This window comes from Ranitomeya imitator, chromosome 1 (genome assembly GCF_032444005.1).
Source record: "Ranitomeya imitator isolate aRanImi1 chromosome 1, aRanImi1.pri, whole genome shotgun sequence".
NCBI classification, from domain to species: domain Eukaryota; kingdom Metazoa; phylum Chordata; class Amphibia; order Anura; family Dendrobatidae; genus Ranitomeya; species Ranitomeya imitator.
In genome coordinates, this window is record NC_091282.1 from 233139633 (window position 1) to 233211721 (window position 72089).

A 72089-nucleotide genomic window follows, 5' to 3' on the forward strand; every position below is an offset into this window, starting at 1 on the left:
ACTAGAAATAGCCGTGGAGCGTACCTAACGCTGCCTAGACGCCTCTTCACAGCCTAAGAGCTAACTAGCCCTAGAGATAGAAAATAAAGCCTACCTTGCCTCAGAGAAATTCCCCAAAGGAAAAGGTAGCCCCCCACAAATATTGACTGTGAGTTAAGATGAAAGTCACAAACACAGAAATGAAACAGGTTTCAGCAAAGGAGGCCAGACTTACTAAACAGACTGAGGATAGGAAAGGTATCTTTGCGGTCAGCACAAAAACTACAAAAAGACCACGCAGAGTGTGCAAAAAGACCCCCGCACCGACTCACGGTGCGGAGGTGCCACTCTGCATCCCAGAGCTTCCAGTTAGCAAGGCAAAATCATGATAGCAAGCTGGACAAGAAAACAATGAACAAATAATTAACTACCAGGGACTTAGCTTCTGCTGGAGTAGACAGGTCACCAGAAAGATCCAAGAGCGAACTGAACCAGTACAAGAACATTGACAGCTGGCATGGAGTAAAGATCTGAGTGGAGTTAAATAGAGCAGCCAGCCAAAGAATAAACTAAGTCACCTGTGGAAGGAACCTCAGAACCAGCAGCTCCACTCACAGCCACCAGAGGGAGTCCATGGACAGAACTCGCCGAAGTACCATTCATGACCACAGGAGGGAGTTCGATAACAGAATTCACAACAGTACCCCCCCCCTTGAGGAGGGGTCACCGAACCCTCACCAGAGCCCCCAGGCCGATCAGGACGAGCCAAATGAAAGGCACGAACTAGATCGGCAGCATGAACATCAGAGGCAAAAACCCAGGAATTATCTTCCTGACCATAACCCTTCCACTTGACCAGGTACTGGAGTTTCCGTCTCGAAATACGAGAATCTAAAATCTTCTCCACCACATACTCCAACTCCCCCTCGACCAACACCGGGGCAGGAGGATCAACAGAGGGAACCATAGGCGCCATGTATCTCCGCAATAACGACCTATGGAACACATTATGGATGGCAAAAGAAGCTGGAAGGGCCAAACGAAATGACACAGGATTGAGAACTTCAGAAATCTTATACGGACCAATGAAACGAGGCTTAAACTTAGGAGAGGAAACCTTCATAGGAACATAACGAGACGACAACAAAACCAAATCCCCAACACGAAGTCGGGGACCAACACAGCGCCGGCGGTTAGCGAAACGTTGAGCCTTCTCCTGGGACAATGTCAAATTGTCCACCACATGAGTCCAAATCTGCTGCAACCTGTCCACCACAGAATCCACACCAGGACAGTCCGAAGGCTCAACCTGCCCTGAAGAGAAACGAGGATGGAAACCAGAATTACAGAAAAAAGGCGAAACCAAAGTAGCCGAGCTGGCCCGATTATTAAGGGCGAACTCAGCCAAAGGCAAGAAGGACACCCAATCATCCTGATCAGCAGAAACAAAGCATCTCAGATATGTTTCCAAAGTCTGATTAGTTCGTTCGGTTTGGCTATTTGTCTGAGGATGGAAAGCCGAAGAAAAAGACAAATCAATGCCCATCTTAGCACAAAAGGACCGCCAAAACCTCGAAACAAACTATGAACCTCTGTCCGAGACGATTTCTCCGGAATGCCATGCAAACGAACCACATGCTGGAAAAATAATGGCACCAAATTAGAGGAGGAAGGCAATTTAGACAAGGGTACCAAATGGACCATCTTAGAGAAGCGATCACAAACCACCCAAATGACCGACATCCTTTGAGAGACAGGGAGATCTGAAATAAAATCCATGGAAATATGCGTCCAGGGTCTCTTCGGGACCGGCAAGGGCAAAAGCAACCCACTGGCACGAGAACAGCAGGGCTTAGCCCGAGCACAAGTCCCACAGGACTGGACAAAAGAACGCACATCCCGTGACAAAGAAGGCCACCAAAAGGATCTAGCCACCAAATCTCCTCGAATGCCCACTTCATGGCCAACAACTCTCGATTGCCAACATCATAATTGCGCTCAGCAGGCGAGAACTTTCTAGAAAAGAAGGCACATGGTTTCATCACCGAGCCATCAGAACTTCTTTGCGACAAAACAGCCCCTGCTCCAATCTCAGAAGCATCAACCTCGACCTGAAACGGGAGCGAAACATCTGGCTGGCACAACACAGGGGCAGAAGAAAAACGACGCTTCAACTCCTGAAAAGCCTCTACGGCCGCAGAGGACCAATTGACCACATCAGCACCTTTCTTGGTCAAATCAGTCAACGGTTTAGCAACACTAGAGAAATTAGCGAAGAAGCGACGGTAAAAATTAGCAAAGCCCAGGAACTTCTGCAGGCTCTTCACAGATGTCGGCTGAATCCAATCATAAATGGCCTGAACTTTAACAGGGTCCATCTCAATAGTAGAAGGGGAAAAAATGAAACCCAAAAATGAAACCTTCTGAACCCCAAAGAGACATTTCGACCCCTTCACAAACAAGGAATTCGCACGAAGGACCTGGAACACCATTCGGACCTGCTTCACATGAGACTCCCAATCATCCGAAAAGACCAAAATATAATCCAAATATACAATCATGAATCTATCCAGGTATTTTTGGAAGATGTCATGCATAAAGGACTGAAACACAGATTGAGAATTAGAAAGCCCGAATGGCATCACCAGGTACTCAAAATGGCCCTCGGGCGTATTAAATGCTGTTTTCCATTCATCGCCCAGTTTAATACGCACAAGATTATACGCCCCTCGAAGATCTATCTTGGTGAACCAACTAGCCCCCTTAATCCGAGCAAACAAATCAGACAGCAGCGGCAAAGGGTACTGAAATTTGACCGTGATCTTATAAGAAGGCGGTAATCAATACAAGGTCTCAAAGAACCATCCTTCTTGGCCACAAAAAAGAACCCTGCTCCCAACGGTGATGACGACGGGCGAATATGCCCTTTCTCCAAGGATTCCTTTATATAACTCCGCATAGCAGCGTGCTCTGGCACAGATAAATTGAACAGTCGGCCCTTAGGAAACTTACTACCAGGAATCAAATTAATAGCACAATCGCAATCCCTATGAGGAGGTAGGGCACTGGATTTGGGCTCATCAAATACATCCCGGTAATCCGACAAAAACTCAGGGACTTCAAAAGGAGTGGAAGACGAAATTGACAGCAATGGAACATCACCATGTACCCCTTGACAACCCCAGCTGGACACAGACATTGATTTCCAATCCAATACTGGATTATGGACCTGTAGCCATGGCAACCCCAAAACGACCACATCATGCAGATTATGCAACACCAAAAAGCGAATATCCTCCTGATGTGCAGGAGCCATGCACATGGTCAATTGAGTCCAGTACTGAGGCTTATTCTTGGCCAAAGGCGTAGCATCAATTCCTCTCAATGGAATAGGATACTGCAAGGGCTCCAAGAAAAAACCACAGCGCCTGGCAAACTCCAAGTCCATCAAATTCAGGGCAGCGCCTGAATCCACAAATGCCATAACAGAATAGGACGACAAAGAGCAAATCAGAGAAACGGACAAAAGAAATTTAGGCTGTACCGTATCAATGGTGGCAGACCTAGCGAACCGCTTAGTGCGCTTAGGACAATCGGAGATAGCATGAGTGGAATCACCACAGTAAAAACACAGCCCATTCCGACGTCTGTGTTCTTGCCGTTCAGCTCTGGTCAAAGTCCTATCACATTGCATAGGCTCAGGTCTATGCTAAGAGAATACCGCCAAATGGTGCACAGCTTTGCGCTCACGCAAGCGCCGATCGATCTGAATGTCCAAGGACATAGACTCATTCAGACCAGCAGGCGTGGGAAATCCCACCATGACATCCTTAAGGGCTTCAGAAAGACCCTTTCTGAAAATTGCCGCCAGGGCACACTCATTCCACTGAGTAAGCACAGACCACTTTCTAAACTTCTGACAATATACCTCCGCTTCATCCTGACCCTGACACAAAGCCAGCAAGATTTTCTCTGCCTGATCCACTGAATTTGGTTCATCATAAAGCAATCCAAGCGCCAGAAAAAACGCATCTACATCACGCAATGCAGGATCTCCTGGCGCAAGGGAAAATGCCCAGTCTTGAGGGTCGCCACGCAACAAAGAAATAATGATTTTTACTTGTTGAACGGGGTCACCAGAGGAGCGGGGTTTCAAAGCAAGAAACAGTTTACAATTATTTTTGAAATTCAGGAACTTAGATCTATCCCCAGAAAACAAATGAGGAATTGGATTTCTAGGCTCTAACATCGGATTCTGAACCACAAAGTCTTGAATGTTTTGTACCCTTGCAGTGAGATGATCCACACAAGAGCACAGACCTTGAATGTCCATATCTACACCTGTGTCCTGAATCACCCAGAGGTTAAGGGGAAAAGAAAGACAAAACACTGCAGAGAAAAAAAAAATGGTCTCAGAACTTCTCTTATCCCTCTATTGAGATGCATTAACACTTTGGGCCAGCTGTACTGTTATGGACCTGGTGGTTAGGAGCACCCAGAACGACCTGATGGTTAAACTAACACAGGACAAGCTCTGGGAAGTGGGAGCTCTGCTGACCGCAACCCCTAATCCTATCACACACACTAGAAATAGCCGTGGAGCGTACCTAACGCTGCCTAGACGCCTCTTCACAGCCTAAAATATTGACTGTGAATTAAGATGAAAGTCACAAACACAGAAATGAAACAGGTTTCAGCAAAGGAGGCCAGACTTACTAAACAGACTGAGGATAGGAAAGGTATCTTTGCGGTCAGCACAAAAACTACAAAAAGACCACGCAGAGTGTGCAAAAAGACCCCCGCACCGACTCACGGTGCGGAGGTGCCACTCTGCATCCCAGAGCTTCCAGTTAGCAAGGCAAAATCATGATAGCAAGCTGGACAAGAAAACAATGAACAAATAATTAACTAGCAGGGACTTAGCTTCTGCTGGAGTAGACAGGTCACCAGAAAGATCCAAGAGCGAACTGAACCAGTAACATAGTAACATAGTTAGTAAGGCCGAAAAAAGACATTTGTCCATCCAGTTCAGCCTATATTCCATCATAATAAATCCCCAGATCTACGTCCTTCTACAGAACCTAATTGTATGATACAATATTGTTCTGCTCCAGGAAGACATCCAGGCCTCTCTTGAACCCCTCGACTGAGTTCGCCATCACCACCTCCTCAGGCAAGAAATTCCAGATTCTCACTGCCCTAACAGTAAAGAATCCTCTTCTATGTTGGTGGAAAAACCTTCTCTCCTCCAGACGCAAAGAATGCCCCCTTGTGCCCGTCACCTTCCTTGGTATAAACAGATCCCCAGCGAGATATTTGTATTGTCCCCTTATATACTTATACATGGTTATTAGATCGCCCCTCAGTCGTCTTTTTTCTAGACTAAATAATCCTAATTTCGCTAATCTATCTGGGTATTGTAGTTCTCCCATCCCCTTTATTAATTTTGTTGCCCTCCTTTGTACTCTCTCTAGTTCCATTATATCCTCCCTGAGCACCGGTGCCCAAAACTGGACACAGTACTCCATGTGCGGTCTAACTAGGGATTTGTACAGAGGCAGTATAATGCTCTCATCATGTGTATCCAGACCTCTTTTAATGCACCCCATGATCCTGTTTGCCTTGGCAGCTGCTGCCTGGCACTGGCTGCTCCAGGTAAGTTTATCATTAACTAGGATCCCCAAGTCCTTCTCCCTGTCAGATTTACCCAGTGGTTTCCCATTCAGTGTGTAATGGTGACATTGATTCCTTCTTCCCATGTGTATAACCTTACATTTATCATTGTTAAACCTCATCTGCCACCTTTCAGCCCAAGTTTCCAACTTATCCAGATCCATCTGTAGCAGAATACTATCTTCTCTTGTATTAACTGCTTTACATAGTTTTGTATCATCTGCAAATATCGATATTTTACTGTGTAAACCTTCTACCAGATCATTAATGAATATGTTGAAGAGAACAGGTCCCAATACTGACCCCTGCGGTACCCCACTGGTCACAGCGACCCAGTTAGAGACTATACCATTTATAACCACCCTCTGCTTTCTATCACTAAGCCAGTTACTAACCCATTTACACACAATTTCCCCCAGACCAAGCATTCTCATTTTGTGTACCAACCTCTTGTGCGGCACGGTATCAAACGCTTTGGAAAAATCGAGATATACCACGTCCAATGACTCACCGTGGTCCAGCCTATAGCTTACCTCTTCATAAAAACTGATTAGATTGGTTTGACAGGAGCGATTTCTCATAAACCCATGCTGATATGGAGTTAAACAGTTATTCTCATTGAGATAATCCAGAATAACATCCCTCAGAAACCCTTCAAATATTTTACCAACAATAGAGGTTAGACTTACTGGCCTATAATTTCCAGGTTCACTTTTAGAGCCCTTTTTGAATATTGGCACCACATTTGCTATGCGCCAATCCTGCGGAACAGACCCTGTCGCTATAGAGTCCCTAAAAATAAGAAATAATGGTTTATCTATTACATTACTTAGTTCTCTTAGTACTCGTGGGTGTATGCCATCCGGACCCGGAGATTTATCTATTTTAATCTTATTTAGCCGGTTTCGCACCTCTTCTTGGGTTAGATTGGTGACCCTTAATATAGGGTTTTCATTGTTTCTTGGGGTTTCACCTAGCATTTCATTTTCCACCGTGAATACCGTGGAGAAGAAGGTGTTTAATATGTTAGCTTTTTCCTCGTCATCTACAACCATTCTTTCCTCACTATTTTTTAAGGGGCCTACATTTTCAGTTTTTATTCTTTTACTATTGATATAGTTGAAGAACAGTTTGGGATTAGATTTACTCTCCTTAGCAATGTGCTTCTCTGTTTCCTTTTTGGCAGCTTTAATTAGTTTTTTAGATAAAGTATTTTTCTCCCTATAGTTTTTTAGAGCTTCAATGGTGCCATCCTGCTTTAGTAGTGCAAATGCTTTCTTTTTACTGTTAATTGCCTGTCTTACTTCTTTGTTTAGCCACATTGGGTTTTTCCTTTTTCTAGTCCTTTTATTCCCACAAGGTATAAACCGCTTACACTGCCTATTTAGGATGTTCTTAAACATTTCCCATTTATTATCTGTATTATTAGTTCTGAGGATATTGTCCCAGTCTACCAGATTAAGGGCATCTCTAAGCTGGTCAAACTTTGCCTTCCTAAAGTTCAGTGTTTTTGTGACTCCCTGACAAGTCCCCCTAGTGAAAGACAGGTGAAACTGTACAATATTGTGGTCGCTATTTCCTAGATGCCCGACCACCTGCAGATTTGTTATTCTGTCAGGTCTATTAGATAGTATTAGGTCTAAAAGTGCTGCTCCTCTGGTTGGATTCTGCACCAATTGTGAAAGATAATTTTTCTTGGTTATTAGCAGAAACCTGTTGCCTTTATGGGTTTCACAGGTTTCTGTTTCCCAGTTAATATCCGGGTAGTTAAAGTCCCCCATAACCAGGACCTCATTATGGGTTGCAGCTTCATCTATCTGCTTTAGAAGTAGACTTTCCATGGTTTCTGTTATATTTGGGGGTTTGTAACAGACCCCAATGAGAATTTTGTTACCATTTTTCCCGTACAAGAACATTGACAGCTGGCATGGAGTAACGATCTGAGTGGAGTTAAATAGAGCAGCCAGCCAAAGAATAAACTAAGTCACCTGTGGAAGGAACCTCAGAACCAGCAGCTCCACTCACAGCCACCAGAGGGAGTCCATGGACAGAACTCGCCGAAGTACCATTCATGACCACAGGAGGGAGTTCGATAACAGAATTCACAACAGGTTCCAGTGTGGTTTGCAACTGCAACCGCTGGGGTTGTTAACGAGGCGCTTACCTCCACGTCCTCGATGGACCCATTGGCCTTGGCTTGGGCCAGCATGTCCAGGAGGGTGTCTTCCTCACTGTCTTCGGGCAAGCTGCAGACCGGTAGGACGAAAGGTTCACATTCGTGATCAGCCTTCATCATGTTGACGTGAAAGGCCTTTCGCCTACCCCGAGCGTGGTCAAGCGTGACCACGTAAGCGACCGGGTTGAGCTGTTGGTGGACGACGTATGGGCCCTCCCAGGCTGCCTGAAGCTTATCTGTTGGTACGGGGACCAGCACCCACACCTTTTGACCCACGTGGTAGGTCCGCTCCCAGGCGTTCTGGTCGTACTAGTGCTTCTGGTCAGCCTGAGCCTGCGTCATGTTGTCATGCACCAACTGCGTCAAGGTCTGCATCTTGTCACGGAAGCGCATGACATACTCCACAATGGACACTTCAGAAGGGTTCGGCTCCTCTTCCCAGGATTCTCTTACCAACCCAAGGGGTCCCCGGACTCGCCTGCCGTACAGGAGCTCGAAGGGGGAGAACCCCGTCGAGGCCTGCGGAACCTCTCGGTAAGCGAACAGCAGGTGTGGGAGGTACCGCTCCCAGTCGCGCCCTTGAGTCTCAACCAGCATGCGTAGCATCTGTTTGAGGGTACCATTGAAGCGTTCACACAAGCCATTGGTCTGTGGGTGATACGCACTCGATACCAGGTGCTTCACCTGCATTCTCTTACAGAGAGCCTCCATTAGGCGAGACATAAATTGGGTCCCTTGATCAGTAAGCATTTCCCTGGGAAATCCTACACGTGAAAAGATGGCCAACAGGGCATCCGCCACCTTATCTGCCCCAGTTGATGACAGAGCTACTGCCTCTGGGTACCGGGTAGCATAGTCTACAACAGTAAGGATGTATTGCTTTCCAGAGCTGCTGGGGACGGCCAGCGGGCCCACAATGTCCACCGCGATCCTCTGGAAAGGCTCCTCTATCACTGGCAAAGGGATCAGAGGAGCCTTAATAGCAGGCCCCGCCTTCCCCACTCTTTGACAGGTGACACAGGAGCGGCAGTAGTTTGACACATCTGTCCCCATCTTAGGCCAATAGAAGGGTTGAGACAGCCGGGCCTTAGTTTTGCTGATCCCCAAGTGTCCAGCTAGTGGGATCTCATGGGCAGTCTGCAACAACTCACCCCGCAATTGCTGCGGGACGACCAGCTGTCTTTCCCTCAACCACTCCTTTTGCGATTCTCCGGGTACTGTCTCCCGGTATAACCTTCCTCGTTCCCAGAAGACCCTCTCCTTATCAGTCTCGGAGGTGGGCGTCTCGGCAAGTTGCCTCAAACTCTCTAGGCTCGCATCTGAGTGCAGAGCGGCCTGAAACTCCTGGCTAGGGGAAGCCAGAAGCGACGTCAGGGTCCCTTCCCCACGGGAACCCTCTTGGACCTGCTCTGGGTCCACCTCTGGTTCAGTCACACTGGTGACTGAGGAGGGTCCGGAAGGCTGACAGTAATCTGCGTTCCGGGCACTCTGACTGCGGGTGACAGCAGCTACGTAGGCTGTCTCCCCGGGGGTTTCTACAGACCCATCAGCCGGCGCTGCTATGGGCTCTACCTCCCCATCCACCCCCAACACTCCAGGGGCAGTGCTACTTATGGGCCAGTTACCTTCCTCAGTGGCACTGGTCACTTTCATGGTGTCACCTTCTTCACGGTTCCCATGAATCTCCCCATTTCCTGTAGCACCAACACTTGCCCCTGTTAGGGGTTCCTCAGCCGTCTCACTCCGCAGAGCGACGTGGCTGGGCACGCCTGTACCTATGGACACATTAACCTTCACAGAAAAATCATTATCAGGTTCAGCTGGCACAGGTACAACATTTTCACCATCAATCCTATGAAAAAAATGGTTATTAGATGCATCATTACAAGATAAAGCATGGTCAGGTAACACATGCGATTTCCCATCATCATCATCATCATCATCATCATCAGGGTTAACGTTACCCTTATTAGTAGATTGGGGAGGGGTGTCAGGGACGTAGTGTGCAACCAACCTCCCCAAATCAGTCCCCAACAAAACATCAGTGGGCAAATTATCAGACAGCCCCACTTCCTTCATCCCGCTCCCGGCACCCCAATCAATAAAAACCCGGGCCATCGGTAAGGGACAGCTGATGCCCCCAATCCCAGTGACAGTTAGAGTTTTCCCCGGAATGATTTCTCCAGGGGCCGCCAGTTCGGGTCGGATGAGGGTTCGTTCAGCCCCGGTGTCCTTGAGGCCTGTAGCAACATGGCCTCCCACAGTGACGTGCTGTACGTTGTCACACACCCTCCCAACCACACCACCCACCAAAAGAACTGCTGCATTAGGCCCTGGGGCCTTGGCTGGGGTGTTCTTCTGCTTGGTTGGGCAGGAGGTACTGAGATGACCAGTCTGATTGCAGGAGTAGCACTTGCGAGGTTCGGTGGTAGGTCTGGTGCTGTTGGCCACGGGGCCAGGACCTCTGGTGTGTTGGCTGGCAGGGGTACTGGCGTTGGTTGCAGGCTTACCCCCTCTCCAGCTGGTGGTGACTGGCTTCTGCACTTCCGATCTACGGTTGGCCTCATAGGCATCGGCAATCTGCGCTGCTTTCGTCACGCCTTTGGGTTCTCTGTCCATCACGAACTGTCGCACCTCAGCTGGGCAAAGATGAAAGAACTGGTCTTTGATCATCAGGTCTCGCAGCTGTGCAAAGGTGTTCACTGACAGTCCTTGGGTCCACTGGTCAAAGTGGGTCTCCAGTCCATGCACCACATCACTGTAACTGTCGTGTGGGCCACGTTGGAGGGTCCGGAACTTTCTACGGTACACCTCGGGTGTAAGCTGGTACTTGGCTATCAGAGCCTGCTTGATGGCCTCATAGTCACCATCTTGTTCTTGAAGGAGGGCAGCAAACGCCTCCAGAGCTTTGCCTCTCAGCCCTGGTGTCAGGTATCGTGCCCATTCATCTGTAGGCAGCCGGTACTGTCTGCAGGCTTTCTCAAAGGCCCGCAGAAACGTGTCCAAGTCCCCGTCCTTCTCCATAACAGGAAAGTGATCGGGCCGGGACTTTGGTGTCTGAGCGCTGCTGGGCTCACAGCTGGACTGGGACGACCCCTGCATTTGCAGTTGGGCTAACTGCAGCTGGTACTCCCGCTCCGCTTGCCGCTCGGCTCGCTGGGCCGCTCGCTCACGGTATTGCTGAATCAGCTGCCAACGTCCCTCTAGGTCATCTGCGGCGCATTGTTGCAGAGCCAGCTACAGGAGGAGGTCTGCACCCCCCTGGTTGCCAGTAGGGCCCGTATTCAGTGGTTGGACCTCTGCTGCAGCACCATGTTCGCTTGTGCTGGCTTCTGCGGCCTCTGGGTTCTGTGGCCTGGCTTGGTCTGCTTCAAATTGCACCAGTTCAGCGACCATTTGAGCCTTGGTCTTACCCTGGGGGTTCAGGCCATGGCACGTGCATATCCCAGCAAGAAAGTCCTTCTTCTGCTGGCTGTACCAGGCTTCCCCTTTCGCAGCCATGGTTGCCAAATAAAAGATAGGATAGAAAAACGAAGAGGAAGGGAGGGGATAATTACCAGTACGCAATTGTCTCAAGACTAATAAAACACTGAGTTCGTTCTCCAAACTTATTTGCGCAGAGTCCTCGCAAGAACTTTCTGCAAGTTTTTAGTGAGAGGAATGATTACTCAAACCAAATCACTAATGTTCTAAGATATCCCACCGCCTTGCCACCAATTTTTCAGGAATCCCACCGCTGCCACCAATTTGTCAGGATTCCCCGACCGCTTCCACCAATTTGTCACCAATCACACCATCCCTACGTCACGGGTCGCGGTGACTTTAGGCCATCAGACGGCTATTACATGTGCAGGGGGGCTTATCTTAGTATCCCTCCACTGCTAACAATGCGATGAAAAACCACACACAAGGCTATTGACCTCTTAGTTTACAGCAGGGGCTTATGCTAGGTTTCCCACTGCTCTTCAACATACCATGAACTGCAGGGATTTATGTATATCCCGCTTACAGTTCCACTTGAAACTTGCAGCTCTCTGGCGCCCCCTTTACTCTCAGGTCAGATTTGGTACTGCACCTGGGGTAATTAGTCGCCAGACAGGCTGCCTGCTATGTACTGGCTACTGGGCACGCTGCAGCGACGCGATAAACTACTCCCACTCAGGCAGGAACAATAATTATCAACGCCGCAGTCGCTACACCATAACCCAAACGTCTGCACATGGTCGCTGCCACCAGCTTCGATTAAACGGGTCCAAAGCTAACCCAACACAGTAGCGTATTTCCCTTCAAGAGACAGGGTACGTTTAGAGCATGGAGAATGAACCAATATTAAATATTATATCCCATAAAAATGAGGCAGTGCTTTATCAAAAATATTTTATAAAGATGTTATAAATGAGACAATTGCAAATATGTACAAGGGTAATTATAAAATAAACAGGGATTAAATGAGAAAAGGTAACACTCACATGTTCAAAGCATGGCAGGCAACCATACGTCCCAGCTCATTGGACGTGCGCAGGGCTTTCCAGAAGAAGCAAGCAAGCAAAAACGAGCTGGGGATCTGGCAGAGATTTAAAAAACCTGCAGCCTGTGACATCACAGAAAGGTTGGTTTATCCAGACCCTCCTCTCTCTACATTCTGAGTACTGCAACCTTAGATTTATCTACTTACTATAACTTCGCTACAAAACATGTCATAGTCATAACAAACCCAGCATTCATCTCGGATTAACGTGAGCATTCTAATGAGATCAAATATGGCCTATCTGGGATACATATTTACAGAGAAATCCCTACTTCTTTACCAGACGGAGTTAGAAGCCCGTGTTTCGAGGGATGGGTAGGTCCACCGAGGGAGAATAAGAATATATATTTTCGTGATCTTAATGTAAACGGTGTGCATAATATCTTACAAAAACCAAACAAAGAACTTGCATGGATCCTAGAAGTTTCTAGTTCACTTATAGCTGGATAAGAGCTTACACGGCAGGAAATGCCGGTCGTAAATACCTTGGCTCTCCTAAAACCCCCACACTCTCTGAGAAGGAAAGCTAAACTCTGAAGTAATGGGAAGGGGGGTTTTTGAGCCCACGGTCTGCCATGTGTTCTTTGGAATTATGGTAAGAAGTGCCAAAAATCCCTCAGCTATGAAAGGTCCTCCTTTGGGCATGCTCAGAAGGAGAAAAGCAGGACTTAGTGCCAGAAGCGTCTGCTCGCCGCTGACCAGTACTGGCTACAATGGCTGAACCTGGAAAGGCAGCAGCAACCAAGCGCACAGTATCTGCCTGAGCCAGACGCTGGGACCGACGTCTCCACTGAGCAGGCTCCACTGGGCTGAAGAAGAATGGGAGACCGCAGCGGAGGTGCCTCGAGATTCCCCCTGTGCAGCGGCGGGAGCTCGACAACTAACAGTGTGTTGCCATATTTTGGGAGACGTAATATTTTTATTTTTCTGTCGATGGAGCTGTATGAGGCTCGCGCACTTGTCCTCCATAGTTCTTGCGTGCGCAATGCAATCTTTGCTCACGCACGCGCAGTATGCTTTGCCCAACTGCGGGCAAAGCTGAAAAGCATTACTGCCAAAGCGCCTGCGCACTATGTCCCGGAAGTTTTTCGCTGTGTTCTGGGACATAGTGCGCGGGCGCATGTGCAGTAATGCTTTTCAGCTTTGCCCGCAGTTGGGCAAAGCATACTGCGCGTGCGTGAGCCAAGATTGCATTGAGCACACGCGAACTATGGAGGACAAGTACTGTAATTCTCGAACATATTGCGGACAACAGGGACGGATGGGGTGGAGAAATGGAGAAGAAACGCCGTCCATCAGACCGGAAAAAAGGCATTTACATATCCCGCCAATTTGAGACGACAGGTTCCCTTTAAATTATTTGGTATTGGTAACCGTTAATAAATATCGCAGCTTATTTTGAATTGGTCTGTGTCTTTTATTTTAGTTATTTAAGTTATATATTGTTGTATAACGGATTGCACCTTATGCCTCCGTGTCCCTGCTGCTGCAGCCTCCCAGCTCCTCAGACACCACTCTTCTATTGCCCACTGGCTGAAGTGGGAGTGGGGAGCATTTTAGAAAGTTGTATCTCAGCATGGAAGCAATTAGCAGATATTCTCTGCTTACACGTTCAGCATTTAACCAGTATTTTACCTCAGTATCTGTAAGCCTAAGCCAGGAGTGGGTGGAAAATGCCAAAGTGGTGACGTGTTTCTGTTAGGCTGCCGTCACACTAGCAGTATTTGGTCAGTACTTTACATCAGTATTTGTAAGCCAAAACCAGGAGTGGGTGATAAATGCAGAAGTGGTGCATATGTTTCTATTATACTTTTCCTCTGATTGTTCTACCTCGGGTTTTGGATAACAAATACTGAGGTAAAATACTGACCAAGTACTGAACGTTTGAACGTGGCCTTAAAGTGAGGAGTCTTTCACAATGGGGTTTCATTAAAAAATTTGGACTATCTGGCTTCTACAGCTTACAAGCATGGCCGCCTTCACAAGTCGGTGTTTAAACACGTACATGAAAAACTGGTACTACTGTCATCAGTGTTTTCCAAAAGCGTGTCATCAGTGCATCCGTTTCTATCAAAAGTGATTTTCCGGTATGAATAAAGAAAGAAATTACAAATTAACTCACCTTTGCATTATGTGTTTTTCATGGACCCATAGACTCGTAATGGCCCTTGTCATCCGTGCTGGCGGAAAAAAAAAAGACGTGTGTTGCATGGACACATAGTCTGTGTAAAAACAGGGACATGTGCATACCACCATAGATTATAATGGGTGCATGTTCTATCCATGAAAAAAACAGATACGACATGTACTGGAAACACAGATGAGTGAAGGAGGCCTATCATAGTAAGGCTAGGGTCACACAACAATATCAAAAATCATACAGAGTTGCATCCAGAAAAGTGGGACGATTTCTTTCTCACTTGTTATCCGTGTACAGTTCGTATACAATCCGTTTATTTTTACTCAGCAGCAGCTATTAATCATTTACAGGACCATTTACAAAATTGAAATGTATCCGTAAAAATTGGATACTATACAGAGACTTTTTTCACATGCAAAATTAGTCAGTGAAAAAAATGGTTCTGTGTACATGAAAGACTAAGCGCACAACCATGTATATAGATCATAAACAAACTAGGGGTGCAAAAAAATGGTTCATCTGCACTGCTTCACTGAGTAACATTGGTCGGAGTGCGATCCATTTTTTTAATGGATAGCACAGTCGTGTGCACGAGCCCTAAATCACAACAGCAGCCTGCAGATTTAGTCAACAGTCAAATCTGTCAATGTTCTATTGGTATGGCCTGTAACCCTTATCTCTCAATTCCCGAACAATCTTCTAAGCTGATTTATGACCAACTTTGATTTGTTTGATTTGTTCATAAATAAGCTTACTAGATAGATAGCTACTGTGAAGTACTGTGATACATAAAGGACTTAGAAGTAGAATGGTTTAGCAAAATTATTTAGCCAAAAATGCAAGAAATTCAGTAAGTATAAGTCCCCTAAACGTGCCTCTATCCTTTAATGTATACCGGTACTTTGTGTTTTTTTTGTTATTTTTTAATATAGTCCAAAATGATATCAAGAATTTTATATATTTCCAGGGAGGCAACTTGTAACATTCTTCCTGCATAAAGCAACCATAACTCAATGCTCAAAGTCTTTTTTATACATTCTCTTTAAGTCACACAGCAGACAACCTGTTATACAAACTATTACACTACATCTTCAATCTTTTTCAGTTTATTTAGTACAGTGACCATATTTCCAATGATATATGTACTACACGAATGCATAGCTTAAATAGAAAAAGCTTCTTTGTATCAAATTAAAGTACAAGATTTTGACCTTTTTTCTTAGAGATGTCTGCAGACATATATAAACTACAAATGCAGAAATGCAGTGGTGGACTTTAATGGTGGGTTACATTAGTTTTATGCTACCCCCAACTGTTTGTAAAGTTCAGGAACAGATTCATCCCACTCAGCCAGGAAGCAAATAGCGGCGACTGGGGGGCCAAGTCCATACTTCTTACGGAAAGCAGCTGCATTAAACTTTTCTCGACGTTCAGCCGTTTTATCGCTCACATGAAGTTCGTCACATTTGAGTGGTGCCGACTGTTCATATACAAGCCAGGTATACCGATGCAGACCTGGACCAAGCAAATAAAAAGTTAGACTGTTCCTTAGATGTGCAATCATCATAGCCTTCACTAACAGTGATGTATCTATGGAACCATAGATGTGTCTTATGGTCAAGAAATCTCTAATAATACCACAATCTATGTATTTAAATAGCTTGACTCTGAACATATCAGGGATATTTGAGCAATAACGTAAAGGGAACATACAAATTGACCATGGTGTCTGATATACAAGAGACATGTTAAAGGGAACCTGACAGCTGATAGATGCCGTCTGGTCCAGGAGCAGAATGTATCAGGCACTGGCTGTATGATCTCAACTATGTATGTTTGTGTCTATAATGCCGCAGTGTTTCAAAGGAAAACATACCGTAAGAAACGCCGAGGACCAAGCCACGCTGGAGACCAGTTGGACAGGTGGGTCCCCGGTGGCTAGTTCCTATCCGCTGACCTGGAGTAACAGGTCTCTGCCTATAAGTATACGTAGGTAGAGGCCTATCAATCCAGGAGAACGGGCGGGACAAAGCCTTTAGAGACTCATTTGTCAAACTAGTCTCTAGCGTGGCAAAGGTCCCCGGCGGCTATTGAACTGTTTTTCTCTGAAACACTGCAGCATTTAAAAGTTAAACATATATGGCTGGAATCGTGCAAACACTGTCTGATACATGCTGCTCGTGGATTGGGCAGCATGTATCAGCCGTCAGGTTCCCTTTAAGGAGGTTGTCCAATCTTCTTCATTCGAGCAGTTAAATGGGTTGTCCAATGTTCTCTCTACTGAAGGTTCTTGGGTTTCTGCTTGCCTGGGGGTTGTGCACTACTGAAGATTGACAGCTTGGGCTACTGACATGGTTGCACAGCTGCTCTGAAATTTGCAATCTCTGATGCTGCAAGTATTGACTCTGCAGCATCGGGCAAGAATAGGACCAGCTATCCAACGGCATCCAACAATCTGTCCGGCTTCAGAGCTGAGCTTACAAGCTGTCTAACAAACAGCTCGCATGCACTCACACCTTGACTAACACACCGGCCAGCCATGCTAGACTGCAGAGGTGGTTGATAACCTAGGCAATTAACTGCAAACCAGAAAGTTAAAAATTCTTCCATTCTTAAGAGAGGATTTTTAATAGAGGTAAATTACAAAGTTGATTATTTTTAGAACCACTTTGCAATTGTACCCATTTAAGAAATTGAGACAACCCCTTTAAGCAGATTGCTGTTTACTAGAAATATAGTCATCCAAGATGTATAGTATAAATAAAGGAGCATTAAAAGCATACAATGAGTATATTCCTAATATTGCACCACTTCGCCACTTATATGTCTGCCTATAGCCCCTGTGACGGAGTCACTTGTAAAGTGCTGGAGGGGAGATATGTGTCACTGCGCTTAACGGTGTCAGTAATATGAAACAAGAGTATTTTCCTCCAGCACACTACATGTTGTGAGGGTTAAGTTAAAGGTTCATACATGGGCTGTTTTTTTTGTGGACATCTATAGAGTGGGTGGGAAGATGTGCACCTTATCTCCACCTGTACCGCTGTGTACTGACAAGACCTGTGATGTCTCAATCATGTGGTCATTGGAGTCACATGGTCTAGGGTTTAGGTGGTGGGCTTTCCAAGACAGCAGTGTGCAGTGTACCTGGAGAGGAAACACTCCAGGAAAGTGTTTGTGCCCGTGTGGTACGTTAAGGACCTGTACCGTGGACATTGTACCTGTGAGTGGGCTGAAACCCACTAGGAGAAGGACCGTGCTTTGTTTTTGTTTTACTGTTTTGCCCAGAGGGCCGTGTTTATTTTTATCTGCTTGGTTTATGTTGCCTCAATAAACCAAGCACGTTCTTAAAGAGACGGCGTTCCATTCATACCTCTGTGTCCAGCCAAGTGAGACACTCTACCACACTCCGAACTACCACACTGGGTGTGACACACTCAGCACAGTGAACAGAAAGAGGAAAAGAGAACTGTCTAAATCAACAATCTCAAGGTTACAAATCCATCTCCAGAGATCTTCATGTTCCTTTGACCACAGTGTGCAACATAATCAAGAGCAGGGGTGTCAAACTGCATTCCTTGAGGGCTGCAAACAGGTCATGTTTTCAGGATTTCCTTGTACTGCACAGGTAATAATTTAATCACCTACACAAATAATGAGTTGGTGATTAAATTATCACCTGTGCAGTACAAGGAAATCCTGAAAACATGACCTGTTTGCAGCCCTCGAGGAATGCAGTTTGACACCCCTGATCAAGAGGTTTAAAACCCATGGCACTGTAGCTAATCTCCATGAACATGGCCAGCAGAGAAAAAAAATGATGAAAGGTACCAACGCAGCATAGTCGTCATATATGTTAGATATTCAAGTTCCAAAGAAATTCAAGCTGTCCTGCAGGCTCAGGATGCATCAGTGTCAATGCGTCAACATTTGAATGAAATGAAAGGCTGAGGATGGAGATCCCCGGAGGACCCCACTGCTGATACACAGACATAAAAAGCTGGACTGCAGTTTACCAAATTGTATGTAAGTCAAAATCCTTCTCGGAAAGCGCCTAGTGGCCAAATGAGACCAAGATAGTGCTTCCAAATTATAATGATTTAGAGATGATCTGCAAAGTGGAGTGGACCAAAATTCCTCCTGACATGTGCACAAACCTCATAATCAACTACAAAAAACATCTGAGTGCTGTGCCTGCCAACAAGGGTTTTGCCACCAAGTATTATATCTTGTTTGCCAGAGATCAAATACTTATTTCTCACTGCAAAATGCATATAAATGTATATAATTTACACAATGTGATTTTCTGGATTTTATTTTTGATATTCTATCTCTCACTGTTAAGTGCAAGTTTTATCACATACCTGTATCTTTTCCTGCTCCTGAGCCAACATATTCAGTAAGAGTGGTGCCGCTGTTCAGATCATTTCCCTTAACATTTACCACCAGAAAGTGATGCCATTGTCTGTAGAGAAAGGTAATCAGTTGACATAGTGTATGGGCACCGAAGGTCTTATCCCATAAAAAATAATTTACCACCTATCCACAGCGGTGATCACACATGCACATCACCTTTTTATTTATTAATTGTAGGACTGGTAGAGATAGAGAGCTGCACTCAGTATAACTGCCAATCCTACAGGCAATCATTGGAGAGGGAACAACCATTCTAGTGGTAGTGAGGGTCCCATCCGTAGAGTAAAACATTTTTCTTTTATGGGATAGCCCCATTAATGCATCCTCTGCACGGAATATACTTAAATTAGCTGTTCAGTAACAACATAGAATAGGTCATCAATATCGGATCAGTGAGGGTCAGATACCCGACCCTTCACCGATCAGCTGTTATTTGTTGTGTTATTTCATTGTGTAGCTGCTGCTGCCATATAAATAGAGAGAATAGGAGCTGTCCAGCAGGACCCAGGAGAGGACGCTATACACTGAATGGAACGGTGCCATTTAACAGGTGATGGGTGATGTTAGATGTCGAACTGTCGCTGATCCGATATTGATGATCTATCCCACGAATACTGTAGGTTACTAATTTGTTGTGACCAGACAACCTGTTCAAGGCTTCCATCACACTAAGGCTAGGTTCACATTGCGTTATGTGAACCCGTTAAACGGACTACGTTACACACGTTAACGCCGCTATTGCTTGTAATGGCGAACGCATCGCTAGCGCACGCCCACATTGGGCGTGCGCTAGCGATGTGCCGTCACTTGAGTGACGGACCTCGAACACTGCTTGCAGCGTTCGCGGTCCGTTCCTCGCTAGCGCAGATCGGGCATCTTCGCTAGCGGGATCGGCAAACGCGATCCCTTTTGGGACACTGCGTTAGCGCAGTCTGTAGCGCTATGCGCTAAACGGACTGCCCTAACGCAATGTGAACCTAGCCTAAGGCCGGGGTCACACAGCCGTCAATTCCCTCATGCGAGAGAATCGGGTCAATTATGCAAATGATACTCAGCTCAAACTCTGTTGGCCTGGCAGCTTTTAGCTATTGAATGGGAGAACATATGGGGGCAGGATGATGACACATGGGACCAGGAATGAGACACATGGGAGCCAGGAATGAGACACATGGGGGGCCAGGAATGAGACACATGGGGGGCCAGGAATGAGACACATGGCGGCCAGGAATGTTGTGAATTCTGTTGTCGAGCTCCCTCCTGTGGTCGTGAATGGTACTTCGGCGAGTTTTGTCCATGGACTCCCTCTGGTGGCTGTGAGTGAAGCTGCTGCTTCTGAGGTTCCTTACACAGGTGACGTGGTTTATCCTTTGGTTGGCTGCTCTATTTAACTCCACTCAGATCGTTACTCCATGCCAGCTGTCAATGTTCCTGCATTGGTTCAGTTCGCTCTTGGATCTTTCTGGTGACCTGTCTTCTCCAGCAGAAGCTAAGTTCCTGATAGTTATTATTTGTTCATTGTTTCCTTGTCCAGCTGGTTATCATGATTTTGTCTTGCTAGCTGGAAGCTCTGGGATGCAGAGTGGCATCTCCGCACCGTTGGTCGGTGCGGAGGTCTTTTTGCACACTCTGTGTGGTCTTTTGTAGTTTTTTGTGCTGACCGCAAAGATACCTTTCCTATCCTCTGTCTGTTTAGTAAGTCTGGCCTCCCCTTTCTGAAATCTGTTTCATTTCTATGTTTGTGACTTCATCTTAACTCACAGTCAATATATGTGGGGGGCTTCCTTTACCTTTGGGGAATTTCTCTGAGGCAAGGTAGGCTTTATTTTCTATCTCTAGGGCTAGCTAGCTCTTAGGCTGTGAAGAGGCGTCTAGGGAGAGTCAGGAACGCTCCATGGCTATTTCTAGTGTGTGTGATAGGATTAGGGGTTGCGGTCAGCAGAGCTCCCACATCCCAGAGCTTGTCTTGTGTCAGTTTAACTATCAGGTCGTGCCGGGTGCTCCTAACCACCAGGTCATAACACAGGAATGAGACACATGGGGGCTAGAATGGAGTATATATGGGACCAGGATGGGGATGTTATTACAGGAAGGGGCCAGGATGTGGGACAATATTACTATATGGGCTAATTAAGGGATATTATTACTGCTGTTATTATTACTAACTGTTAAACTATAAAGCGCTGCGGAATATGTTGGCGCTATATAAATAAAGATTATTATTATTATTGCTGTGATGTATTTTATTTTTAAAGATACTGTTTTCAGTGTGTGTGTGTATGTGTGTGTGTGTGTGAGTGAAAATTCCTGTTACTGTGCAGGGCAACAATATGTCGCTTTTTATCTTACTCTGGCTTAGTGTAAAAGTTGGAGAAAAATTGGGGAATGGGCTCTGGAAGCGGTGCTCTAGATAACTGTGTGTTATTTTCTGCAGAGATGAGTCCTGGATCAAAGAAGTGATGGCGGTCTGCGATGGATGAAGAAGAAAAGTGAAGATAAATATCTTCAGCTAGAGACATCACTGGTGAGTCAGTGTGTTACCTGTACACTTAAAATATACACTATATAGTATATACAGAGCTCCTATATATAATGTTACTGGTGATCTCTGTATTCCCTATACACTAACACTATATACAGAGCTTTTGTGTATAATGTCACTGGAGATCCTTTTATTACCTGTAAACTGACACTATATACAGAGCTCCTGTGTATAAAGTCAATGGTGAGTCACTGTATTACTTGTACACTATATACAGAGCTCCTGTGTATATTGTCACCAGTGATAACTGTATTACCTGTACATTGACGCTATATACAGAGCTCCTGTGTAAGATGTCACTAGTGATCCCTGGATTACCTGTACACTGACACTATATACAGAGGTTATGCGTATAATGTCACCGATGATCACTGTATTACCTGCAAACTATATACAGAGTTCCTGTGTATAAAGTCACTGGGGATCACTGTATTACCTGTAAACATACGCTATACACTGTGTACTATGTACAGAATAATAATAATCTTTATTTATATAGTGCCAACATATTCCGCAGCGCTTTACAGTTTAACAGCTGATGGCTATGTATGTGAGGTCTGGTGTTCGATGGGAACTGTTAATATGTGATTGGTGAAAATGTGGTGTGGAAGTGAAGTTTTTTGCCAGTATGGGGGTCCTCAAAAATCCTGCTGGCAACCCTGAGCACAGGAAAGGAGCAGATGGAAAACATTTCTCCACCTTTTCCATCCTGTCAGTGTGCGGAAATTGTGCTGCAGTCAGATGTCATACGAGTGTAGTCCAATGTTTTCTACGCACCCATAGACTTGAATAGGTGGGTGTACTCAGATTTCAGAGGGAAATCACAGCATGCTGTTATTTTTTTAACTCACAGATTTTCGTCCATAAGCCTGGCTCCATTGAATAACATTGGTCCAAGTGCTAGCCAATAGAAAGTCGAATAGCACCTGTGTGACCCTTATACTGTCTTTTACTGAGACTTTTCCAGCAAACATAAAAATACCAACGTGTTCAGCTCCTCCTACTCTATAACATGCTGTCTATAGACTTGACTGCATATTTAAAGGGGTTTCCTGGCTTTGGGGTACAAGTATGCAGTCACTCTATGTGACTTGTGAACTCTCACAGTGTGGGGACTGTGCGCTGTGAGGAGTCTCCAGTGCCTTCGCCAGGTGGTCATGTGACTAAGTATGTGATTTGAATACTTTCTGCCACATTCCGACTAGACTGTGTGCGCACGTGTAGTCGGCATGTAACTGCATGTCTGCAAATCGCATACTTGCAGAAACGACCCCACCGCCGGCCCCAGACAATCCACACACCGCATAGTGCGCACACTGTGAGGATTCACAAGTCTGTAGTCACATAGACCGCACACGTGTGTCCTAAGGCCAGACACCTTTTATGTGACCAGTCACTTTTACATTTACTTTACTGTAAACAAAGGTGAATATATTGTTCGTCGTTCTTACGCCATAGAGCGATCACTCTTGCTGGGAACATCAGGATCCGTCAATATCACAGTATACAGCTTCTTGTCATTCTTGCCCTCCCATTCAATGGTTGGTTTATCTTTAATCTGAAAGATAAATATTAGAACAATTCTTGATAAGCAGCCAAGAAGTTGATTTCATGTTATGATTTTGCCACAGTTTTATGTAAAAACAAAGCCATCGGCTGAGCTCCATAGGAGACAGAGATTTTCACTAAATTCTGCAAAACCAGTATTTAGTATAAGCAATCAACCATTGCAGAATCGAAATAATGAAAATGTTTTAAAAAATTGAAAAAATAAATGAATAAAACTTCAAATCACCTCTCTTTTCCCCATTAAAAATAAGGAAAAAAAATACATATTTGGCATTGCTGCATTCGTAAAGGTCCGATCTATTGAAATATGGAATTCATTAACCCAATCAGTACAGTAAACATGGTAAAGAGAAAAAATTAAAAAACCTTTTTTTATCACCTCACCTTCCTAAAAATGTAATAAGCAATCAAAGCTTCGTAAGTGCGCAAAATTGGTATTAAAGAAAAAAATTATCTCACTGCGGAAAAACAAGCCCTCACCCAGCTTCATCAACAGAAAAATAAAAATGTCTTGGAAAATGGGAACACAAAGCAAAAAAAATAATTTTGTGCACTATTCTGATTTTTTTTTCATCACTTAAATAGAAAACTAAAATTGATGCATGTTTGGTATAGCCAGAATCACATTGTCATGGTCAATCATGTTTCCAGGTCATTTTTACAGCACAAAAAAATCAATGTCGGAATTGCATTTTCACCATTTCATTTCACTTGGAATTTGTTTCCTGTGCTTCAGTTCATTACATGGTAAAATGAATGGCGCTATTCAAAACTACAACTTGTCCCACAAACAACAAGCCATCACATGTCTATGTTGAAGGAAAAGTAAAAAAAAATTGTGGGTTTTGAAAGTAAATGAGGAAAAAACAAAAGCGCAGGAGCAAAAAAAATTCCCAGGTCCTTAAAGTTTATCTACAAACGCATCACATAGTAAGAGATGCATATGCTCCCATAGGGGTAAGCAAGTCATTGAGGTTACTGTACTTCACAATCTTCTAATCTGCTTTATGCCCAAACCAAAATATAAAGATTTATTCCCAAATTATCAATCTGAGGTCAGTGGCTCAAAACCCTAAAATAAATAATTTTGTCAACCGCAATCAATTTCCAAAAATGCTCTCTGTTTCAGATATCACCCTCTGAAAATCTGAATATTACAGATTTTTGCTCATCTGATTGTGCCCAAGGCTACGTCCCATCATTTTTTTAATGAAAGGCAGGGGCGTACACAGAAATCATGGGGACCCATAAAGGAAGTTGTAATTGCTGCCCCCTCAAAAAAAATATTCAGCAGGGTCACAGAAGAGCGTAGCTCACAACTTTGCAGCCTTTACAAATTAATTTCCCTCACATTGCATCCCCAAGATTCATCTGTCAGATCTTTAGGATCTCCTAAAAGTGAACCCACAGAACCACGACAACGAACCTCCCAAGGGTGAGCTGGCCTGGTGGACCACCCCCAATACAGGGAGCGTTAGGGGCAGGCCCAAGGGAGACTATTGCCGCAGAAGCTGATACCGGGGAACAGGAAGTAGGAGAGGAAAGACGCGGAAGTGGCTATGGGGGAGACACAGAACAGAGTGACAGTCACTGAAACACAGAGTGGACTGGATATGGCGGACGCCCAGGACAGACAGGGTATGGCGGAGACACAGGACGGGCAGGATATTGCGGACAGACTGGATATGGTGGAAACATAAGACAAGCAGGATATGGCGGAGACACTGGACAAGCAGGATATGGCGAACGCCCAGGACATACAAGATATGGCGAAGACACAGGAAGGACAGGCTATGGCGGTCAGACTGGATATGGTAGAGACACTGAACAAGCAGGATATGGCGGATGACCAGGACTGACAGGATAAGGCGTAGACACAAGACGGACAGAGTATCGCACTGGAGAGAACAAAGCACAGATGGACCTGAGGAGTGTGCACACGCACACGACGGGAGCCAGGGACCGTCGGCAAGACTGGAGGAGCAGAGACCGGAAGGCGTGCGCACACGGCAGGAGCGCACCGGGTCAGGTAAGTATGTCGGCGAACAGAAAGGTGAGTGGCAGGCGCGGCAGCAGATACGGCGGCGCGTAGAGGCGCCGTGACATCCTCTTCCATTGCCCTCATAAAGTATGATGCCAAACAAAGTGCCCTCCACAGTGAATTCCTCCACAATAATTTATACACGCACAGTATGATAACCTTACTGTACTCTCCAGCAAAGTCTGGTGACCCAAACACAGTATGATGCCCCTACTGTGACCCCATCACAGCACTCAACACAATATAATGGCTCCCTCACAGTATGATGGACCACACAAACTTCCACACTCTATAACATCCCCACTAGCACTCCAAACATTATAATAGCCCTAACATAGCCTTCCAAACAGTATAATAGCCCTACAAGCAGTATAATGGTCTGCCACATAGCCCTCTGAGTAGTATAATGGTCTGCCATATAGCCCTCCAAGCAGTATAATGGTCTGCCACATAGCCCTCCGAACAGTATAATGGTCTGCCACATAGCCCTCCAAGCGGTATAATGGTCTGCCACATAGCCCTCCAAGCAGTATAATGGTCTGCCACATAGCCCTCCAAGCAGTATAATGGTCTGCCACATAGCCCTCCAAACAGTATAATGGTCTGCCACATTGCCCTCCAAACAGTATAATGGTCTGCCACATAGCCCTCCAAACAGTATAATGGTCTGCCATATAGCCCTCCAAGCAGAATAATGGCCCCCACATAGCCCTCCAAGCAGTATAATGGTCTGCCATATAGCCCTCTTAGTATAATGGTCTGCCATATAGCCCTCCAAGCAGTATAATGGTCTGCCATATAGCCCTCCAAGCAGTATAATGGTCTGCCACATAACCATCCGAGCAGTATAATGGTCTGCCACATAGCCCTCAAAACAATATAATGGCCCCCACATAGCCATTCAAACAAAATAATGGCTCCCATATAGCTGGTTTAATAGCAACATGTTTCAGAGTCACTCCAACTCCTTTTTCAGGTCCTGAAGAAGGAATCGGAGTGACTCTCAAGCACGTTGGTATTTAACTAGCATTTCTTCATCTCATCGCGGCTTGACATTTAATCAGCAGGCCAGGACACTTCCATCGCCTTGGCACATTTGTATATATTTCCTTGGGAAGCCGCAGCGGCTGTAATTTATGCAATTCTAGGGGTTGTGTCTCACACAACCTCATTAGGTGAGCACACTTTGCCTTTGTTTTCTCTTTATTACTGAAACCCTATTGCACTTTTGCATTTTTTATGTAACATAGCCTTCCTTACAAACTTTTGGGCCCCACATAGCCTTCCACATAATATAATGTGAGAGAAGGAGAGAGGGAGTCAGCTCACCACATTACCAGGATACAGCCAGAAATCTTGCGCGTTATGACCCGGTAACAGGCATGTCTTCAAAGGAAAAAGGAAATGTTTCAACGAGATGAAATCATAGTAAAATCCAAAATGTATTTGTTAGAAAAACGTTAAGAAACAGTAGTGGTGGAATAACCAGCAGCACACGGACCGACGCGTTTTGGCTTAAAAAGCCTTATTCATGAAAACAGATAGAACAGAGATCCAGTGAGGAGTTTCATTCAATGAGCAGTGGCACCTGACAAGTGCTACAGAACAGCTCCCATTCTTTTGAATAGATGCTGTTGCAGTGCCCCAGAGTCCTGGTCATTGCAGTAATGTTATTCTTCCACCAAGGGGAGTGATGTTACGTCTGAGAGCAATGAAGGAGATCTTCTGTCCAGGTATCACAACCACAATACACACTTCACACTCCAGGCCGCCAGGGGGAGCCATGCTTCTATCTATTAGGGCACTCCTCACAATTAGGTAAAACTGGTAGTCGGGAGAGAAAGTTAGTCAGAACGAGGAGAGGAGAGCAGACGGAGGTCTGTGGGAGAACGAGGGTTCACGGAGCTGCACCTGCCCCACGTGCAGCAGCATCCAAAGAAAGAGACATTGAAAGGAATTGTGTTGCAGTGAGTGAGAAATGAAGTCATAGCAAAAGGAGAGGAACATCAGGGGGAGACCAGCAGGACAGTTGATTCCACATTGGCTGCCCGACCATATACCCAGGAGGCACGGTGGCAACTTGTGGGGGCCGGGGCGTCTCTAGGGTCCCTATAAAAAAAGCTGCACGCAAAACGCGCGTCGGGGAATCGGTCCACGCCTGAGAGGTAATGTGCCTTCGCCATTGAGTGCTACATTTAGTGGGTTATCTATGAATGCTTTCATTCATCTGGGCTAACTTACTCCTTCAGACACAAAAGAGAATAGTAAAACCAAAAACACTCAGTTTGAAAAAATGTTGCAGTAATCCGCAAGTGCTAGTAAAAGATGTAAAAAACAGGGTATTTGGTTGATACGTTTTTTGCAAAAAATGTATACTAAGCTGCTCTACCAATCTTCACGGTATACCCTTATCAGAGCAGTCCTAACTAATGTATGCAATCCCTATCTGATGTATTTAAAAACCTGATCATCTGTATATAACCTGTGTGAACAGGGTTCAGAGAGGAAAAATCCATGTGTGCATACAGGGTAGAACAGCTTTTGTGCAGATAGCCCAAGAGGAATGGTGGAACTCCCAAGTCTTGTAGACACAAGAGAACAATTATGGAAACAGGAACACATGGGCTACCTGCACAGTGAACAAGTCTGTATGATCATGTTCTCACACCACCAAGAAACCTGAAGACACAAAAGAGAATAGTAAAACCAAAAACACTCAGTTTGAAAAAATGTTGCAGTAATCCGCAAGTGCTAGTAAAAGATGTAAAAAACAGGGTATTTGGTTGATACGTTTTTTGCAAAAAATGTATACTAAGCTGCTCTACCAATCTTCACGGTATACCCTTATCAGAGCAGTCCTAACTAATGTATGCAATCCCTATCTGATGTATTTAAAAACCTGATCATCTGTATATAACCTGTGTGAACAGGGTTCAGAGAGGAAAAATCCATGTGTGCATACAGGGTAGAACAGCTTTTGTGCAGATAGCCCAAGAGGAGTGGTGGAACTCCCCAGTCTTGTAGACACAAGAGAACAATTATGGAAACAGGAACACATGGGCTACCTGCACAGTGAACAAGTCTGTATGATCATGTTCTCACACCACCAAGAAACCTGAAGACACAAAAGAGAATAGTAAAACCAAAAACACTCAGTTTGAAAAAATGTTGCAGTAATCCGCAAGTGCTAGTAAAAGATGTAAAAAACAGGGTATTTGGTTGATACGTTTTTTGCAAAAAATGTATACTAAGCTGCTCTACCAATCTTCACGGTATACCCTTATCAGAGCAGTCCTAACTAATGTATGCAATCCCTATCTGATGTATTTAAAAACCTGATCATCTGTATATAACCTGTGTGAACAGGGTTCAGAGAGGAAAAATCCATGTGTGCATACAGGGTAGAACAGCTTTTGTGCAGATAGCCCAAGAGGAGTGGTGGAACTTGTTTTTTACATCTTTTACTAGCACTTGCGGATTACTGCAACATTTTTTCAAACTGAGTGTTTTTGGTTTTACTATTCTCTTTTGTGTCTTCAGGTTTCTTGGTGGTGTGAGAACATGATCATACAGACTTGTTCACTGTGCAGGTAGCCCATGTGTTCCTGTTTCCATAATTGTTCTCTTGTGTCTACAAGACTGGGGAGTTCCACCACTCCTCTTGGGCTATCTGCACAAAAGCTGTTCTACCCTGTATGCACACATGGATTTTTCCTCTCTGAACCCTGTTCACACAGGTTATATACAGATGATCAGGTTTTTAAATACATCAGATAGGGATTGCATACATTAGTTAGGACTGCTCTGATAAGGGTATACCGTGAAGATTGGTAGAGCAGCTTAGTATACATTTTTTGCAAAAAACGTATCAACCAAATACCCTGTTTTTTACATCTTTTACTAGCACTTGCGGATTACTGCAACATTTTTTCAAACTGAGTGTTTTTGGTTTTACTATTCTCTTTTGTGTCTTCAGGTTTCTTGGTGGTGTGAGAACATGATCATACAGACTTGTTCACTGTGCAGGTAGCCCATGTGTTCCTGTTTCCATAATTGTTCTCTTGTGTCTACAAGACTGGGGAGTTCCACCACTCCTCTTGGGCTATCTGCACAAAAGCTGTTCTACCCTGTATGCACACATGGATTTTTCCTCTCTGAACCCTGTTCACACAGGTTATATACAGATGATCAGGTTTTTAAATACATCAGATAGGGATTGCATACATTAGTTAGGACTGCTCTGATAAGGGTATACCGTGAAGATTGGTAGAGCAGCTTAGTATACATTTTTTGCAAAAAACGTATCAACCAAATACCCTGTTTTTTACATCTTTTACTAGCACTTGCGGATTACTGCAACATTTTTTCAAACTGAGTGTTTTTGGTTTTACTATTCTCTTTTGTGTCTTCAGGTTTCTTGGTGGTGTGAGAACATGATCATACAGACTTGTTCACTGTGCAGGTAGCCCATGTGTTCCTGTTTCCATAATTGTTCTCTTGTGTCTACAAGACTGGGGAGTTCCACCACTCCTCTTGGGCTATCTGCACAAAAGCTGTTCTACCCTGTATGCACACATGGATTTTTCCTCTCTGAACCCTGTTCACACAGGTTATATACAGATGATCAGGTTTTTAAATACATCAGATAGGGATTGCATACATTAGTTAGGACTGCTCTGATAAGGGTATACCGTGAAGATTGGTAGAGCAGCTTAGTATACATTTTTTGCAAAAAACGTATCAACCAAATACCCTGTTTTTTACATCTTTTACTAGCACTTGCGGATTACTGCAACATTTTTTCAAACTGAGTGTTTTTGGTTTTACTATTGTCTTTTGTGTCTTCAGGTTTCTTGGTGGTATGAGAACATGATCATACAGACTTGTTCACTGTGCAGGTAGCCCATGTGTTCCTGTTTCCATAATTGTTCTCTTGTGTCTACAAGACTGGGGAGTTCCACCACTCCTCTTGGGCTATCTGCACAAAAGCTGTTCTACCCTGTATGCACACATGGATTTTTCCTCTCTGAACCCTGTTCACACAGGTTATATACAGATGATCAGGTTTTTAAATACATCAGATAGGGATTGCATACATTAGTTAGGACTGCTCTGATAAGGGTATACCGTGAAGATTGGTAGAGCAGCTTAGTATACATTTTTTGCAAAAAACGTATCAACCAAATACCCTGTTTTTTACATCTTTTACTAGCACTTGCGGATTACTGCAACATTTTTTCAAACTGATAGTTTTTGGTTTTACTATTCTCTTTTGTGTCTTCAGGTTTCTTGGTGGTGTGAGAACATGATCATACAGACTTGTTCACTGTGCAGGTAGCCCATGTGTTCCTGTTTCCATAATTGTTCTCTTGTGTCTACAAGACTGGGGAGTTCCACCACTCCTCTTGGGCTATCTGCACAAAAGCTGTTCTACCCTGTATGCACACATGGATTTTTCCTCTCTGAACCCTGTTCACACAGGTTATATACAGATGATCAGGTTTTTAAATACATCAGATAGGGATTGCATACATTAGTTAGGACTGCTCTGATAAGGGTATACCGTGAAGATTGGTAGAGCAGCTTAGTATACATTTTTTGCAAAAAACGTATCAACCAAATACCCTGTTTTTTACATCTTTTACTAGCACTTGCGGATTACTGCAACATTTTTTCAAACTGAGTGTTTTTGGTTTTACTATTCTCTTTTGTGTCTTCAGGTTTCTTGATGGTGTGAGAACATGATCATACAGACTTGTTCACTGTGCAGGTAGCCCATGTGTTCCTGTTTCCATAATTGTTCTCTTGTGTCTACAAGACTGGGGAGTTCCACCACTCCTCTTGGGCTAGCTGCACAAAAGCTGTTCTACCCTGTATGCACACATGGATTTTTCCTCTCTGAACCCTGTTCACACAGGTTATATACAGATGATCAGGTTTTTAAATACATCAGATAGGGATTGCATACATTAGTTAGGACTGCTCTGATAAGGGTATACCGTGAAGATTGGTAGAGCAGCTTAGTATACATTTTTTGCAAAAAACGTATCAACCAAATACCCTGTTTTTTACATCTTTTACTAGCACTTGCGGATTACTGCAACATTTTTTCAAACTGAGTGTTTTTGGTTTTACTATTCTCTTTTGTGTCTTCAGGTTTCTTGGTGGTGTGAGAACATGATCATACAGACTTGTTCACTGTGCAGGTAGCCCATGTGTTCCTGTTTCCATAATTGTTCTCTTGTGTCTACAAGACTTGGGAGTTCCACCACTCCTCTTGGGCTATCTGCACAAAAGCTGTTCTACCCTGTATGCACACATGGATTTTTCCTCTCTGAACCCTGTTCACACAGGTTATATACAGATGATCAGGTTTTTAAATACATCAGATAGGGATTGCATACATTAGTTAGGACTGCTCTGATAAGGGTATACCGTGAAGATTGGTAGAGCAGCTTAGTATACATTTTTTGCAAAAAACGTATCAACCAAATACCCTGTTTTTTACATCTTTTACTAGCACTTGCGGATTACTGCAACATTTTTTCAAACTGAGTGTTTTTGGTTTTACTATTCTCTTTTGTGTCTTCAGGTTTCTTGGTGGTGTGAGAACATGATCATACAGACTTGTTCACTGTGCAGGTAGCCCATGTGTTCCTGTTTCCATAATTGTTCTCTTGTGTCTACAAGACTTGGGAGTTCCACCACTCCTCTTGGGCTATCTGCACAAAAGCTGTTCTACCCTGTATGCACACATGGATTTTTCCTCTCTGAACCCTGTTCACACAGGTTATATACAGATGATCAGGATTTGAAATACATCAGATAGGGATTGCATACATTAGTTAGGACTGCTCTGATAAGGGTATACCGTGAAGATTGGTAGAGCAGCTTAGTATACATTTTTTGCAAAAAACGTATCAACCAAATACCCTGTTTTTTACATCTTTTACTAGCACTTGCAGATTACTGCAACATTTTTTCAAACTGAGTGTTTTTGGTTTTACTATTCTCTTTTGTGTCTTCAGGTTTCTTGGTGGTGTGAGAACATGATCATACAGACTTGTTCACTGTGCAGGTAGCCCATGTGTTCCTGTTTCCATAATTGTTCTCTTGTGTCTACAAGACTGGGGAGTTCCACCACTCCTCTTGGGCTATCTGCACAAAAGCTGTTCTACCCTGTATGCACACATGGATTTTTCCTCTCTGAACCCTGTTCACACAGGTTATATACAGATGATCAGGTTTTTAAATACATCAGATAGGGATTGCATACATTAGTTAGGACTGCTCTGATAAGGGTATACCGTGAAGATTGGTAGAGCAGCTTAGTATACATTTTTTGCAAAAAACGTATCAACCAAATACCCTGTTTTTTACATCTTTTACTAGCACTTGCGGATTACTGCAACATTTTTTCAAACTGAGTGTTTTTGGTTTTACTATTCTCTTTTGTGTCTTCAGGTTTCTTGGTGGTGTGAGAACATGATCATACAGACTTGTTCACTGTGCAGGTAGCCCATGTGTTCCTGTTTCCATAATTGTTCTCTTGTGTCTACAAGACTGGGGAGTTCCACCACTCCTCTTGGGCTATCTGCACAAAAGCTGTTCTACCCTGTATGCACACATGGATTTTTCCTCTCTGAACCCTGTTCACACAGGTTATATACAGATGATCAGGTTTTTAAATACATCAGATAGGGATTGCATACATTAGTTAGGACTGCTCTGATAAGGGTATACCGTGAAGATTGGTAGAGCAGCTTAGTATACATTTTTTGCAAAAAACGTATCCACCAAATACCCTGTTTTTTACATCTTTTACTAGCACTTGCGGATTACTGCAACATTTTTTCAAACTGAGTGTTTTTGGTTTTACTATTCTCTTTTGTGTCTTCAGGTTTCTTGGTGGTGTGAGAACATGATCATACAGACTTGTTCACTGTGCAGGTAGCCCATGTGTTCCTGTTTCCATAATTGTTCTCTTGTGTCTACAAGACTGGGGAGTTCCACCACTCCTCTTGGGCTATCTGCACAAAAGCTGTTCTACCCTGTATGCACACATGGATTTTTCCTCTCTGAACCCTGTTCACACAGGTTATATACAGATGATCAGGTTTTTAAATACATCAGATAGGGATTGCATACATTAGTTAGGACTGCTCTGATAAGGGTATACCGTGAAGATTGGTAGAGCAGCTTAGTATACATTTTTTGCAAAAAACGTATCAACCAAATACCCTGTTTTTTACATCTTTTACTAGCACTTGCGGATTACTGCAACATTTTTTCAAACTGAGTGTTTTTGGTTTTACTATTCTCTTTTGTGTCTTCAGGTTTCTTGGTGGTGTGAGAACATGATCATACAGACTTGTTCACTGTGCAGGTAGCCCATGTGTTCCTGTTTTATAATTGTTCTCTTGTGTCTACAAGACTGGGGAGTTCCACCACTCCTCTTGGGCTATCTGCACAAAAGCTGTTCTACCCTGTATGCACACATGGATTTTTCCTCTCTGAACCCTGTTCACACAGGTTATATACAGATGATCAGGTTTTTAAATACATCAGATAGGGATTGCATACATTAGTTAGGACTGCTCTGATAAGGGTATACCGTGAAGATTGGTAGAGCAGCTTAGTATACATTTTTTGCAAAAAACGTATCAACCAAATACCCTGTTTTTTACATCTTTTACTAGCACTTGCGGATTACTGCAACATTTTTTCAAACTGAGTGTTTTTGGTTTTACTATTCTCTTTTGTGTCTTCAGGTTTCTTGGTGGTGTGAGAACATGATCATACAGACTTGTTCACTGTGCAGGTAGCCCATGTGTTCCTGTTTCCATAATTGTTCTCTTGTGTCTACAAGACTGGGGAGTTCCACCACTCCTCTTGGGCTATCTGCACAAAAGCTGTTCTACCCTGTATGCACACATGGATTTTTCCTCTCTGAACCCTGTTCACACAGGTTATATACAGATGATCAGGTTTTTAAATACATCAGATAGGGATTGCATACATTAGTTAGGACTGCTCTGATAAGGGTATACCGTGAAGATTGGTAGAGCAGCTTAGTATACATTTTTTGCAAAAAACGTATTAACCAAATACCCTGTTTTTTACATCTTTTACTAGCACTTGCGGATTACTGCAACATTTTTTCAAACTGAGTGTTTTTGGTTTTACTATTCTCTTTTGTGTCTTCAGGTTTCTTGGTGGTGTGAGAACATGATCATACAGACTTGTTCACTGTGCAGGTAGCCCATGTGTTCCTGTTTCCATAATTGTTCTCTTGTGTCTACAAGACTGGGGAGTTCCACCACTCCTCTTGGGCTATCTGCACAAAAGCTGTTCTACCCTGTATGCACACATGGATTTTTCCTCTCTGAACCCTGTTCACACAGGTTATATACAGATGATCAGGTTTTTAAATACATCAGATAGGGATTGCATACATTAGTTAGGACTGCTCTGATAAGGGTATACCGTGAAGATTGGTAGAGCAGCTTAGTATACATTTTTTGCAAAAAACGTATCAACCAAATACCCTGTTTTTTACATCTTTTACTAGCACTTGCGGATTACTGCAACATTTTTTCAAACTGAGTGTTTTTGGTTTTACTATTCTCTTTTGTGTCTTCAGGTTTCTTGGTGGTGTGAGAACATGATCATACAGACTTGTTCACTGTGCAGGTAGCCCATGTGTTCCTGTTTCCATAACTTACTCCTTCACTGCCACATTAGGCTGCACCCCTTACTTAGACATTCAACTGCTGCATATAGCATAGTATTCCTTTCTTACTGGCCCTTCCTTGCCATTTAGGCTTAGTGCACTAGAGCACTATACTACCACAGTTTTTTGACTGCTTAGGCCCTGTTTGCCTGTCATATAAGATTTGTTTTACTTTTTCCTTATATATCTTTTGTTGCATACCGCACTTTCATATACCCATATGTTATTGTTATTTATTGTATAACCCTTGGCGCTATTACTACACAGACTGGACCGACTGCATTTTGCAGATTCTGTCTGCACATTTTTTTAACTGCTTGCTATTTATTCGCTACATCTACTATATAAAGCTGAATGTGTGTATGTGTGTATGTCTGGGATTGGCATCTGCACCGTCGCAGCTACAGCCACAAAATTTTGCACAGTCACACGTCTGGACCCCGAGAGCGTCATAGGCTATATTGTGAGGCGAAATTTTAAACCCGCGCGTTCCAATTCACCAAACAATTTTGCCCCTATCTACATAATGGGGAAAAAAGTGAAAGGAAAAGTGTTGGAGGCGTCGCAGCTACAGCAACAAAATTTTGCACAGTCACACGTCTGGACCCTGAGAGCGTCATAGGCTACGTTGTGAGGTGAAATTTTAACCCCGCGCGCTCCAATTCACCAAACAATTTTGCCCCTATCTACATAATGGGGAAAAAAGTGAAAGGAAAAGTGTTGGAAGCGTCGCAGCTACAGAAACAAAATTTTGCACAGTCACACGTCTGGACCCTGAGAGCGTCATAGGCTGCGTTGTGAGGTGAAATTTTAACCCCGTGCTTTCCAATTCACCAAACAATTTTGCCCCTATCTACATAATGGGGAAAAAAGTGAAAGGAAAAGTGTTGGAGGCGTCGCAGCTACAGAAACAAAATTTTGCACAGTCACACGTCTGGACCCTGAGAGCGTCATAGGCTATGTTGTGAGGTGAAATTTTAACCCCGCGCTTTCCAATTCACCAAACAATTTTGCCCCAATCTACATAATGGGGAAAAAGTGAAATGAAAAGTGTTGGAGGCGTCGCAGCTACAGCCACAAAATTTTGCACAGTCACACGTCTGGACCCTGAGAGCGTCATAGGCTATGTTGTGAGGTGAAATTTTAACTCCGCGCTTTCCAATTCATCAAACTATTTTTCCCCTATCTACATAATGGGGAAAAGTGAAAGGAAAAGTGTTGGAGGCAAATTGACAGCTGCCAGATGTGAACAAGGGGGACTTAAAGAATGAGAGCGATGGCGCCAAAGAGTATATACCGATCAGTTGCTAAGGTGGGGCCCCGACATGAGATACTCACCACACATGGGGATATGAACACACACACAAAATGCGCCACACACTACCACGTGCTTGAACACATCACCCTCAGCACACATTTCACCACACATACACCAACCTCGCCACATAAAAGTCGAAACACAAAAGTCGCCGCTCAAAACTCACCACGCGCAAAACTCGCCACATGCAAAAACTAGGCTCACGCAAAACTCGCCACAAGTGCAAAACTCACCTCATGGAAAACTCGCCACACGCAAAACTTGCACACGCGGAAAAATTGCCACATGCACAAAATTTGCAACACATGCAAAAGTTGCCTCACACAAAACTTGCACATACTCAAAAGGCACCAGACATAAAACTCACCACGCGCCAAACTCGCCATGCGCAAGACTTGCTGCACACAACTTGCTACACTAACCTGTCACATGCAACTCGACACACAAAAAGTTGCTACACGCATGTTGCCACACAAAACTCATCTCACAAAAGTCGCTACATGCATGTCGCCACACACAACTCAACACACACAACTTGACAAACGAAACTCGCCCTAAAACACACACAAGTCTGGTATTATCCTTCAAAAATAAAAATCTGATTAATAAGCAGACAAACTACAAGAGCAACAAATGCACCATATAGGAAATACAGCAGCTGTCAGTCACATGACCTGTCTATTATGTGTATGTGTGACCTAATATATACTGCCAGGGGGAGGGCTTCCTGTTGGCTGGGGATTTATCAGGCTGCCAATTTATCTTACAAATACTGAGGTAAAAATACTGAGCAAATAACGTGTTAACGAGGTCTAATACAGGAGATCACACAGGTATATACTATATACAGGGGAGATGACACACAGATATATACTATATACAGGAGAGATGACACACAGGTATATACTATATACAGGAGCAGATGACCTACAGGTATATACTATATACAGGAGGAGATGACATACAGGTATATACTATATACAGGAGGAGATGACATACAGGTATATACTATATACAGGAGGAGATGACACACAGGTATATACTATATACAGGAGCAGATTACCTACAGGTATATACTATATACAGGAGGAGATGACATACAGGTATATGCTATATACAGGAGGAGATGACATACAGGTATATACTATATACAGGAGGAGATGACATACAGGTATATACTATATACAGGAGCAGATTACCTACAGGTATATACTATATACAGGAGGAGATGACACACAGATATATACTATATACAGGGGAGATGACACACAGGTATATACTATATACAGGAGGAGATGACATACAGGTATATACTATATATAGAAGGAGATAACATACAGGTATATACTATATATAGGAGGAGATGACATACAGGTATATATGCTATATATAGGAGGAGATGACATACATGTATATACTATATATAGGAGGAGATGACATACAGGTATATACTATATACAGGGGAGATGACACACATCAGGTATATACTATATACAGGGGAGATGACATACAGGTATATACTTTTTACAGGAGATTACATACAGGTGTATACTATATATAAGGGAGATGACAAACATGTATGTTCTGTAGAAGGACGTAGATCTGGGTATTTATTATGATGGAATATAGGCTGAACTGGATGGACAAATGTCTTTTTTCGGCCTTACTAACTATGTTACTATGTTACTATGTTACTATGTATATACTGAGGTGAAAATGAGAGGTGTGAGGTGAAAATGAAAAGGTGTGAGTGCAAAATGAGAGGAGTGAGGGAAAATAGTGGAGTGATCGGAAAATGACAGATGTGAGGTCGAAATGACAAGTGTTAGGGGGGAATGAGAGGAGTGAGGGAGAAAATGAGAGATGTGAGGGGGAAAATTAAAGATGTGATTGGGAAAATGAGAGGCGTGATGGGAAAATAAGAGAAGTGAGGTGCTATAACTAACCACAGATATTTACTATGCCCAGGCAACGCCGGGCTCTTCAGCTAGTTTTGAAATAAAAATGTTGATATTTTTAAGGCAATAGCTTTTTTTCTTCTCTTCTTGGATGCATAGCTGATAGTATGTAGCTAGAAGGTTAGATAGTGATAAAATGTTTGATAATGTTCAGAATAAAATGTTAAAGTGATGTACTTTGAATAAAATTGAAGTTAAGTTAAAATGATAGGTTGAATACATTAAAGAAACGCAGTAGGCCCGTGGGGGTAGACAGATAGTCCTGCATGTGTAGAAGAAAGATAAAGAAAATGTTGATTTGCACCTTTAGGGTTAATGATAGTATACCCTTAGAGGGTACCTTCCACTAAGTAGATAGAATACCTGTACGGGTAATTGTGTTTTATAGTTAGATAGTAATTGGTTTCCCTTTGCCTTTAAGGCTATGTGCACACTTTGCAGATTCCACTGCGGATTTTTCCGCCGCGGAATTGCAAAATCCGCAGTGAAAACCCATCGCGGTTTTTACTGCGGATTTATCGCGGTTTTTACTGCGTTTTCTTCTGCGGATTTTCAACTGCAGTTTTCTATTGGAGCAGCTGAAAATCCGCAGAAAAGAAGTGACATGCTGCGGAATGTAATCCGCAGCGTTTCCGCGTGGATTTTTCTGCAGCATGTGCACAGCGTTTTTTGTTTCCCATAGGTTTACATTGAAATGTAAACTCATGGGAAACTGCTGCGGATCCGCAGCGGTCAAATCCGCTGCGGATCCGCAGCAAAATCCGCAAAGTGTGAATATAGCCTAAAAGTCGTACGCACAATGTAAATATGTTATTGTTTGTAACGTTCAAGTGTTCTCACCTCCCATAAAGGGAAGCTTAGTATATATTAACTTGTTTTATAGCATTTCAAAAATTTTGCATGTCTTTTGCTGATGTGTTTTTGTTTTCTCTTTCCCAGTCCGGGAGTACTGGATTTAACAGGGGGGTGGGGGGGTGCAGCGCCCCAGAGTCCTGGTCATTGCATTAATGTTATTCTTCCACCAAGGGGAGTGATGTTACGTCTGAGGGCAATGAAGAAGATCTTCTATTCAGGTATCACAACCACAATACACACTTCACACTCCAGGCCGCCAGGGGGAGCCATGCTTCTATCTATTAGGGCACTCCTCACAATTAGGTAAAACTGGTAGTCGGGAGAGAAAGTTAGTCAGAACGAGGAGAGGAGAGCAGACGGAGGTCTGTGGGAGAACGAGGGTTCACGGAGCTGCACCTGCCCCACGTGCAGCAGCATCCAAAGAAAGAGACATTGAAAGGAATTGTGTTGCAGTGAGTGAGAAACGAAGTCATAGCAAAAGGAGAGGAACATCAGGGGGAGACCAGCTAGAAGCAGGCTGCCTCCTTCTGAAGCGCAGTAACCGGTAGCCAGAACACTGAGGGAGTAAGGATCTCTATGCTTTACTTCAGAGACTGGCAGGACAGTTGATTCCACGTTGGCTGCCCGACCATATACCCAGGAGGCACAGTGGTAACTTGTGGGGGCCAGGGCGTCTCTAGGGTCCCTATAAAAAGCCTCAGGCCACCAGTCATACGGGTTTTGTCCTATCCGTCAGGGGGACAGAGAGGAAGAGACTTAACACCTACAATAGTTGTGAGGACCTTACCGAGTTGCTTAGCAGGGAGGGACTACAACACTCAGGCGCTAGAGGAAGGCTATTGAATTCCACCTGGATAAGGGGACACTGGATTTGCCATCAGACCGGCCGGACTCTGCCTACCCTGTGGTCCTTACCCTGGACTGTGGATGCTGAAGCCTTCAGTAAAGGTAAAGAGACTGCAACCTTGTGTCCTCGTTATTCACTGCGCCTTACATCACCCACCATCCACCATCTACACTCTGGGAAGCCCTGGGACATACTTCACCTGTGGGAAGGTATACCATCTAGCTGCCAAAACATCACCCCAGTGGACCCGTAAGCAGCGTCGGTCACCCTGACCGAATACCACAGGTGGCATCACGAACATTATCCCGTTAAAAAACTTCCCCCCATTTTACAATGGACGTCCCTCTAGGGCCACGGCCGGGTCAGCCACCGTGACATCCCTGATGAGAACCGAAGGGCCCGGTACCGAGTATTCCCTAGCCCTTGGGGGTGCTCCACTGTTCTGCAGTACTCAGGATAGGCAACTATACATTAAATGAAGCTGCTCAGAGCAACTCCATTCCATGTGGTTACATCTGTCTGCAGCTGAAGCTCCTAACAGCTGTTCAGCGGATGTGCAGACGTGAGCCCCCCTCTAATTTTATATTGATGACCTGTCTTATAGGTTGGACAATGACAACTCCATTTAAGATGGTGTTGTCCACTAGAGGACAACCGCTTTCTTTTTCAATTGTCTCAGAACAAGTGGGTGGAAATAAGCTAGTGTGATATCTCCCATACACAGTGAGAAAGGTATTACTGTCTTGATCCTATATGTAGGATGTTCCTTACCTGACCTATCTATCACAATCAAGGACATCATGCTTTGCTTTGCCCGTACCGGAAGTCCCCTGCCTCGGAATAACCTTCGACTCTGCCCTGTCCTTCAAACCGCACATCCAAGCTCTTTCCACCTCCTGTCGCCTCCAGCTCAAAAATATCTCCAGAATCCGTCCTTTCCTCAACCGTCAATCTACTAAAATGCTTGTGCATGCCCTCATCATCTCCCGCCTTGACTACTGCAACATCCTTTTCTTCGGCCTCCCTGCTAACGCCCTTGCACCTCTCCAGTCCATCCTTAAGGCTGGGTTCACAGTGCGTCTGTGGCGTCTGTTAGACGGACTACGTTACACCGCGGCATAGCGCGGTGTAACGCAGTCCGTAAACGCCACCATTAAGTCCTATGAAGAACGCATCGCTAGCGCACGCCCACAATGGAATGCAGGCTGCAGCATTTCTTGGTCCGTCACTGCTAGCGCAGATAGAGAATGTCGGCACTTGCGTTAACAGCAGCACGTTAACACATGTGTTGAACAGGCTGCTGTTAAAGCAATGTGAACCTAGCCTTACTCTGCTGCCCGACTAATTCATCTCTCTCCTCGCTACTCCTCCGCTTCCCCCCTCTGCAAATCTCTTCACTGGCTCCCATTCCCTCAGCGTATCCAGTTCAAATTACTAATACTGACCTACAAAGCCATCTATAACCTGTCTCCTCCATATATCTCTGAACTAGTCTCCCGATATCTTCCCTCACATAATCTCCAGTCCTCCCAAGACCTCCTTCTCTCCTCCACACTTATTCGCTCCGCATCCAACCGCCTCCAATACTTTTCCCGAATATCCCCCATCCTTTGGAATTCTTTGCCCCAACACGTCCGACTATCAACCACATTCGGATTCTTCAGACGGAACCAGAAAACCCATCTCTTCAGGAAAGGCTACAGCCTGCACTGACCCCGCTGCTGCCTCATCACTACCGAAGCTACCGCCTCACCAACACCGGAGCTGCTGCAACCCTCAACCTACTGTCTCCTTCCCCATAATCCTGTAGAATGTAAGCCCGCAAGGGCAGGGTCCTCTCCCCTCTGTATCAGTCGGTCATTGTTAGTTTGTTTACTGTAAGTGATATCTGTAACTTGTATGTAACCCCTTCACATGTACAGCACCATGGAATCAATGGTGCTATATAAAAAAATAATAATAATAGCATCAATATACAGAAGCACTGAGCAGTGAAGCTGTGAATCCAGCTTTAAAGGGAACCTGTCACCCCCCCAGGCATTTGTAACTAAAAGAGCCATCTTGTGCAGCACTAATGCTGCATTCTGACAAGGTGGCTTTTAGTTATTGTTCGTTGCACTGCAGAAATAATCGCTTTTGAATTTGGTCCCTCATACCTGTGAAATCGCCAGGGAGGTAGGTCTTCCTCCAATCCCATGCCGCCAATCAGTTTTCCAAGCGATGCTACAGATCTCTTGGAAAACACTAGCATTCTGCAAGCTAAAAACGCTTGTAAAACGCTAGTGTTTAGCGGGAAAACGCATGACAATTCTGCATGCGTTTTGCCCGCGGCACAGTTGCGGAATTGCTGCGGAAATATCCGCGGCAATTCCGGACGTGTGCACATAGCCTTACAGTTTTCTGTGTTACAGAACTGCAATGTATCCGTAAAAATCAGGTGCTAAACTGATAGTCCGCATGGGATCCGAGGTTTTACATGCAGCCGTAGACTTGAATGGGCGAGTATCATCCAAATTGTGTCAAATCGCAGCATGCAGATTCCGATAGTGAAAAAAATCAGTCATCAGCACTGCCCCACCGGATAACATAGGTCAGTGTGCTATCCGGTAATACATCAGATAGCAACTGATTTACACAATTGTGTGCACAATACTCCTATTGTGGCTGTTTAACCACTCAAGTGCCACAGTAAATAAGGCCCACTGGATCTGAGGGGGTTACACTGAGAGAGGAAGATCCATGGGTTCCCTATTGTTTCCCTAAAAGACTGCGCGCTTAAATCATCTAGTGGAGAAAAAAGGGAAATAAACTTTAATACAATATCTCTCTCTCTCTTTCCCTCCCTCTTTCTCTATCTCGCTCTCTCTCTTCCCCTCTCTTTCTCTCCCGCTCTATCTTTCGCTCTATCTTTCTCCCTCTCTCTTTCTCTCCCTCTCTCTTTCTCTTCCTCTCCCACTCCCTCTCTATCTCTTTCTCTCCCGCTCTCTCTTTCTCTCCCTCTCTCCCGCTCTCTCTTTCTCCCTCTCTCTTTCTCTCCCTCTCTTTCTCTCCCGCTCTTTCTCTCCCACTCTCTCTCTTTCTCTCCCTCTCTTCCGCTGTCTTTCTCTCCCTCTCTCGCTCTTTCTCTCCCTCTCTTTCTCTACCGCTGTCTTTCTCTCCCTCTCTCTCTCCATCTCTTTCTCTCCCGCTCTCTTTCTCTCCCTCTCTCTTTCTCTCCATCTCTCTCTCTCCCTCTCTCTCTCTACCGCTGTCTTTCTCTCCCTCTCTCTCTCCATCTCTTTCTCTCCCACTCTCTTTCTCTCCCACTCTCTTTCTCTCCCACTCTCCCGCTGTCTTTCTCTCCCTCTCTTTCTCTCCCACTCTCTCTTTCTCTCCCTCTCTTTCTCTACCGCTGTCTTTCTCTCCCTATCTCTCCCTCTCTCTCCATCTCTTTCTCTCCCTCTCTCTCTCCATCTCTTTCTCTCCCACTCTCTCTCTTTCTCTCCCTCTCTTTCTCTACCGCTGTCTTTCTCTCCCACTCTCTCTCTTTCTCTCCATCTCTTTCTCTCCCTCTCTCTCTCTTCTCTCCCGCTCTCTCTTTCTCTCTACACACACACAAGACTAAAAAAAACACTTTTTATATTTCTTAGATAAAAGATAAAAACAGTAAAAAAAAAAATCAAAACATTGGTCACACTGCTGGATTCATGATGGTCCGAACAGTCAGGAAGATCCCATTATTTATCGCTTATGGTAGACGCCGTTCACAAACAATCCATATCAGAACTGCCGTCTCCATTCTCTTTCCTTTCCAAAAATGTTAATAAAATCTAAAAAAAAAATTAGGAATTCTTTTCAAATTCCAACACAAATTACAGCTGTGTACTAGGAGTGCAGTAACTACAACACCCAACAGATCCAGATAAAGTGCGGCATGGTGTGTGCTGGCACAAGGTGTGGTACATTAACCCATTAGTGATGCATACAGTCATGGGCATCACTGTAAATGTATATAGTAGGGCGAACGCCCCCGTAGTGTAGTGAGGGCAGGTTAGGTGCCAGCTTGTCACCCAGGTCAGAAGTGCCAGTCAGCGATGTCACGGCACAGGGTCGCTCTCACTGGGGACCACTATGATGCCCCTCACTCAGTGGTGCGGGCACATCTGCAGGTACCGCATCTTTACACATAATAATGAATGCAGGGCTAATATTAGAATTGTCTCCAATATTAACCCATTGTAAGCCGGAGTAACGTCTGGCGCAGTAGTGCGGGCACTCACCTGACAGGGTGTCACCACTTTGCCCAGCGTGTCTATGCACACACACTCATGCGTCACAGTCAGGGGAAACTTTGGTCTTTCGTCCACATCACTGAGCTTCAGAGGACCGTCCCACTCACTAACATCAAACACCATAGTGACAGCTGGGCAGCTCTACCCACACAGCGCGGGCACTGCCCGGGCGCCCCGTATAAGAGCGGCCACCGAGCGCCCGCCCCCTGCAGATACTAGCCAATGGCTGACGCGCAAGAAGTCCAGGCTCGGCTGTGATTGGTGGCTGCTGGTGCCGCTCTCCCTGTGCGTGCAGTACGGGAGTGCCGCGGGCTCGGGCTTGCCAGTGTTTGTCTTGGCAGCTGTCACTGGGCTGTTTGTGAGTGCTGATGCCCGCAGGCTCGGGCTTACCGTCCGGGCTCTGATTGGCATGTACAAGTACAAACAGCAGCAGCTTGTAGATGGCAGGAAAGTTACCGGGCACCTAGTGTTTTCCCACTACTTTATGTAAGAGAATGGGAACAGATTTTCCAGATTATTTTAGTGTCAACTTCATATGGATTTAAAGCCTTCTGCTGGCTGTGATTCCTCCCAATCAATGATGGTATATGGAACTACACACACTTGGAGGTGAGAGGTGATATTGCTGGGGGAGGGTCAATAGTCATGGCCCCTTAAGGGTATGTTTCCACGTGCAGGAAACGCTGCGTGTCTGACGCTGCATAGGGACGCAGCGTCAGACACGCAGCGTCCAGATGTTACAGCATAGTGGAGGGGATTTAATGAAATCCCGTCTCCACTATGCGTGGTAACACGCACGCGGCGGCCCTGCGACTCCGGACATGCTGCGCGTCTTTTCAGATCGCAGCATGTCCGTATATCTTGCGGCGACGCTCCGTCGCTGCAAGATATAGCACAGGGCCCTATGGTGGGGAGCGATGATGCCGGATGTGTGCTGTGAACACATCCGGCATCATCGCGTCCCAGAAAGGGGGCGGGGCTTACCACAGAGCGGCTAAGCCGCTCCGGCGATACCGCCGGCCATCCTGAACGTGGACACGCAGCCTCACAGCCGGAGAATACCAGCCGCCAATTGTCAGGTTTAGCTTGGCTGCTTGTCAAAAATGAGTGGGACCATACGCCTTTTTTTAAATTACATTATTTAACCCCTTTACCCCCAAGGGTGGTTTGCACGTTAATGACCGGGCCAATTTTTACAATTCTGACTACTGTCCCTTTATGAGGCTATAACTCTAAAACGCTTCAACGGATCCCGGTGATTCTGACATTGTTTTCTCGTGACATATTGTACTTCATGATAGTGGTAAAAATTCTTTGATATTACCTGCGTTTATTTGTGAAAAAAACGGAAATTTGGCGAAAATTATGAAAATGTCGCAATTTTCCAACTTTGAATTTGTATGCAATTAAATCACAGAGATATGTCACACAAAATACTTAATAAGTAATATTTCCCACATGTCTACTTTACATCAGCACAATTTTGGAACCAAAATTTTTTTTTGTTAGGGAGTTATAAGGGTTAAAAGTTGACCAGCAATTTCTTATTTTTACAACACCATTTTTTTTTAGGGACCACATCTCATTTGAAGTCATTTTGAGGGGTCTATATGATAGAAAATACCCAAGTGTGACACCATTCTAAAAACTGCACCCCTCATGGTGCTCAAAACCATATTCAAGAAGTTTATTAACCCTTCTGGTGCTTCACAGGAATTTTTGGAATGTTTAAATAAAAATGAACATTTAACTTTTTTTCACAAAAAATGTACTTCAGCTCCAATTTGTTTTATTTTACCAAGGGTAACAGGAGAAAATGGACCCCAAACATTGTTGTACAATTTGTCCTGAGTACATCGATACCCCATATGTGGGGGTAAACTACTGTTTGGGCGCATGACAGAGCTCGGAAGCGATGGAGCGCCATTTGACTTTTCAATGCAAAATTGACTGGAATCGAGATGGGACACCATGTTGCGTTTGGAGAGTCCCTGATGTGCCTAAACATTGAAACCCCCCACAAGTGACACCATTTTGGAAAGTAGACCCCCTAACGAACTTATCTAGAGGTGTGGTGAGCACTTTGACCCACCAAGTGCTTCACAGAAGTTTATAATGCAGAACCGTAAAAATAAAACAAACATTTTTTCCCACAAAAATTATTTTTTTAGCCCCCAGTTTTGTATTTTCCCGAAGGTAACAGGAGAAATTGGACCCCAAAATTTGTTGCCCAATTTGTCCTGAGTGCGATTATACCCAATATGTGGGGGGACCACTGTTTGGGCGCATGGGAGGGCTCGGAAGGGAAGGAGCGCCATTTGGAATGCAGACTTAGATGGAATGGTCTGCAGGTGTCACATTGCGTTTGCAGAGCCCCTAATGTACCTAAACAGTAGAAACCCCCCACAAGTGACACCATTTTGGAAAGTAGACCCCCTAAAGAACTTATCTAGATGTGTGGTGAGCGCTTTGACCCACCAAGGGCTTCACAGAAGTTTATAATGCAGAGCCGTAAAAATAAAACAAAAATTTTTTCCCACAAAAATTATTTTTTAGCCCCCAGTTTTGTATTTTCCCGAGGGTAACAGGAGAAATTGGACCCCGAAATTTGTTGTCCAATTTGTCCTGAGTGCGCTGATACCCCATAAGTGGGGGGGAACCACTGTTTGGGCGCATGGGAGGGCTCGGAAGGGAAGGAGCTCCATTTGGAATGCAGACTTAGATGGAATGGTCTGCAAGTGTCACATTGTGTTTGCAGAGCCCCTAATGTACCTAAACAATAGAAACCCCCACAAGTGACACCATTTTGGAAACTAGACACCCTAAGGAACTCATCTAGATGTGTTGTTAGAGCTTTGAACCCCCAAGTGTTTCACTACAGTTTGTAACGCAGAGCCGTGAAAATAATTAAAAAAAAACTTTCCCCCCAAAATTATTTTTTAGCTCCCAGTTTTGTATTTTTCCGAGGGTAAGAGGAGAAATTCGACCCCAAAAGGTGTTGTCCAATTTGTCCTGAGTACGCTGATACCCCATATGTGGGGGGAACCACCGTTTGGGCGCATGGGAGGGCTCGGAAGGGAAGGAGCTCCATTTGGAATGCAGACTTAGATGGAATGGTCTGCAGGCGTCACATTGCGTTTGCAGAGCCCCTAATGTACCTAAACAGTAGAAACCCCCCACAAGTGACCCCATATTGGAAACTACACCCCCCAGGGAACTCATCTAGATGTGTTGTGAGAACTTTGAACCCCCAAGTGTTTCACTACAGTTTATAACGCAGAGCCGTGAAAATAAAAAAAAAAATTTTTCCCCACAAAAGTTATTTTTTAGCCCCCAGTTTTGTATTTTCCCAAAGGTAACAGGAGAAATTGGACCCCAAATGTTGTCCTATTTGTCCTGAGTACGCTGATACCCCATATGTTGGGGTAAACCCCTGTTTGGGCACACGGGAGAGCTCGGAAGGGAAGGAGCACTGTTTTACTTTTTCAACGCAGAATTGGCTGGAATTGAGATCGGACGCCATGTCGTGTTTGGAGAGCCCCTGATGTGCCTAAACAGTGGAAACCCCCCAATTATAACTGAAACCCTAATCCAAACACACCCCTAACCCTAATTCCAATGGTAACCCTAACCACACCTCTAACCCAGACACACCCCTAACCCTAATCTCTACCCTATTCCCAACTGTACATGTAATCTAAACCCTAACCCTAACTTTAGCCCCAACCCTAACTGTAGCCCCAACCCTAACCCTAGCCCAAGCCCTAACCCTAGCCCTAGCCCTAACCCTAGCCCTAATGGGAAAATGGAAATAAATACATTTTTTTAATTTTTCCCTAACTAAGAGGGTGATGAAGGGGGGTTTGATTTACTTTTATAGCGAGTTTTTTAGCGGATTTTTATGATTAGCAGCCGTCACACACTGAAAGACGCTTTTTATTGCAAAAAATATTTTTTGCGTTACCACATTTTGAGAGCTATAATTTTTCCATATTTTGGTCCACAGAGTCATGTGAGGCCTTGTTTTTTGCGGGACGAGTTGACGTTTTTATTGGTAACATTTTCGGGCATGTGACATTTTTTGATCGGTTTTTATTCCCATTTTTGTGAGGAAGAATGACCAAAAACCAGCTATTCATGAATTTCTTTTGGGGAATTACCGTTCCGCGTTTGGTAAAATTGATAAAGCAGTTTTATTCTTCGGGTCAGTACGATTACAGTGATACCTCATTTATATCTTTTTTTATGTTTTGGCCCTTTTATACGATAAAAACTATTTTACAGAAAAAATAATTATTTTTGCATCGCTTTATTCTAAGGACTATAACTTTTTCATTTTTTTGCTGATGATGCTGTATTGTGGCTCGTTTTTTGCGGGACAAGATGACGCTTTCAGCGGTACCATGGATATTTATATCTGTCTTTTTGATCGCGTGTTATTCCACTTTTTGTTTGGCGGTATGATAATAAAGCGTTGTTTTTTGCCTCTTTTTTTTTTTTTCTTACGGTGTTTATAGTTTTATAGGTCGGGTCGTTACGGATGCGGCGATACTAAGTATGTGTACTTTTATAGTTTTTTTTTATTTAGATGAAGAAATGTATTTATGGGAATAATATTTTTTTTTCATTATTTAGGAATATTTTTCTTAATTTTTTTTTACACATTTGGAAATTTTTTTTTTAACTTTTTTATTTTGTCCGGGGGGGGGGGGGGGGGGGGGGGACATCACAGATCGATGATCTGACAGTTTGCACGGCATTCTGTCAGAACACCGATCTGAGGTGCACAGATCCAGGCTTCACAGTGCCTGCTCTGAGCAGACTCTGTGAAGCCACCTCCCTCCCTACAGGACCCGGATGCCGCGGCCATCTTGGATCCGGGATTTGCTGCAGGGATGGGAGGTAAGAGACCCTCGCAGCAACACGATCACATCGCGTTGCTGCGGGGGGCTCAGGGAAGCCCACAGGGAGCCCCCTCCCTGCGCGATGCTTCCCTGTACCACCAGCACATCGCGATCATCTTTGATCGCGGTGTGCCGGGAGTTAATGTGCCGGGGGCGGTCCGTGACCGCTCCTGGCACATAGTGCCGGATGTCAGCTGCGATAGGCAGCTGACACCCGGCCACGATCGGCGGCGCTTCCCCCGAGAGCGCTGCCGATCGCATATGACGTACTATCCCGTCGGTGGTCATAGGTGCCCACCCCACCTCGACGGGATAGTACGTCTAATATCAGAAAGGGGTTAAATTTAAAAAAAAAACAGTATTTGGGCCCTTCTATTCTTGATAACCAACCTTGCTGAAGCAGAGGGTTGTGGCCCCAGCTGTGAGTTTTGTCTGGTGGGTTATAGAAAATACAGAGGAACCCACGCCGGATTTTTTATTTATGGCGCAGGCAGCAGGTGATGAATACTCCCATCAGCCACCGCCTGCTCCCATTGTTCTCACTTTAATATAATTCTCATAATTCTTCCCTGATCGCGCTGATCACCAGCAGAGCAGGGGAGAATGATTATTATCATTTATTTATATAGCACCATTAGTTCCATGGTGCTGTACATGAGAAAGGGGTTACAAACAGAGTTATAGATATAGTTTACAGTAAACAAATTTACAACAAATTTACAGTGACAGACTGGTACAGAGGGGAGAGGACCCTGTCCTTGCGGACTTACATTCTATGGGATGAGAGCCCTCTTCAGCACCCAGTGCAGGGGAATAGTGGCAACTTTACGGCTGCTTCTCAGGCGCTGATACGTGTGGTACTCAGTTGCTGCAAGTATTACACACACAGACACTGATATCGCCGATACCATTTTAGGCCTTTGTGGCACCCCTAGGGGTATTTGCCACAAAAATAGTTACTGACACTAAATGCGAATACTAAAATAGCAAGACTGCACTACCACCTCCGGCCAGAAGGGGGAGCTCCAGAGACTCCCCTTGATCCATTCTGGTCTGAGAGAAGAAATGGCAGTTGGGCTAAGGAGCTGAAAGTGAGAGGTCATACAGCTGAATTTCTAACAGCCCTATGACGGTTTCCAGGCCCAAATCACCGGCCTGAGGAGAAGAGGGACAGAGAAAAGGGACATTGTGAGAACCGGGTAGCATTAATCACTACCCAGAACAGGCGCAAAGACGGATACCGGATCCGTGGCTGTATTCATTATATATAATACAGCAACCGGAAAAACGTGAGGTGATATCAGCTTCACTAGGGCCGGACGCAGCAACAGACACAGAGTTCAGCGGTACTCCTGGAGGGGGTGAGCCGATAAAAGGACTCAGGTTGCCCGTCGAACCAGGACCCGGAGGGGACAGATTGGGCCGGCAGCCAGTTCACATACAGCAGCAGGGCCACACAGAAATTGCACACAATAAGAGGCGAAGACCCCGGCAGGGTCAAAGTAACTCAGAGTTCCCATACAGACTCCGGTGACAGGACTGGTTGTAAATCCCTTTATGTTGAAGTAAACTGGTTAAACGTTTCAGTGCCTCAGTCTTTCATTTGGACAATAGCCATCTATCCAGGATCGGGATCGTCACCGCTGGGAGAACCTGCTGCTGATCAAGTAAGTGCCTGTCCCCTCACGATACCCCTTACACTGTGCATTGCCTGAGGCCACAGCACCGGGTCAAGCCACCCGTGACATCCCTCTCAAGAGACAGACCCCATTGGTCCGGTGCTGGGTATCCCGGTCTCCTGGGCGTCACAATTGGCGTCACGAACAGGATCTAGCCAGCCCGTATACCGGGTATTGTGTGCCGTGATTGGAGCCCAAAACTGTGAAAACTTGGATGAAAAATCTTGAAAATTGACTTTATTAAAGAAAAATCCATTCCCCATTGAAAACTATTGAAAGTGACTTTTCCCCATTGGTTATAATGGAGTAAAGATGGCCGCCATCCCCTGAGGTAATCACCTCATAACCGTTAGGCACGAGACTGTTAATTGAGCTACGCCATCACCTGAGCCCCAGTCTAACTGAAAAACATCAGAATCCACCATTACAGAGCGCGCGGCCGGCAGGAGCAGCAGGGGGCGTGTCATTGTGGGCGGCACCAAGCTGAGCGCTCTGACATCAGAGCAAGGGGAAAATCGATCCTGCTGCACAGCGAAACGAATCTACACTATCCCGACGGAAGCGGAGGACCGGAAGGGTCCGGATTAACTAAGGGGGCACAGTATGTCGCAGCACGGAGACGCCGCAGCATCCGGCGACGCTAATGCAGCTGAAAGACAGAGTGTCGATAGAGAGTCCGGTAGCGCAGCGGTGCAAGGAGTGGCGCCCATCATGCCGGTGCTGATGCCATATACCCCGGGTGGCCCATGGCTTCCAATGTATGAAGGTGAGCCTAATACCCTTGACGATTTCAGAGAAAAGATGCTGGCCCATTTTGACATGTTCCCCGTGGGTGAAGTTCAGCGTGTTAGTCTCCCGATGATGCAGTTAAGTGGCCATGCTAAGCGAGAAGTCACAGCATGGGCAGCTGATCTAAAAGGCACTGTTGAACGCATATTTGCTGGATTAAAAGCTACATTTGAAACCACTGCCAGCAGCAAAGCTAAAGTATGATTCTTTAATTGCAAACAAAAAGTTAATGAGGGCGTGAGAGACTTTGCCTTAAACCTGCAGGAAGCCCTTAAATCACTTACACTGGCTGAACCCATTTTTAACACCGGAGCGGATAAACTGCTAAGAGATCAATTTATTGAGGGACTCTACACCCCTTCTCACCGGGGGCATGTGAGCATGCTTGTTTTTAAGAACCCTGAATTGACATTTGCCCAATTAAAGGAGAGCGTTATACGTCTCCAGCTGGCAGAGGCACCTCGGGATCAGGAGCCTGCGCAACTCATGGCAGAGGCTCCTCAACAACATGGAGTACCAGTGACATCAGCTATGTCCGGGGCCATTGCTAAGCCCCTGGGGCCCAGTACTAATGAGGCTTTTCAACAAAAGCTTGACTCTTTAACTGATGTTGTTGCTTCAATGGCTAAAACCATGCAGGAGATGAGAGGACCCAAGATGGAGTTGTCAAACCGTAGAGAAGGTGTTCCATGGATGAGACCCCGGAGATACCCAACATGGAGAGGACGACCCCGCGACCGCTACCAACCGGATGGACAGCCCATTTGCCGCCGTTGCCAGCAGCCAGGTCACTTTGCACGAGATTGTGATTTAAACGGGAATCCCCTGGGAATGCGGGCCGCTTCGCAGGAATGAACTTTCAAGGCCCAACACCCTGGCACGACAGGTACATCGGAGGACGACCCATTATCCCTATCGTGCTGGACGGAATGCCCCTCAACGCTTTGCTGGACACAGGTTCCCAGATTTCATCTATACCGTATATCCTTTATAAGAGGTACTGGGCTGATGCAGATATTGATAAAGGGCCCTCTGATGTTGAACTAGATATATGGGCCAGTAATGGTAAGTTGGTACCGAAACTAGGATTCAGGGAGATGACCATAAAGATTGGTAAAGTAGAATTGAAGAAACAAGGTATAATTGTTGTTGATGTTGACCGGCGGAACTGTGAACCAACTGTATTGATAGGAATGAATGTGTTAGAGAACTGCTTTTCCGAAGTCATTTCTGTCTTACAGCAGATTGCTGAAACTGCCCAATCCTGCCAGCAGAGAGTTCTCCGGAGGGAAATAAAAGTATTGATGTTAAGGCAACAGGTAGAAGTTGCAGGTGGAGAAATCGGCAGTGTGAGGGTAAGTGATCCGACATCTATTGTAATCCCACCAAAAACAGAAATGCTGGTATGGTGTAGAGCAGCCATTGGTACTAAGGGACGAGATTATCAAGCCTTAATAGAACCAGTGTACACCGACAGCAGGCCCACTATACTCACAGCACGAGGGATAGTCGAGGTACACCGGGGACGAGTGCCGGTACGACTTTTGAACTGTGGAGAGGAAGAGGTCACTTTGCCAAGGTATGCTACAATGGCAAAGCTATATACTGTTGACAACAATGCCATCACAACCATTGAGCCCTTAGAACCAACCTGTCAGGTGGAAGGCAATGGCTCAGACGGAGAATTGGAGGATTGGTGCCAACAGCTACACGTGGGCATAAATTCAACACCTACCCATCAAAAACAAGGGGTGTATAGGCTAGTGACGGAATATGAACAAGTCTTCAGTAAACACCCATTGGACTTCGGACGGATAGAAGGGGTAGAACACACAATCCCCACCGGTGACCATCCCCCAATAAAAGAAAGATATAGACCCATACCGCCCGCTCACTATCAGTGTGCAAAAGATATGCTGAGGGAGATGAAACAGGCCGGGGTAATAAGAGACAGCTGTAGTCCCTGGGCGGCCCCTCTAGTGATTGTCAAAAAAAAGGACGGAACCATGAGAATGTGCGTAGACTACCGGAAGATTAATAACATCACCCATAAAGACGCCTACCCCTTGCCTAGGATAGAAGAGTCCTTAACTGCTTTGAAATCTGCTAATTATTTTTCCACCTTAGACTTAACAAGCGGGTATTGGCAAGTCCCTGTGGCTGAGAGAGATAAGGAAAAGACGGCATTCACCACACCAATGGGTCTATGTGAATTTAATCGCATGCCGTTTGGACTCTGCAACGCATCCGGTACCTTCCAGTGGCTGATGGAATGCTGCCTCGGACACAAGAACTTCGAGACCGTCCTCCTGTACCTAGATGATGTGATCGTCTACTCAAAGACTTACGAACAACACTTAATAGACCTGGCAGAAGTGTTCGAAGCCTTATCCAGGTACGGCATGAAAGTCAAGCCATCCAAATGTCACCTTCTCAAGCCAAAGGTACAGTACCTGGGACACATCGTGAGTTCGGAGGGAGTAGCACCAGATCCCGAGAAAATAAGCGCCATAAGGGATTGGCCAAGACCTACCAGCGCAAAAGAAGTGAGACAATTCCTGGGATTGGTGGGTTACTATCGCAGATTTATAAAAGGATTTACCAAGTTGGCAGCACCCTTGCAAGACACCTTGGTAGGGCAGAGGAAGAAACCTTCAAACCGAAACCCTCCTTTTCAGTGGAACAACGAAAGGGAAGACTCCTTTGAACAACTAAAGAAGGCACTAACCGGAGAAGAGGTTCTGGCATACCCATATTACCATCAACCTTTCATCCTCTACACCGATGCCAGTAATGTGGGACTAGGAGCGGTGCTGTCACAAAAGCAAGAGGGTCGGGAGAAAGTCATCGCCTTTGCAAGTAGAAAGCTCCGGCCTACTGAAAGAAATCCAGAAAATTATAGCTCCTTCAAATTGGAACTACTGGCAGTAGTTTGGGCTGTGACTGAACGTTTCAAACACTATCTGGCCGCTGCAGAATTTATTGTCTATACTGACAACAATCCGTTGACCCACCTGGACACAGCCAAATTAGGTGCGTTAGAACAGCGATGGATAGCCCGGTTATCTAATTACAACTTCAAGATCAAGTATCGAGCAGGTCGCAAGAATGGAAATGCCGATGCCCTATCCCGGATGCCACACTTGAGAGATGTAGAAGAAGAAACGGGGGAGCTTGAAGAAATTGAACTACCAGCCTTCCATCATCCCAAGGCAAAACATCATCAGTCAAGTACCTATCAGAAACAACAAGAGGTGAATTTTAATCCGTTAACACACCATAGATGGGCTGACACCCAAGACAGCAATCCGGCTGTGAAGTTGGTGAAGGAACTGTTAACTGAGCAAAGTGCATATCCCGATGAGGATGCCCCAGAAGAGACGCATCAACTCTGGAAAGAGAGAGGCAAAATGTTCCTGTATCAAGGGAAGCTCTGTAGAAGGTACACCAATCCGAAAACACATGAATTGGTTTGGCAGATTATCGTGCCTAAACAAGATGTCAAGATGGTCCTCGAAGCTTACCATAATGGTGCTGGTCACTTTGGTTGGAAAAAGTTAGAAGTACTTCTAAGAGAAAGATTTTATTGGGTCGGGATGAGAAAATCAATCGAACAGTGGTGCAGAAATTGTGGCCCGTGCAACCTCAGAAGAAACGATCAAAAGAACCAAAGAGCACCACTGCAGCCCATAATCACCAAACAACCACTTGAACTTGTAGCCATAGACCACGTGAAGTTAATACCAAGCCGGTCCGGCTATGTCTATGCCTTGACCATCGTGGACCATTATTCACGCTTCTTGGTAGTAGTACCCGTAAAAGATCTGACAGCAAAAACAGCAGCCAAAGCGTTCCAAACGTACTTTTGTAGACCCCATGGATATCCGGAACAGGTTCTCACCGACCAAGGTACAGCCTTTGAATCAGAGATCTTCAGAGAATTCTGTAATATGTATGGTTGCAAAAAGATCCGGACGACGGCCTATCATCCACAAACAAACGGCTTATGCGAGAAGATGAACCATATTGTAATAGACCTACTAAAGACTTTACCTGAGACAGAAAGGAATCAATGGCCAGAGAAATTGCCTGACTTGGTGGATCTGTATAATCATGTCCCGGTGAGCTCCACCAACTGCACCCCAGCTTACCTTATGCGTGCAAGACCCGGCCAATTACCAATCGATCTAGAAATGGGAATTCTGAAACCAGACGCAGGAGTTCAAGACTCCAATTGGGATATCATACGGCAAAAGCAGTATCGCCAAGTGCAAGAGAGTGTGGAAAGAAGCCTTCAGCAAACTAGAGAAAGACAAGAGCGAACTTTCAACCAGAATGCTCTAGCGACCCCATTAAGACCGGGTGACCAAGTGCTCAAGAGAAATCGTCGAACCAATAAACTGGACAATCAGTGGGAAGCCGTACCCTACACAGTTTTACCAACAAGAGTGGATAATCCTAAAATGTGTCTCATTAGCAAAAACGGAGGCTTAACATCTGTACTAGTGTCAAGAGACAATCTTAAATTATGCCCGGAAGCATTGAAAGAGCCAGACGTTGTCCAGCCAGAACCAGAAGTTATTCAACCCATACAGGTTCAACCAGTAAAGGAAAAAGAAGAGGAAATGTATCACACCTGTATAGGAGACTTTCCCAAAACCCTACTAACATACCATGGTGCAGTAGTGGTTCCCATGGTGGCCTTTTACCCAACACCGAACCCAATACCAGAAGTCCCAAGACAGGAAGAGGCTGACCCCGTACTACAGGAGGTTCCAGGCCAGGAAGAACAGATTCCTGGTCAGAGTAATCCCATTCACGGTGGACTTGCCAACTCCATAGTCGTGGAATTATCTTTAGCAGAGCGGGCAGATACTACATCCGCAGTAGACAGTAGTACACCACATGAAGAGACACCGCTATTACGTAGATCACAGCGTAGTACCCAGGGTCAATTACCGGCCAGGTATGCAGATTACCAACTATAAAGCTCATAATGTGAATTGTATATATGTTATGCCGTATATAGTTAAACAGAAAATGTAGTATAGTCATTGTTATCAGTCTGCAACGTTTAAGCCCAGTGCCTACAGAGACTTGTCTGTATGAACTTCTTGCATATTCTTGAACTTTTTATCAGCCCGGAGGCACTAAATCAAAGCTCCGGAAAGACTGCTTTTTGAATTTTGCTTTTTGCTCTTTTTGAACTTTCTTTAGACTTTATATTGATAACTCCGTTGGAAAAATGGAACTAAATTCCTGGACACTAAGTACAGTGCCTTTCCTAGTACCTTCAAGGATAGAACTGTATTAATGGACGCTATTTGAAGTGACTTTTTACAGAACTCTATTTTTGTTTCCTTGAGTGGTTTTTGTAACTTTTCATTTTTAAGACTCTGTACATATTAATTGTTATTTCAAAATGTTATCGTCCCACAGTCCCGGAGTACTGTTCTTAACTAAGGGGGAATGTGGCACCCCTAGGGGTATTTGCCACAAAAATAGTTACTGACACTAAATGCGAATACTAAAATAGCAAGACTGCACTACCACCTCCGGCCAGAAGGGGGAGCTCCAGAGACTCCCCTTGATCCATTCTGGTCTGAGAGAAGAAATGGCAGTTGGGCTAAGGAGCTGATAGTGAGAGGTCATACAGCTGAATTTCTAACAGCCCTATGACGGTTTCCAGGCCCAAATCACCTGCCTGAGGAGAAGAGGGACAGAGAAAAGGGACATTGTGAGAACCGGGTAGCATTAATCACTACCCAGAACAGGCGCAAAGACGGATACCGGATCCGTGGCTGTATTCATTATATATAATACAGCAACCGGAAATACGTGAGGTGATATCAGCTTCACTAGGGCCGGACGCAGCAACAGACACAGAGTTCAGCGGTACTCCTGGAGGGGGTAAGCCGATAAAAGGACTCGGGTTGCCCGTCGAACCAGGACCCGGAGGGGACAGATTGGGCCGGCAGCCAGTTCACATACAGCAGCAGGGCCACACAGAAATTGCGCACAATAAGAGGCGAAGACCCCGGCAGGGTCAAAGTAACTCAGAGTTCCCATACAGACTCCGGTGACAGGACTGGTTGTAAATCCCTTTATGTTGAAGTAAACTGGTTAAACGTTTCAGTGCCTCAGTCTTTCATTTGGACAATAGCCATCTATCCAGGATCGGGATCGTCACCGCTGGGAGAACCTGCTGCTGATCAAGTAAGTGCCTGTCCCCTCACGATACCCCTTACACTGTGCATTGCCTGAGGCCACAGCACCGGGTCAAGCCACCTGTGACATCCCCCTCAAGAGACAGACCCCATTGGTCCGGTGCTGGGTATCCCGGTCTCCTGGGCATCACACCTTTTTCACACATCAGTGTCACCGGTACGGGAAGTGACAGTTTTCTCATGTACCGGAGACACTGATACGCGTACACCCATTCAAATGAATGGGTCTATGCACTTGTCAGCGTGTTTTCATGGACCGTGTGAGTAGTAAAGAGGACCCAGTTCTCATCAAAATGCCCACTTCAGGTCTTTGACAGGTGCCCCGCCCCTTTTTGACACCTTCAAACACTAAGCCCACCCCACTTCTGCTCTTAACCCCTCCCCTCTCCTCCCCATTCGCCGCCCACGCTCCGCCCCTCTGTGTGTCACTATCTGTGACGTCAGTTCCGTACCCGCCTCAGAAGCCACCCTGAGTGTGTCAATACCTGTTACGTCAGTTCCGTCCCCGCCCCGGAAGCTGCCCTGTTCAGCCTCTGTTATGTCCCCCATGACTGCCCATTCGCCGCCCATCTTGTGGGCTTATGTAGCAGTCCTTGATAGGTGGAGAGGCCAATTCCACCCCCACTTCCTGTCTAAACCTCTTCAGTGTGTAAGATAAGGCTTATGTGGCAGTCCTTGATAGGTGGAGAGGCCAAGTCCACCCCACTTCCTGTCTAAACCTCTCCAGTATGTAAGATTGGGCTTATGTGTCAGTTCTTGATAGGTGGAGAGGCCAAGTACACCCCTCTTCCTGTCTAAACCTCTCCAGGGTGTAAGATAGGGCTTATGTGTCAGTCTTTGATAGGTGGAGAGACCAAGTCCGCCGCACTTCCTGTCTAAACCTCTCCAGGGTAAGAAAAAACATGTCTTGACATGTTTTGTGAGAGAAGTCAGTCCCAGGATCCCAAGGGTTAATGACAGCCGTCTGTAGCGATCATTACCCTCCAGGGTGTGTAGGAAAACTTGTCAAGACATGTTTTGTGAGAGAAGGCAGTCTCAGGATCCTGCAACAGTCGGTTGTAGTTTTCATAATAATGACGTAATAAAAAAATCAAAGCGTACTTCGCGGCAGTGTTTAAAAAAATAAAATACATTTATTGTAGCTTCACGTAGAGGTATACACAAATCAAGAAATGAAAAAGGTGCAAATAGATCTAAAAATGCAGCGTTATACACACAATCCTATAGGGTACAATACAGTCATTTCAAAGCTAAAATTTAAAGAAATGAAAAAGGGGCATCATGTTATAGTTCCAGGGTCGTTCAACCAGTTTTAGCTAGAAAGCTCAACTAACCAGGTTTTCAGCAAACTATTTATTAGTACCAACCGCCTTATACCTTCACGTCAGTTTTTATCTAGAAAGCTAATCTAAACAAGTTTTTCTATAGCTTCAAAAATATTTAGAATTGAGAGTCCTCAGTGGTTGATACCTTTTAATGGCTAACTGAAAAGCTGGTAACAAATTGCAAGTGTTCGAGACTACACAGGTCTCTTCATCAGGCAGAGACTAAAAGAAATTCTGAAGAATCACATATTTATGCACAACATATCACAGAAAAAAAAACATGGATAAGACAGGTGACATGAAGCAGAATTACCATGAGTGATCAACAGTTATGTCCATAAATATTGGGACAGTTGTTAGATAAGGATTGTTTTATTGTCTTCTGATTGGGGTCTGGGTCTGTTGTGATGACCCCACATGGTCTGAGGGGCAAGTTCCTTAGTTGATGTAAAAAGACATAAATCCGTGCGACACATTCATTCCTTCAGTGAGATTGTCAAAGGTCGTCATCAGTTTATATTCCCAGACTCTTCTGTCTCTCTGAGATTTGGAGCTACCTTTTAACACAAGTACCGTATATACCGTATAAGCCGACCCGAGTATAAGCCGACCCCCCTAATTTTGCCACAAAAAACTGGGAAAACTTAATGACTCGAGTATAAGTCTGGGGTGGAAAATGCAGCAGCTACCGGTAAATTTCAAAAGTAAAAGTAGATACCAATAAAAGTAAAATTAATTGAGACATCAGTAGTTTAACTGTTTTTGAATATCCATATTGAATCAGGAGCCCCATATAATGCTCCATACAGTTTGATGGGCCCCATTAGATTCTCCATATTGAAATATGCCCCATATAATCCTGCATAAAGGGTAATTAGGGCCCCATAAGATGCTCCATAGAGATATTTGCCCTATATAGTGCTGCACAAACGTTATGGCCCGATAAGATGCTCCATACAGACACTTGCCCCATATAATGCTACACAAACGTTATGGCCCCATAAGATGCTCGATACAGTCACTTGCCCCATATAATGCTGCACAAATGTTATGGCCCCATAAGATGCTCGATACAGTCACTTGCCCCATATAATGCTGCACAAACGTTATAGCCCCATAAGATGCTCCGTACAGCCACTTGCCCCATATAGTACTGCACAAGTGTTATGGCCCCATAAGATGCTCCAGTCACTTGCCCCATTATAGTGCTGCACAAGCGTTATGGCCCCATAAGATGCTCCGTACAGTCACTTGCCCCTTATAGTGCTGCACAAGCGTTATGGCCCCATAAGATGCTCCGTACAGTCACTTGCCCCTTATAGTGTTGCACAAGCGTTATGGCCCCATAAGATGCTCCGTACAGTCACTTGCCCCTTATAGTGCTGCACAAGCGTTATGGCCCCATAAGATGCTCCGTACAGTCACTTGACCCTTATAGTGTTGCACAAACGTTATAGCCCCATAAGATGCTCCGTACAGCCACTTGCCCCATATAGTACTGCACAAGTGTTATGGCCCCATAAGATGCTCCAGTCACTTGCCCCATTATAGTGCTGCACAAGCGTTATGGCCCCATAAGATGCTCCGTACAGTCACTTGCCCCTTATAGTGCTGCACAAGCGTTATGGCCCCATAAGATGCTCCGTACAGTCACTTGCCCCATTATAGTGCTGCACAAGCGTTATGGCCCCATAAGATGCTCCGTACAGTCACTTGCCCCATTATAGTGCTGCACAAGCGTTATGGCCCCATAAGATGCTCCGTACAGTCACTTGCCCCATATGCTTTTGCTGCGATAAAAAAAAAAATCACATACTCACATCTCTTCGCTCAGGACCCCCGGCACTTTCAACATTTACCTGCTCCTCGTGCGGCTCCGTCTTCAGCACTGACGTTCAGCAGAGGGCGCGCACTGACCACGTCACCGCGCCCTCTTACCAGAGCGTCACAGCCAGAGGACGATGAAGACGGAGCCGCACTGGAACGAGGAGCGGTAAATATCGCGTAGCACAGCGCTCCCCTCCCCGTATACTCACCTACTGCTGGCGCGGTCCCTGCAGTCCCTGCTTCCAGCGCTGCATCTTCTTCCTGTATTGAGCGATCACAGTTACCACTCATTACAGTAATGAATATGCGGCTCCACCTCTATGGGTACCTTGTGACCGCTCAGTACAGGAAGAATCTGCAGCGCTGGAAGAAGCAGGGACTGCAGGGACCACGCCAGCAGTAGGTTAGTATAATTAGACAGCCCCGCCCCCCCTCACCTGCCGACCCCCGGGTATGACTCGAGTATAAGCCGAGAGGGGGACTTTCAGCCTCAAAAAATAGGCTGAAAATCTCGGCTTATACTCGAGTATATACGGTAATTTTGTTGAGGGAGGATCTAAATTGATCCTTCACGGTTGACTCAGTGATTTCCAAATCAATCTAAAGGGCGTTGCCGGCAACTGAAAATGACCAGACGGAGACTCGTGCCTCTGTGTGGGGGATCGAGCAGATCTCTGTGCCCCTGTTTATTGTCTGACTTTTCATAGTCATAGAAATTATACTTCAACCAATCAGCATAAGAACACGTTCACAGTTCTTAACCTATAAGAATACAGGAAAAACTTAACCCATGAGGATACAGGAAAAATGGAAACTACAGATATGGTCATGTCTTTTTGGCATAGAAAAACATATTAACAGATGCCTCAGTCTTGTATAGCGATACCCCCACGAGTCTCTTATCTGGCTCGGCTCCAATTAGAACACTCAAGGTCTTTATACCAATTATGAACCATAGACTAGCTGAATAACAAAATATTATCTTCGTGAGAAACAGGACAGTTAGTTCATAGCAGCTGTAACCTTCTACCTAAGTAAATAACAGAATTTATCTTTAACCAACAACAAAATGGAGTCAAAGCACAAAATGGAGAATCTTTCATAATTTGTTCCTTCACATTCCCCCGTAGATAAATTTTGTTAATTAATGTCCAGCATCAGAGGTACTATCCCAAGCTATAAGCTCGAGGGGTACTGGTCTTCACATGACTGGTGCCATGTTACCAGCCATGGCTGTTGCGGCGTACCCGTCCCCCCTGTATACTAGAATTTATGAATAACAATTGTTGATAACAGTGGTGGGGATCTTTTGAAGATAGCCATGCGCTTGGCTTCAACATCTTCATCTGGTAACTTTGTGAAATCGGTGTAGAGAGCAGGGGTGGCAACGCTTTTGGTTTCATCATTAGTTGTCTTAGTGCAGAATTTCCTAATACATACAGAAATACACCAAAGAACAAGTTTTAGTATTACATACATGACAAGGATAAAGGCAGCGATATGTAACAAACTTTACAAGATTCCAGCTATCCAGCCGCAAGTCCCTCAAACCAATTGGCTGGATTAAGAAAGGAGAAGGTGTCTGCCCACCAACTGTCCTTATTACGGTCATTGTCTTTATCATATTAATCTCTGAGTCTTTGAATATCTTCTAACTTATGTGAATACTGGCAGCCATCTTAAATACAGTTAAATTTGCATTAGCAAACATAAGGGGAAAAACTTATTGTTTCACAGCATAAGAATATATAAAAGTACAAAAGAGTATAAAGATATATATTTTCAACTTGACAATCCCCCCTAAACACTAAGTTTTTCCCTAAAAAGAAAGTTCCTTCGAGACTGTCCATGTGATGGGGAAAGGGGAGGTGGATTGCTTCATCCAGACACCTCAGAAGCTCTCCCCTTGTGAGAGGCCTCCAGGCAGCTGAACCCTTCACTAGCTTCACATGGAGTTCTCCCGCTGTCCCTAAACTAAATCTCTTAGCATCATCTGAGAGTAAAGGGTATTGTCTAACTTCTTGAGGGGGACGTACTTGGGGATCTCCCCTGGATCAGTGCCATCATACTCTGGTGAGTCTACGTCTTGGTTGAGGAAGGTGCCAGTCGGAGTTGCCTCAGTGATAACCTTTTTATACAGGGGAATAACACAACAGAGGATTATCGATCCAACTACAAGAAGGGCAATCAGTACCAGACAAGCTTGTTGAAAGAATCCTTTGAGCCCACCCAACCAGCCGGAAAAGAAAGATGTGTCTACTCCAACATTAGTTTTTAATTCTGCTGCTAACCCATTTATCTTTTTAAGGGCTATCATGGTCTTTCCATTTACCCCAGAGTTCTGAGGGATATAGGTACAACATTCCTCTCCCACCATCCCACAGACTCCTCCTTTCTCGGCTAAGATCATATCAAGGGCTAGTCGGTTTTGGAGGGTCATTCTAGTGTTAGGGCTCAACTCCTCAACTATACCTTGGAAAGCATCACAGGTAAAATTGACAAACCTTTGTTCACTGTAATATATGTAATTGATCCCATCAACATTTTTATTAATCTGCACCTGTGGGATGATAGAAGCAAAGCTAGCATAGATCTAGTTCTGGGCTTTAAATTGGTCAGGCACCCCCCTTGGCACTCCAATGCCATCGACATATATCAATGGATTTTCTTCATAACTCATATGGGGCTGATCGAGACTTCTCCTCCTTCGGGTATATTCATCAGGTGTCTCCGGATCCCAAGGTAAAATCTTGAACTGCATAGCTAGTTTAACAAGGGTGCATTGACCTGTCCAGGCATTAGGCAACCTAGAACGGAGCTTACCATCTCCACATAACCAATAAATGTCGTACATATACTGTGTATGATTAGCTAGCAAGTCAGTATCCAGGGAACTGTTCTCTTTGCAGAAACCTGTCTCGAAGACCCCTACTGGTGTACCTGTAGTGTCGTGGGTATTATAGCAGGTATAATTATCAGCTAATACGGTTATCCCCCCTGGGACCTTTAGTTTAGGTGCTTCATGAATTAGTGGGACCTAATCTGAGCAATCAGTGGGCTTTAGACCCTTCAACAGATTCATAACACAGGCAGTGGTATTAAGTATATCCAATATATCCCCAAATTTGAATATCTGGATAATCTGTGGCCCTAACCAATTTATCCCACATTTGTATAACTGACAATTTTATTGGCTATACCCATCTGTACTACTAAATTTTCATGACATTGTACAAACTTATTATTCAAGGATGTTGTGGAATTTAGGCTGTCCCATGCGGTTACCAATATTATTATATGGAAATACGAAAAACCAAAACATCATGTCCCCTTATTTGCCATTAGTCTGTTTGACCAGCTTGCACTGCGATACGTGGATCCACGTCGGCCTTCCTTCCAGCTTTACTGACATAGGAATAATGAGGAGGACTTGGTAGGGACCATCATGCAAGGGTTCTAGTCCGTGTTTTCTGACATAGCTTTTCACGACCATAAAACCACCAGGCTTCAAATTATAACCAATATCGGTTTCTGCTGAATCTGGAAGGAAAGAAGAAACTAAAACATGGGTGTTAGCAACATTTTTACTAAGCTGAATAACATATTGAACAGCACGGTCAGTTTCTTCTGACAACTACTGAGACTGAAAATTTACAACTGAGAACCTAGCACCAAACAATATCTCATATGGGGACAGGCCATGTTTTGCAATAGGGGTAGTACGAATATATAAGAGCCCTGGCCATGGAGCCGTAGTCTCCTGCATCATTTTGGTCAATTGTCCCCTCAGTGTGCCGTTCAGCCTCTTTAACTTTCCCACTAGATTGTGGATGGTACGGAGTATGGAGGGCTACAGTGGATCCAAGCATTGTCAGAACCTCCTGATACACATGAGAAGGAAAGTCCGAGTCTTGGTCACTTTCAACAACTTCTGGAACACCATATCTGCATATAACTTCCATCACCAGTTTCTTTGCTGTGGTCTTTGCAGTCACGTTGGTAACGGGGAATGCTTCTGGCCAATTGGAGAACATATCGACAACCACCAGACAATATTCATACCTTCAGACTTAGGTAACGTGATGTGGTCCACCTGGAGCCTTTGGAAAGGATACTCGGGCTTAGCAAGATGCTTTCGGGGTACACGTTGAAGTTGACCGGGATTGCAGGTCTGACAGATACCTCGATGTGTGGGCCCATGCGCCCACGTGGCAATAGCAGGGTACATCCGCTTAGGGAGACACACAAGTTGGTCCCCTTTCCAGCAACCATTGTCCATACGTGCTCCATCAGCTTTCCACTGCTTCACTTCTTCCTTTGGAGACATTCTCTGCATCATCATTAAGCGGTCTCGCGGGGTCCGGCAGAAAACCTCAGTCTGGCATAGATCATCAGGTTCCTGTAGAGTCAGTGTTTCTTGTAACTGTTTACGCTGAGAGCGTGTGGTCACCATAGCTGGTATAGTCGGTTCAACGGGTAGAAGAGTAGCAACTTTTGCTTGCATATCCGTAAAGCTGTTACCAACAGTCTGTGGACTGTTCCATAGTACCATACTCCTTAACTTTGATAATGGCCACCTGGGTAGATAATTTGATTGAGTCCATAAGGGTTTTAACAGCTTCAGCATTCTTCACTGGAGTCCCGGCAGTAGTAACAAACCCTCGATTGGCCCATAGGGCTCCGAAATCATGAGCAATACCAAATGCATACTGTGAGTCCGTGTATATATTAGCCCGCCTGTCTTTGGCCAGAACACATGCAGTAGACAGATCCTGAAGTTCTGCTTCTTGTCCTGACAGTGAGGGAGGGAGTGCAGCTCCGTGCACTACAGTGTCTTCCGTAGTAACAGCTTATCCGGTGTGGAATCTGCCAAAATCATCGCCATATCTTGAACAGTCATTCAGGGCATTGTAGAGAGGTAGCATTATGCGGGATGCGTCCGGTATCCACTAACAACAATAAGTACATAGTCCAAGAAAACGCTGGAGCTCAGTCTCATCCTTTGTAGCTGACGGCTATTTTTCTTTCTTCTGTGAGGTGTCTGGCACCCTGAAGGAGACAGTGACCCAAAAATATCACTTGACCAAGGCAGAACCGAAGTTTCGAGGCCGAAACCTGACAGTTCAGATCTGCCAGATACTTGCGAAAACTAAAGGCCCCTTCACATTTAGCGACGCTGCAGCGATACCGACAACGATCCGGATCGCTGCAGCGTCGCTGTTTGGTCGCTGGAGAGCTGTCACACAGACCGCTCTCCAGCGACCAACGATGCCGGTAACCAGGGTAAACATCGGGTAACTAAGCGCAGGGCCGCGCTTAGTAACCCGATGTTTACCCTGGTTACCATGCTAAAAGTAAAAAAAAACAAACACTAGATACTTACCTACAGCCGTCTGTCCTCCAGCGCTGCGCTCTGCTTCTCTGCACTCCTCCTGTACTGTCTGTGAGCCGGAAAGCAGAGCGGTGACGTCACCGCTCTGCTTTCCGGCTCACAGCCAGTACAGGAGGAGTGCAGACCACAGCGCTGGAGGACAGACAGCGGTAGGTAAGTATCTAGTGTTTGTTTTTTTTTACTTTTAGCATGGTAACCAGGGTAAACATCGGGTTACTAAGCGCGGCCCTGCGCTTAGTTACCCGATGTTTACCCTGGTTACCAGTGAAGACATCGCTGGATCGGTGTCACACACGCCGATCCAGCGATGTCTTCAGGGAGTCCAGCGACGAAATAAAGTTCTGGACTTTATTCAGCGACCAACGATCTCCCAGCAGGGGCCTGATCGTTGGTCGCTGTCACACATAACGATTTCATTAACGATATCGTTGCTACGTCACAAATAGCAACGATATCGTTAACAATATCGTTATGTGTGAAGGTACCTTTACAGTGGCAACAATGGCTTCCTGCTCTGTCTGTGTACACAACAAAAGGTTACCCACATACTGAAGCAACGTGACATAAGGATATTCTAACTGCCAGGGTAAAAGACATTGGCCCATATTTTTTGCAAACTGATTGGGACTGTTTTGGGCCCCTTGTGGCATAACTGTCCACGTCCATTGTCGTCCCTCATAAGTGAATGCAAACAGAAACTGGCAATCTGGGTGTAATGGAATGCTGAAGAAGGCATTGACGAGGTCGATAACTGAACCAAGCAGCATCCTGAGATATCTGGGACAAGAGTATGTGGATTAGGCACCACTGGAGTTTCTAGAACAGTAGCTGCATTAACTGCCCATAGGTCTTGTACGAGCCGGTACACAGGGGGTTGGCCGGGTGGGGTCTTTTTCTTAACGGGAAACAAGGGCGTGTTACATGGGGAAACACAGGGTACCAGGGCACCATTATCGAGTAACGTTTGTATTTGCCCCTTGAGGCCCCGCTCCTGATCATGTTTCAAAGGGTACTGATGGACTTTGGGAAAAGGGGCACCAGGTTTGAGAAACACTTTTACTGGTTCTACAGGTATTATTGGGGTGAATCTGGGCCTATCAGGGCCATCATAACCGTGGGAAGGGCATGTAAGATACACATCTCATTATGTTCTTCTGCATAGGGGTTATATAACGTAAATACCATCTGACCATCATCTTGGAATTATATTCTGGAGCGGAACTGTGATAATAAATCTGCCCCCAGTAAATTTACCGGACATGAGGGAGAGATTACGAACTGAGCAGTAACTTCAGGGAAAGGTCCCACAGGGATGGGTTTTGTGAGGGTATATTTATTGGGTCTGCCATCTACTCTAATTAAAACAAGCTCTGGGTCTGAGAATTAACATAGCGAGGGAGATTTCCAGACACTGGGTTAAAATAGATGTTGAAGTATGAGACTGGATTTGTGTAAGGGAGGGGGGCTGGAGCTGGAGCCTTTTGCTTGGGCCACTGATAAGGAACCAGCTGCGTCCTTGTACTGAGCTGGGGGCTAGAGAGCGCAGCTGCTTGATTTAACCTCTAATTTTACTGCTGATACAGAGCGGGTGAAGTTCTTCTGAAAACTTTTAATTACTTTTAGTGCATCGTTCGGAGTGGAATTCTCGATGTCAGGTCTAACTGACATTATTGCCTCTTTCAATTCAGATTTAAGGCCGGACATCAAAGCTACTGCAAAAAGGTGTGAATGTGCTTTATTATACAGTGAAAACCCCAAATCTTTAAGTACTACCATAAGACGCCCATAGAACTTCTCGGCAGTCTCCCCCTTGTCCTGTGTGACATCTGTGAGGGGGGTAGCTTGGTCCGCTAGTCTATCTTGTGCCCAAACCCTTAAAGCATTACAGAAATCAACATCACTCTCATAGGTTCCCCATTCACATTATACATTATGCCACTCTCAATAATTGGAAAATACCCCTCTCCAGCCTTCACATGGAGTAAGTGTAACAGATCTTTCCGGGGAGTGGAATAAATCTCTCGATTCGCTGCTATTTGTCTATAGTCTGGTGCTGGCGGTGGCTGATAATAAGTGCCGTCAGCGTTTAGCAAGGGAAAGGTGGGGGCTACAACTCCGGGTCTTCTTGCTTCACAATTGTAACAGACGTCTCTCCACTGAGAATTAGTAACTCTGCACACATCACAAATCCACCCGGCAGGATCATAGTTTTGGCAACCCAGGATATATTGGAGCTTTGGGGTTGAGGGGCATAGGGCTTACAGTCGGGAGAAAAGTCTTAATTTCCTGGGGAGGGACCATATTACCTAACAGGGGACCCCCCTGTTTCAGATTATTATTGTTTGCTTTCCCAACACATTAATCTCAGTCACTTTCTCAGTTCCTTCCTGCACCACAAACATCCAGTTTTTCTGTCATAGTAATACACAACTTTCCTTTTTTTTTTTTTTTTTTTCAACGTAACAAAAACAGATCCGAATTCACTTTCTCTGTTAATCCTTAATTTGCTATATATCAACCACTCAACTTGAAGCAGATAAATCTTTTACCAATCTTTTAATTACACTGATAACCAAACTATCATACAAGTTCCTTCTAAAACAAGACACCATATTTTACTTTAAACTTACAATAATTCTTACTACACAAGGAGAGGATGCAGCGACTCGCCCCCTCCATACCAGAAACACAGAACTGATAAGAATTTACAGCATTCCTCAGCACAGAAAGCAGAAAGACACAGCGCAGTTGTTTGACCCCTCCCATCGGGAAATCTACACAGAGACAGAATACAGCAGTTCTCAGACTTAATTAATTTCTACAAAACCTTCATCGCACAATTCATATGCCAGAACACCTTAGAAAAACCAATCATTGAGAATATTTTCCTCATCTTTGGGCTAACAGTATCAGATTCAACACACAAATTCAAAGTCTTCTCTTACTTCCATGGAAACATGATTCTCCTTTAGAGCTAAATATCCTTACCTAGTTGTGCACAATACCGAGAGGCCTTTACGGTTTGTTCCACTGGGTCTCTCTGTCCCCCACTGGGACAACCCAAAAACGCGGTACTCAGTGAAAGGAGGAGGGCGTCTTAGACATCCCTCCGAATACCTCTGGATATATATATACTGTATACTTCTATATATTCCTGAGTTACGTATCCTACCCAATCTTCGATCACCTCACCGCGCCTGATTCTAACAATGATCAGGAATTCAGGATATTTTGACTATAAAGAGAATTACATCACTGGTCAATCCGGGGTGTCCGTCCCTTATGAGGTACGGTTCGAGCACTGGGCTCCCAACGGAACTACACCTCTATATGATTCCACCCAAAAATCACCCCACCATCGGGGACAAACCTCAGATCCTCTTTGCAGCAACAAACACAGGAAAACCACACCAAACGGTCAGTCTGGACAGTATAACTGCCAACTTACCGTGGTTGTTGTGGGGGATGATCAGTCCCAATTTTCCAGTGCCTGTGTCCACTCCGAGGGTCCTTTGTCTGGTTGTCCTCCGGGGGGCAGAGGGGTTCCTGGTTGGGGCCCCACGTTTCGGGCGCCAAGCTGTTGAGGGAGGATCTAAATTGATCCTTCACGGTTGACTCAGTGATTTCCAAATCAATCTAAAGGGCGTTGCCGGCAACTGAAAATGACCAGACGGAGACTCGTGCCTCTGTGTGGGGGATCGAGCAGATCTCTGTGCCCCTGTTTATTGTCTGACTTTTCATAGTCATAGAAATTATACTTCAACCAATCAGCATAAGAACACGTTCACAGTTCTTAACCTATAAGAATACAGGAAAAACTTAACCCATGAGGATACAGGAAAAATGGAAACTACAGATATGGTCATGTCTTTTTGGCATAGAAAAACATATTAACAGATGCCTCAGTCTTGTATAGCGATACCCCCACGAGTCTCTTATCTGGCTCGGCTCCAATTAGAACACTCAAGGTCTTTATACCAATTATGAACCATAGACTAGCTGAATAACAAAATATTATCTTCGTGAGAAACAGGACAGTTAGTTCATAGCAGCTGTAACCTTCTACCTAAGTAAATAACAGAATTTATCTTTAACCAACAACAAAATGGAGTCAAAGCATAAAATGGAGAATCTTTCATAATTTGTTCCTTCACAATTTCATGTCCATAATGCTATGATTTGGGAGACAAAAATGTATTGCCACAGGTAGATCCATTCTTTTTTCTCTTATTGTGTGGCAGTGAGAATTCATTCTTGTTCTAAACTTTTGCCCCACATACAGACCCCCAGTTGAACATTTAGTACAAATAATTAGGTACACCACATTAGAAGTGTCGCAGCTGAAAGTACCTGGTATCTTGTAGTCCTGATGTGAATTGGGGATCTTTATCTTGTCCGTGGTCATTATAAATGGACAGGTTTTAAATTTTTTCTGATTGCAAGGAAAGGTACCTGCAGCTGTTGGAGAGGACAGGGAGCTCTTGACAATGATGCTTCTTAGCTTTGGGGGCTGCCTAAAACACAGTAGTGGGGGGTCTGGAAAAATGGATTGTAATCGGGCATCTTTTTGTAGTAAAGGTTGTAATTTCCATGCAGCTCCCCTTAGCACCTCCAGATTTGGATTGTAGGTAACTACTAGAGGTACCTGGTTACTTTCTTCTTTAGCTTTATAATGTAGCAGGTGATTCCTTGATATTCTGGCGGTTCTTGTAATCTGGTTTTCAATTGTTCTTGGATGGTAGCCCTGATTCAAAAAGGTCTTTCTGAGGCGACCAAGGTGTTCATCCCTGTCCATTGGGTTAGAACATATACAATTGATTCTGATGGCTTGGCTGTAGACAATGGAGTTTTTTATGTGTTTTGGATGGAAACTGTCCCATTTAAGGTATGTTGGACGGTCGATTGGCTTCTGATACAGGGATGTCTCTATTTTATTGTTCTGCAGCTTAATGATGGTGTCCAAAAAGTTAATTTCAGTACAGGAGTAGTTGAGTGTCAAGTTGATGGTTGGATGAAATTGATTAAACTGTTCATGGAACGTCTTTAGCTGTGGCTCAGATTCCATCCAGATGATTAAAATGTCATCAATGTAGCGGTAGTACCCCAGAGGCCTGATGGGACATGAGGACAAAAAGTCGCTCTCAAGCTTGACCATGAAAAGATTTGCATACTGTGGGGCCATTTTACTTCCCATTGCTGTGCCAGTCTCCTGTAGATAGATCTTCTTGTCAAATTCAAAGTAATTGTGGGTGAGGATGAATTTTAAGTTTCACCACAGAATTTGCATCACTCCCTGTGTTTTCCAGGAAGACTTTGCAGGCATTTAATCCATCCTGGTGTGGGATATTGGAGTACAAAGATTCCACATCCATGGTGACCAGGATGGTTCCTTCTGGTAGAGGACCAATTGCTGATAGTTTATTCAATAGGTCAGTTGTGATTCTTCAGAATTTCTTTTAGTCTTTGCCTGATGAAGAGACCTGTGTAGTCTCGAAAGCTTGCAATTTGTTACCATCTTTCAGTTAGCCATTAAAAGGTATCAACCACTGAGGACTCTCAATTCTAAATATTTTTGAAGCTATAGAAAAACTTGTTTAGATTAGCTTTCTAGATAAAAACTGACCCGAAGGCATAAGGTGGTGGGTACTAATAAATAGTTTGCTGAAAACCTGTTTAGTTGAGCTTTCTAGCTAAAACTGGTTGAACGACCCTGGAACTATATAACATGAAGCCCCTTTTTCATTTCTTTAAATTTTAGCTTTGAAATGACTGTATTGTACCCTATAGGATTGTGTGTATAACGCTGCATTTTTAGATCTATTTGCACCTTTTTTTTTCATTTCTTGATTTGTGTATACCTCTACGTGAAGCTACAATAAATGTATTTTATTTTTTTAAACACT

General features: G+C 44.8%; 1 protein-coding gene across 1 annotated transcript; it reads right to left on the bottom strand.

Annotated features, from left to right (window-relative positions):
* Window positions 1-15586: 15586 nt before the first annotated feature.
* LOC138666283 (phosphatidylethanolamine-binding protein 1-like) lies at window positions 15587-44214 on the bottom strand. The gene is made up of 4 exons (XM_069754511.1): window positions 44032-44214; window positions 22903-23009; window positions 18861-18961; window positions 15587-16011 (listed from the first exon to the last, which is right to left on the bottom strand). The coding sequence occupies exons 1-4, from the start codon at window positions 44164-44166 to the stop codon at window positions 15794-15796; spliced, it is 561 nt and encodes a 186-aa protein (XP_069610612.1). The 5' UTR covers window positions 44167-44214; the 3' UTR covers window positions 15587-15793.
* Between the last annotated feature and the right edge of the window lie 27875 nt (window positions 44215-72089).

Coding starts and splice junctions, on each gene's coding strand:
- LOC138666283 (XM_069754511.1), bottom strand. CDS start 44,166: ATGGTGTTTGATGTTAGTGAGTGGGACGGTCCTCTGAAGCTCAGTGAT. Junction 23,010..44,031: donor AAGTGGTGACACCCTGTCAG/GTGAGTGCCCGC, acceptor TTTATCTTTCAG/ATTAAAGATAAACCAACCAT. Junction 18,962..22,902: donor AAGAGTGATCGCTCTATGGC/GTAAGAACGACG, acceptor CTTTCTCTACAG/ACAATGGCATCACTTTCTGG.